Source organism: Xiphophorus hellerii, chromosome 3 (assembly GCF_003331165.1).
Source record: "Xiphophorus hellerii strain 12219 chromosome 3, Xiphophorus_hellerii-4.1, whole genome shotgun sequence".
Lineage (NCBI taxonomy): Eukaryota > Metazoa > Chordata > Actinopteri > Cyprinodontiformes > Poeciliidae > Xiphophorus > Xiphophorus hellerii.
In genome coordinates, this window is record NC_045674.1 from 16,018,715 (window position 1) to 16,069,897 (window position 51,183).

At 37.8% G+C, this 51,183-nt stretch overlaps 4 protein-coding genes across 5 annotated transcripts; 1 reads left to right on the forward strand and 3 right to left on the reverse strand.

Moving 5' to 3' along the window:
• Nucleotides 1–3,300: 3,300 nt before the first annotated feature.
• rorc (RAR-related orphan receptor C) lies at nt 3,301–30,072 on the reverse strand. Of its 2 annotated transcripts, XM_032558134.1 has the most exons (13): nt 29,739–30,072; nt 29,531–29,632; nt 22,250–22,279; nt 11,788–11,873; nt 9,222–9,363; nt 8,807–9,136; nt 8,611–8,712; nt 7,567–7,688; nt 6,157–6,289; nt 5,954–6,061; nt 5,760–5,870; nt 4,442–4,551; nt 3,301–4,358 (listed from the first exon to the last, which is right to left on the reverse strand). In XM_032558134.1, the coding sequence occupies exons 1-13, from the start codon at nt 29,773–29,775 to the stop codon at nt 4,194–4,196; spliced, it is 1,578 nt and encodes a 525-aa protein (XP_032414025.1). In that variant the 5' UTR covers nt 29,776–30,072; the 3' UTR covers nt 3,301–4,193. The 2 variants fall into 2 exon arrangements, with proteins under 2 accessions (XP_032414025.1, XP_032414026.1); XM_032558135.1 differs by lacking the exons at nt 22,250–22,279; nt 29,531–29,632; nt 29,739–30,072 and adding an exon at nt 19,974–20,229.
• A 2,649-nt stretch (nt 30,073–32,721) lies between these two features.
• On the reverse strand, nt 32,722–38,309 carry them4 (thioesterase superfamily member 4). Its single transcript, XM_032558138.1, has 6 exons — nt 37,863–38,309; nt 36,839–37,031; nt 34,672–34,834; nt 34,266–34,376; nt 34,009–34,133; nt 32,722–33,924 (listed from the first exon to the last, which is right to left on the reverse strand). Exons 1-6 carry the CDS (start codon nt 37,989–37,991, stop codon nt 33,881–33,883), a joined length of 765 nt encoding a protein of 254 aa, XP_032414029.1. The 5' UTR covers nt 37,992–38,309; the 3' UTR covers nt 32,722–33,880.
• A 1,012-nt stretch (nt 38,310–39,321) lies between these two features.
• LOC116717917 (myosin-2) lies at nt 39,322–41,448 on the reverse strand. Its single transcript, XM_032559595.1, has 4 exons — nt 40,995–41,448; nt 40,398–40,452; nt 40,048–40,165; nt 39,322–39,963 (listed from the first exon to the last, which is right to left on the reverse strand). The coding sequence occupies exons 1-4, from the start codon at nt 41,289–41,291 to the stop codon at nt 39,930–39,932; spliced, it is 504 nt and encodes a 167-aa protein (XP_032415486.1). The 5' UTR covers nt 41,292–41,448; the 3' UTR covers nt 39,322–39,929.
• A 1,904-nt stretch (nt 41,449–43,352) lies between these two features.
• Nucleotides 43,353–46,403, forward strand: LOC116716695 (nucleolar protein 58). Its single transcript, XM_032557521.1, has 5 exons — nt 43,353–43,911; nt 44,706–44,760; nt 44,881–44,995; nt 45,088–45,324; nt 46,373–46,403. Exons 1-5 carry the CDS (start codon nt 43,618–43,620, stop codon nt 46,401–46,403), a joined length of 732 nt encoding a protein of 243 aa, XP_032413412.1. The 5' UTR covers nt 43,353–43,617.
• Nucleotides 46,404–51,183: the final 4,780 nt, after the last annotated feature.

The window sequence follows — 51,183 nt, forward strand, 5'->3', positions numbered from 1 at the left end:
AAAATCAATTTATTCACTGCATGTTTATGTCTGTTTGTGCAAGGTTGAGATGGAAACGGCCCTTTACACCATTCAGACTACAAACACAAAGAAGACACAATCAAAACTGTCAAATGACTCATTACCCCATGATAATAACTCAGAAATAGTCCAAATAGTCTGGATGTATTTTTTTCTTTCTTTCCTACTTATGGAAAGTTTCTGTTTATATCATAGGTTTGTGGTGCATTTCTATCCTAAAGAAAAAGATATAAAACTTCAGATATTTCACAACGAGATATTAAGATACATGAAAAAAACTCATGAAAACCTTATTTAATAGCAGAAAGTACGATGGCCACCGTAAGAAAGGCTTAAAGTATTCAGTCATGATGCATGAAGTGATCAGCACATTATTGCGAGAGAACTCAATAATGTAACGCAAAAGAAAACAATTTCCACATGTCCCCTAGTTTTTGGTTTAGACACTTATGGTAATTTTTTTCTTAGTAGATCCCGTTTTGTTCTGCGTTCATCCTTACCTTTCTTCGGATTACCTGATCTGCTTCTTTGTCAGATGCACCACAATTCCCTGATTAGTCATTATCATTTATATTTATACCTAGACAATTATAGGAAAGTTGGATATTAGGAGATAATCAATACTATAGCACCAAACAGATAATAAATCAGTTGTCATTAAAGCCTTTTTGATTGATGTTGTAGTATGGGAAAAAATGTCCCATTTCTGTTCAGATTCTGTTTCTGTTTAACAAGTTTGTCAGTGATTCAGTACATTTATACCCAGACCCTCTACATGGTGTGCTATTTGAAGGCAGTAATGTGAAAATCATCAGGTCATGTTTATTTTTCAGCTATTAAAAATCTCTACAATTCTAAAGGCAGTGGTAGTTTCATGGCTCTTTCTTCTATTTATACTGCTCAAAAAAATAAAGGGAACACTTAAACAGGTGTTTAACACTTAAAGTGTTCCCTTTATTTTTTTGAGCAGTATATTTGCTTTCCTTCCTTTCTAAAGCCCTGAGTTTGACTCCGAGGTTATTGCGACCTCCACATAACACAAGTCAAACCAAAGCAAAACTCCCCTTTTCAGATGTCAACAGTTGTTTAGCAAATGTCTCACACTTTGTGTTCTGATGGGCAGATTTCAAAGTGGGAGGAGGTTCCTGTTTCCTTTTCTGCCCTTCCCACAACATATTCCAGACATCAGGATCAAACGTTTGGCTTGGTGTTGAGTTGGAGAGTCCCGAAGCTGAACAGATGGGTTGAAATCCTTTTATGTGCTCGGTGGGTACAAAATAATAAGCAACTCTTAAAACACGGATGTGCTCAAAGTCTGCAGGTCCTTAGTATTCTTTATCTTCACTTGTTTGGGACATTTTTAGAAGCTGACATTTAGATTTACTGTCTCTGTTTCCTCCTCAGGGAAAACATTACTTTTTCCTCATATCGTGTACAATTCAAATGAAAAACAAATCTATCAGTAAGGAAAAAACATAACATTTAAAAAGCTATCATAACCTCACTGCACAGGTTTGCACCGTTCAAGCAGCTGTTTACTCAATTTCAGAACAGGAGAATGAGAGAGGGGGAAGACATGCTGCAAATGTCGCCAGGTTGAGAATCGAACCCGCAACCACTGCCACGAGGACTAAGACCTCAATACGTGGGTCGTGCTTTGCCACTGCACCACCACAGCACCCATGGGGTCAACATTTTCAAGTATTTATAACTTCATTCATCTTGGCTCCAGCCCAGTTCCATTTGAAGACCGCTACCACCTTCATATTTCCCTAACGGTGAAATATGAAGGTTTTTTATATATATATATATATATTTTTTTTTTGGTGATACAGTGTTGCTTTTGTGCAAAACACACTGCTAGGCAAGGGAAGATTCTTGGTGTTTGTATTTTAGCAACAAAAATTCATTTTCTTGATGGAGACATCCAAAATTACATCACAGTGGCAGAGTAAGGGAAAGTAAAAAATAGCTAGAATACAAAGTAAAAGGAACAATGTTCCAGTTAATGGGGGTTTTAGCTTTGATTTAAAGGAACTCTGTGTTTCAGCAGTTTTCTGGAAGTTTGACTTTCCAAGAAATTTTCTAAATGAAATGAGAAGTGAAAAATCCCTTACACTGTATTCCAAATTACACTAAGCTTGTTGTACGTAACTCATTAATTTCTACTTTTCTCGGTTTGTTTGACTTTATCACCAGCACTGCCGCATGTTTATGTACTAAGCTGGAAAAACTCTAAACTCCCTTCTTAACTGAGTACATTCCTAACACATCTTGTTTTACTTTAAGGTCCTCGAGTTTATCCTCTCTCTAGAAGAACTTTTACTTTACTTGGTTCAACTTTGTTTTCTTACTTTGCTCCTTAGTCATTTAATCATTTTCAGAGAAAGCAAAAGTATAATGGTTTTTTTTCTCTGAGGCAGCGCATAACTCTTTTTAAATGGTTTCAGTAACTGAAACAGTCCTTTCTTCTTTTTAGACTCAGTTTGGAAGAAAATTAACAAGGAAAGTAATTTAGAGGTCGATTAAGGAGTTGCAGAGGTAAACAGTCTGACGCTCCTTCTGTCTGGCCTTTTCAGAAGACTGGAACAAAATAAAACCATGCTGAGATAAAGCCACATAAAGTTCATTTTGTAGTTTGCCACAAGCAAAGAAAACTTGTTAAAGGTTGCAAAAGACTTAATACTGAGCTGGAGGTTCGTCTACAGCAGGAAAATAACACTAAACATCCAAACAGAGCAACAGATGAAAGGATGTTAATGTGATTTAGTAAAGTCAGACCTAAATCCAGCTGAAGATCTGTTGCACAACTTGAAATTGAACATTCACATATTCTCCATCCACTCTGTCTGAGGTTGAGATATTTTACAAAGAAAATGTAGCCAAAAAAACATTAAAATACAGTCTGTAGATTTGTAAAGCTGGGCGAGAGTTCAATACTTTTGCTGAAATCAATCTTACCTGAATGCCATTTAGTGATATGCAGGGCAAATATTATTTTGAGATAAAAAAAGAAAAAAGATTAGATGTAACAAAACATTTTTAGATTTAATGCAAATCCTTTAAGAGCTTAAAAGTTATAAAACCCTGCAGGAGTTTTCCTAAACAAAGGGAAACACTTCTGTTGCCTTTAATGGTCAATCTGAGCAAAAAAAAAAAAAAGAAAAAACTTGTCTGAAGACACAGAAACAGAAAGTGAGGTTGGTTGGAACTTTCTAACATTTACAATGAGACAAATCTTCTTACAATAGGGAGGAGACGCTATGATGAGGCAAAAACTTTCTCTGTTTTTGTATTGTTTATTTAAGCAATGATGCAGTCGAAAACCGCTTGGAAAACAAACACTGAGCAGAAGAATCGAACCAGAAAACATGTCAAACAAGAATATTTTAACATTACATCAACATTTCTAGATGTGAATAATAAAGAAACTTTACACAACTTGAAACATGGAAAGAAAATAAAGTGACAGCAGAAAAATTGGGGTTATGTAATGTTTTTCCTGTGAAATGGGGTCAACATCTGTTACAGTTTGTTATTTTTATTGCTTGTTTTTTACCGGAAAGCACAGTTTGTTTTTTCTTCTTTTTCTTTTTTTGTAAACCAGTGTGGTATTTACTGCTAAAAAAAGCTAACCTTACAGCACCAGTGAAACACTCTGGTTTTAAATCGGACTAAAAGTAAAGGGTAACAGCATTTTTTTTACTGCAATTTTTTACTGGAATTAAAAAAAAAAGTAATTTCAAGTTGAATCCAAGCTTATGCGAAACACACAAGGTAGATGCATTGAGTGATATTTTCATTTGCAGAGAGATGTTGGGCTCATTTTAGGTGTACATTGACAGTGCATCCTGCCTCTTTGAATAACTGCATAAACAAACTGTGACACAAACTCAGTAACTACAGCTGGGAAGAATTACGACAGCACATCCTGAGACAAAATAAATCCTAAAAATATACTCTCAAATAACATCAAAATTCACAGTTCCCTGAAATAATCAATCTATCAGCCTATCAATGATTTGAATTACTCAATTCAAATCATTGAATAATCCATTACAGTTACAGTTTCCTCCTATTCAGAATACAGATTCCTTTGGGAAGTACCAGTAAAACTCCAGGTTCTGCTCGTCTGCGGACATGTGCGTATGTCTGAGTCTTCCGCAGGTTGCTCAGTGAGTGGCCCCCGGCAGCAGCTCGGCCTCGGACGCAAACAGCTCCTTGTAGAGCGGGGGGAACAGAGAGTGAGCAGTGAGCGGGTATCGTTGGCTGAACCAGCGCAGCTTCTCCATGTGCAGGCTGCACAGCGAACGCAACACTGCCATCCTCTGGTAGAGCTGCCGAGAGGACATGGACAGTGAGACGAGCGATAGCAGTGAGGACAGTGTGAGAGAATATTTATACGTGAGGAAACACGTACCTTATGCAACAGACTATCGTGGTTGTCTCGGTGAAGAATGTGAGTGAGTCCCACCTCCACACTTCTGTGTACTCGTTGGACTCTCACTCTGTCCTCTAGAGAGGGACGGTCTGCAGAAATTTAAAACAATTGTAAAATTTGCCTGATTGATAGAAAGCATGCAAGTGTAAAGTATTTATGTTCTTTGACAAACCACAAACTTTACTGTATGTGAACGTGAAGTAGTGCCTAATTGCGACCTCAAATGAAAATGCTGCAATGTTATAATTAGAAATTTTAAAAGTGTTGCATGCCTTGTGCTAAACTCTTCCAACTATTTTTTTTAAGGAACCATCTTTTACTGTAACAAGTGTGTCTTTTGCACATCTAGAGACAAAAATTGTTTCCAGTTCTTCTTTCCAGAATAGCTTAAGGTTAAGCAGATTGAATGGAAAGCATTAACAGTAACGAGACATGCATCAAAATTTAGATTCTTTTTTTTTACATGAAATATTCAGGAACTGTTCTGGATGGATGATTTTTTTTTGTTTTGTTTGTTTGTTTTTTGTTTGTTTTTTGTTGCTTTGAACCATAGTTGAGAAAAAGGGGCAGATATTATAAGATTATTTTCTTCTTTCTGCTACCTTTCATTTCATTTTTTTAAATTATTTTATTTTTTTCTTTGTATTAAAATTTTTTTTATTTGTATTGAATGAAATGAATAAAGAGAATAATAAAAAATAAATAAGGGGTATAAAAGGAGGACAACAATCCTAAACATACAAAGTAGATTCATGTCCTGTGCTGGTCCAGTCAAAGTCCAGACCTAAACTAAAAAACTCTGGTAAAATCTAAGAACACAGAAGCTTTACATCCATTCCCACTGAGCTCGAGCATTTTTTGCAAAGAATGGCCAAAAACGTTAGCCTCCAGCGACTTCACAATTGTGCTCCACTTTTTGCTGGTCACATGAAATTCTGATGAAATATACATTGAGGTTTGTGGTTGTGGTGTGACAAGATGTGAAAAAGCTGAAGGGGTGTGAATATTTTTGCAAGGTACTATAAACGAGAAAAGTGTCTGTCTGTGAGGAGTCATTTAGTGACAGGAAGACTAATTTTGTGTGAATAAATAAATCAAACAGCAAATCAAGTTTGCATTTTCCAGATGCAAACCTATTTTTCAGCTTTATCTGGGTTTGAAATAGCACTATGATGTGTTTGTAGTTGATCTTTATGGTCTAAAAAAGGTTTAAAACTCCTGGGGAAGAATAAACTTCTGAACTTCAACATGTCAATACTGAACGACGTCTTGCTTTTTAAAAAATTTTTAGACTTACCAGCGTTAATTAGGACCAGAGCACTGAAGAGGGCGAGCTGCTGCTCTGTGAGTTTCAGAGCACACATACCATGAGCGAAGTCGAACACCGCTGCGATTAAATCACCGCACGCTTCAGGGAAAAGAAATGACCAATAAGTCCCCATAAATTTTCCATCAGCTTCATCACAAAGGGATTATGAGTCAGACTCTTACCCAGAGACTTGAAGACTTCAGTTCCAGCAAATTTTCCATCAAAGAAAACAGTGTTGTTTTCTGTGTTGAAGAAGCGGCACATTCGGACCAGAACCACCTCCATGGAGCCTGGAAGGGGAGATATAAGAAAGACGGAGAATTAACCCTGTTTTCTGCAGGGATTCAAGTTTCATTGGGATAAACTGAGATTGCTGAAGTGTTACCAGTTTTGAGTAGTGCGATCTGGTCGTTCTGGCTGAGCATCCGGAAACCTGGGATGTGTTTTGCAAACTCCACCACATACTGAACAGCATCAGTCAGTCGGACGGCACAGTGCTGCCACATCTCATCCACTGTCTGGAAAACGCAGTTAGGATTGTTTGTTATCACAGATTTGATCTGCAACATAATAAATGAGCTGCAAACTTCTGTAATCCCACATAAGCTTATTCTATTTCCACTAAGATGGCCTTGCAAAATTTATTGACACTCCTTGAATCTTCTTCACCCTTCCTCACATAACCACAAACCTCAACAGAGGTTCCTCGGATTTTTGGGATTGGATTTTTCTCCAAATTAATAAAATTAAAAATACATGACAAAAATAAACTTAAAAATAAAAATCTTAGGTGTGGCATAAATGTATATGTTTTGCCGCCCATTGCCACCATCTTCCACATGTTTTGTGTGTTATGGATTAACGACATGATAAAGTGTCTGAGTAGCAGAATTGCAAATTTGACTAGATGTGGATTTCTTCATGTTACTCATCCATAGAGGTCAGAGTTGTAGAGTGCAGGACTATAAGTTGTTCTGCCAACAGATACGCTCACCTGAGCTGTGGATCTCTGCAGCTCCCCCAGAGTTACCGTGGGTACATGGACAGCCATGTATCGATATACAAGCTTTGAACATCTGGGTGAAATGTTCAAAGTTTGGAGTATTCCTTTGTAACATTAGCGCTGCTTAGACTTCTCCACAGTTTGACCCCTGACCTGTCTGCTATGATCCTTGGACTTCATGTTGGTGTTTGTTCATAACGTTCTCTAACAAACTTTTGAACTTCACAGAACAGATGAATTTATATTAAGATTAAATGATACACAATAGGAGTCCTTTTACTGTTTATGTGTTTTCTGAAGGCAGGTGTTAAAGCTGGATTTTATTTATGGGTATCGGAGTAAATTGGGCTAATCATATGTTTCATATTTCTGTTAGTATAAAAATGTAAAATTGTGTATCTTTATCTGCCTGCTTCTGAGTCTTGCACTACTTTGTCACACTCAGCTGAAATTTGTGGTTGCAGCAGCACAAAATAGAAAAACAATCAAAGGGTAGGAATATTTTTTAAAGACACTATAAATACTTCTGCTGCTACAATTTTAATGACCTAATTTACTCCCACCAACATCACCCCATCCTTATATTTCAAAAACGCGAGCAATCAGAGAGCAAGAAGGAGGGGAAAAACAATGAAAAACGTTTTCTCTGTTTTCTGTTTGATTCATCAAACAAAGGCGACCTGAAGCCACGAGAAGCTACGTGTTTTGATATGAGACTGTCGGAATCACACAAGAGGAAGCCTGAGAAATAAAAGACACAAGTAGAATACGATCATTTTAGTTTGGCAATACCTTGCTCTGGTAGACTTGGATCTCCTCTCTGCTGAACACTTTCCATCTGAGAGCCTGCAGCTCCTCCAGTCTGTACTGGCTGGTTTCTCTGTGGGAACGCACAACGCTGGCACACAGCTCATCTGAAGAAGAGAGAGAAAACGGCTGTATGTTACAAATATGATCACGGGTTAAAGGCATACGGTGCCTCGCACCAACTGCTTCAACACATGCGTCCGGGTTTAATGCAACACAACAAAGTGCATAACTGTAAAATGAAAGTGAAAGGATAAGTGTGGCGTGAATTTGCATCAAGTCCGTTTGAGTCTTTTTCCACTTTTTCACTTGTTTGTTAGAGAACATTAGCAACAAACAGCATTATAAAGATCAAAGAACATGGCAGGCAGGTTGAGAAATTGCAAGCAGGGTTATAAAACATTATCTCAGTGTTCCCACGTTTGAAAATTAAGAGTATGGCACAAAGGCAAACCTAGCTAGAGATAGAAGTTCACTTAAACTGACAGGCAGGGCAAGAAGAGCATTAATCAGAGAGATCATAAGTGGAAGAGCTGCAGAGGTTCACAACTCAGGTAGGAGAATTGGTTGACTGGAAAACTGTTGGTCACTCACTCCACAAGTCTGGTCTTTATGAGAGAGTGGCAAGAAGAAAGCCACTGTTGAAAAATAGTTTTTAGAAATTTTAATGTCACCCCAAGCCAAGTAGAGACACGGCAAATATGTGAAAGAAAGGTTTCATTCAGGTGGGACCATATTGAGTTTTCCTGAAAAAATGCTGAACACAACTTCCTCACTGTCAAACACAGAGATGGCAGAATCATGCTGTGGGTAAAAGGTTCCTCAGGAAGATGGATGTTCCAGGCTGTGAAACACTTATGACTGGACGAGAATGACAATAACGCTTTCTATCCAGGCTGGCTGAGCTATAGCTATTTTGCAAAGAAGAATAGAAGAAAAAGTCAAGTGGAAAACTGGTAAAGATTTACATGCAAAGACTTGGTTCTACAAAGTATTAAGCACAAGGAACCCACCGTGCTGACTGCTCACCTATGTTTCGCAGAGAGTGAGGATAGTGGTTGTAGAGGTCATCGAGAGGACTGTAGGAATGAAGAGTCATGAGATCCTGATGTTGCTGTCTGGAGTCAAATCCTGACAAAAATGAAGAAAATAGCAATAGTAATGAACAACAAGAGTAAGACGAAGAAAACTGATTTTAATGAGAGCTCCCACTGCAGTTTTTCACCTCTGATATCATGGTGTCCACCGCTGTCCCCCCGCCCCTGGAATCTGGATGTAGGGGAGACACCGGAGCCCCGGTACCCCTGCGAGTCGCTCGGGGAGTAAACCAGATAGGGGTGGACCTCTGCGCCGTAGGCGTCACCGACGTAGGGGTACGGTGTGGCGATGGGCTGAAGGAGCTGTGGGGAGTGGTCCTGGCGGTTTTTGGGTGGGTAGGACAGCTCCACCTGCGTGTCGTCTTGAAGCTGCTGCTGTTGCTGCTGCTGCCTGTGTCGCTCCACTTCAGCAATAAGAGAGTCCCTCTGACGTTTGGACATGCGGCCAAACTTCACAGCTGCAAAGAACACATGTTGGTAAACAAGCAATCAGGGAACTTCTGCAAGTGAAGGGGAAAGTCGACACCTCCGGTTCTGCCTCACCATCTCTGCTCATGCCCTGAGCCAAGCACTTCTGCAAGCGGCAGTGCTGGCAGCGGTTCCGGCTGGCCCGGTCGATCTGACAGTTACTCTGCCTGGAGCAGGAGTAGGATACGGTGGGAAGCTGGCTGCGCCGGAAAAAGCCCTGAGTGTTCGGGTGACGGTGCAAGACACAGGCGTGAATTTTAAATCAGAAACACTGATACATGAGTTAGATTCTTATTGGATATTTCATTATTTCAGTAGAAAATTATCAATTTTATAATAACAGAGAAGAAAAAGTCAGCGACAGCTCAGACAAAGGTACCCTGTGAAATAACACAATTTTCAAAGCATTTCATTTATCAAAATCCTGTGGGGTCCTCAAAACATTCTTTAAGCAAATGTGAGATGAACCTTTGTGGATTTTTTGAGTGGTTTCAATCTTTGAACTCTCCATTGGATGCAGAGTTTGAGGAAAACTTACTGAGGAGGTCACCTGTAGTGACCTCCTGGTTGCTCATTCGCTCTTGGAGCCATTTTGGTGGGCCGGCTATTCATGCAAAGGTTCATCAATGTGTCATATTTCCTCCGTTTGTGGAAAGTGGCTCTCACTGTGGGAGGGTTGCAAATGACTACATAATTCTCTCCAGATTAATAGACTCTGTTTCTCATCTGTTCTTGAATTTCTTTAGACTGCATGATGTTTTCTTCTTTTTTTTGAGATCTTTAGTCTACTTCATATTGTCAGTCAGGTTTTATTATAAAATTTCCTGATTCTACAGGTCAGGCAGAAACCAATCCTGTGTGTATGTGGTGAAATACAAACAACACTTATGATATAACAAGGTGGGCTAATTTAATATAACAGAGCCAAGCTGGTTTGAATAGTTTCATTCCTTAATAAATAGAATCATGAGCTGAAAACCACATTTTGACTTTGTTATTTAAACTTTTGTGATGACCGGAAGCACATAAGTGTGACAAAAAGAAGCAAAACTGAATAAATCTTCAGTGAAATATATCATCACAGCTCTAGATTCAGAAACATTCAAGAAACCAATAACCCATACACCTGGACAGACTGCTTTTCTTTGGTATGAAAGTGTTTTTGTGGTCACCAGGCTCCTAGTTTATAACGTATTTGATGAGCTCACTTGTGAAATGACTTGCCAGACAATAAGCATAAGAACAAAACAACAAACTAAGTCTGATCTGTGAAAGACTTCTACCTGTGAAGTTTAAAGGATCGGCACAACTTGTTGGGATTTACCCATCTTGGCCTTCTGGCTGCACGGTTCTCAAATGTGACATCACTTCAGCTCATCTCACCATCTCAGTTGACTCTCAAAGTCAATGTACAGTCAGACTGAAAACTGTTATAACAATTTAAACAACATCAAGGAACGATACTGTAATAACTGAGCTTCAGAGATGAAGAAGGCTGGGTTAGGGTGAGTTGCACTGTAAAAACTCAACATGGTTAATTATTATCTTTTGCAGTATTTATGCTACAAAGGCAACATTGACCATGCTATTTTGTCAACTACTGATGAGAAACTACTGGGAGTATACACTTAGCTGAACACTATTTTGTACTGGATATAGTGAGGAAACAGGCTTTTCTGAAGGAGGCATGGGCTGGTATGATCACATTATGATCATTTTCTGATGCTACTGTCTCATATAAAAGCTTATGCAAATAGAAATATATAATCAATAATAACACATGCTTATTGTGTGAAATATTGTACTACATGTCTAACAAGCTGGTTATTAAAAAAATGCTATTTCCTCTAGGAGCTAGCCTGCAGTCTGATGCTTTGCAGAAATGTTGCCTGTAACTTGTAAAACAAAGTTACCATAAGACAGGACTTCATTTAAATTTTTATTTCAAAATTTCTTAATTTTCTTGACTGAAATGTTTGAAACTGAAACTTTTGCTACTTAACATAACATTTAGGTCTTTTTAGTGCAAAACATTGACCAAGTTGAGGTTTTTTTATCATATATGTTTTACCAAAATGCTGAGTTTGGAGTTGAAATTCGTCAGTGTGGTAAATGGTTATTTCACAGCTTTTTTCAATAAGTTAATATTAGCTCTATTTTAAAATTGTTTACACTTATAAAATACATTAAATACAGATTTTTGAAATTTCAGGTTTCATCTTTCATATCCTCTATTTCTGCTAGTAAATAGCAGTGAAAATTCTTTGTTCACGAACCGAAAGACCCTGCGTCTCAGTCCAGCTACCTGCTTAAAACTTGTGAAAATGAAGGCACATAAAAATATTGAAATATATGTTAACGGATGATTACAAGTTGTAAATTATTTTAATAATAAAAACACAACACAAATAGACAACAGGAACAAAAATACAAGCTGCTGGATTATACAATTTGTTTATAGGAATTTTCTATGTTGCATCAGAACTTTGTGCAATTTGTGCTCTAGATCTTATGTATGAACAATTTGCTGCACTTATTTTTCCTCCAACACTTAAAACTCAGATCCAGTGGGGGTTAAGAGGTGAAAAAGTCCACAAGACAGTTTGTGGTTAACACCTTTCTTTTGTCTGTTGTTTCTCACCTTGCAGCCTTCACATGTGATGACTCCATAATGAACTCCAGAAGACTTATCGCCACAAATCTTGCATGGGATAACTTCAATCTGGGCTGAAAAGAGGCAAAAATGAAAAACAAAAATTGAATTAACAGTTTTCTAGATTTAGCACTAAACTCTTTTGTATCACAACTTCAGACATGCAGATGGATGGAAGGAAAATTCACCAAAAAAACTGAATCTGACAGTTCTGATTAATCACACTGATGTTCCAATTAAAACTAAAGATTTCCAAGCCATCTATGAAGTTTCTGAAATAAAGTAACTTGAAAAAGTCTTGACAGAGGCCAGGACAGATATAACCTGAGGTCTGGAAGATTTGACAGTCAGCAGATTTATCGGCGAGTGCGTCAGCATTAGTTGTAAAAGAAGCAAACAAGAAACCTTTTCAAGCTGCAACAGTTTCTGCCCCACAATTGTTTGGCCAAACAGTCATAAGATTTCTTAATGCAAATTTGAAAAAGCATTAAAGCCTTTTAACATTAACAGTGACTTGAAATGTAGAAAGACTCAAAGTGCCAAATGCCTCAAAACCATTGATAGATAATTTGCAAAGATCGACTTAATCAACTCAGCAGAAAAATGGAGCAGACTCCTGAGGCACAAGCTCATCATCAGGAAGACGTCAGGCAGATCAGGCTGCCGTTTCCTCAGGGTGCAGAAACAAGCATTCGTCACCAGATTAATGCAAATAATGTCGGGGATTTGCTCTTGTTTGAAAGTTGATGTGCACCACGACATTTTTAAAACTACCATGCGACGGTTGGAACATTGTTTATATGGTTTTTCATCATTTTGTGGCGTGAGAATCAGCATGGTTTTGTTATTGTTAGTGATAATAAAGCTGAGATGAAGAATGCTATCTGTAAAACGTGCAAATAATTTTAACAAAAATACTAAATTTGAGCTTGAGTAGCATTTTGAAAATGTCTAAGCTTTCTTTAAATAGCTGGGAATGAATTTAAACCATTAGAATTAGACAAACTGTGAAGCTGTGTTTTAATAAAAGCAGCGGTGGATGATGTAATGTGATATTTTGAATTATTAGAAATTATTGACGATCGGTCGAAGTAGAGAGTTCTTGTTCAGAATGACGAGTTTCCCTTTCACTTAGCAAACCACTCTGAATGTTGCAACAGTGCATCGTATCCGAGTGTTATTGTCATTGCCTACATTTCAAATTAAAATTAGCATTTAAAGTTGATAAAATAGAGTGGGAATGAGTGCACATCAAATCACAAATCCATATTTATTCTATATTCATTACGCTTCACAGAAGTTGCTCAAATTGCACGACTGATTAAATCTGGTTAGAAGTATTATTTGGGCAAAATATTTTTGTTAAATGTTTATAGCAGAAAGTAATAAAACCCTAACTGGGATTTTTAATGTACAAAACATTCACAATATGACATTTTCTGCCACATTGCCCAGGCCTAATCAATGACTATCTCAGATATAAAAACAAAATCACTTAAAAAACTTGTTTATGTATTTCTAGACAGGAAACCCCTTCAGTCCCTTTGAAATAATTGCACAATTTTACCTAAGGAAGATGATAGAAAGGTGAACTCAGCAGTGGGAACATTTCTCTAATGCTGTACTTCCCCTCTAACATCAAACAGCAGTTGTGCGACCATGGCAAACCAAAGGTTTTTTCCTCTCCAGCGCCTTCTGACTTAGTACAAATGAACAAAATAACATCAAATGCAATAAGAGGGGTGTCGTCTAAGGACGTGGAATATTTGCAAATGGAGAAAGGTGGCGAATGTGAAGGTGTCAACCTCAAAGTCCTTTTAAGTGGTTGCCTGACTTCTCTTTCATTCTGACTGTCCCTCTTTCATGTCATTTCTTAACTTTGTGATTCTTCTCTGTCTCGCTCATAAAGGACAACTGCCAGTAATGCAGTCTTTCATTCATCACTGCCAGTAATGTCCGTCCCCCACTCGCCTCCCCCTGTGCCCCTGATCTCTGTAAACTCTCACACCCCTCAGTCTTTTGCTCAGTGCTGGTTTTTGTCACAAAAGAGTATATGAAACCAGTAGAAAAGCTGAAAAAGCCGTCTAGAAAATGTGTGTTTTCTGCGCGTTTCCTCACAGAACAGCCTCAGCGCGTTCAGTCTGTGTTACTGTACCAAATCTGGAAGCGTGCAAAGGCCATAACACGCCGCAATCTTTTCATCTAGTCGTGTCATCTCCTGTCTTCCTTCCACACATGCTCCGAAGGTGTGACTGTCCCCGGCGAGACGAGCTCTCACGCCTGCATGTGGATGTTGCCTTTATTCACAAAGTATTTGTGTTTCCGCGCAGAACTGTGTCAGATTTTGTTTTGTCGCAAGTGTGTGTTAGTGTGTCAGTGTGTGCCCTCTTTCTCTGGTGCCACAGGGAGCACCCGAAGGCTTCAGAGGATGAGATTAAATAGTAATTGAACGCATAAAGCAGAAGTTCGTACAGTGAGGAAGGCAATAAAAGCCTGACTGATAAGAAGGTATTTCACAGAGTTAGCCATGACTCTTTGACCTCAAGATGTAGGAGCTCAGATCCATTGTGGATTGTGTAGTTTTGCAAACAAGAGCCGTGAGTTGAGCTAAGTTTCTCTGAGAGCTGCTGCAGGATATGTGGAGAGAGCATCAGTGGTCTCTGTCTTTTTCTGCTATTTCAGTTCTGATTGTCAACCTCAAACAACAGGAAATCCACTGTGACCCACAATCTTTCACAGCTCACGCACTCAATCACACACACAGAAAACACACAATAATCAAACAACACCATGTTTCCATGCAATCGCAGCTCTGGTGGTTCTCAAGCTGCAATAGATGCAAGCAAAAAAATTATACAAAATCATGACATCAGCAGCAGAAAGACGACACTTTCAGGCATTTTGGGACTCATCTTCTTATCTCCAGCCACAGCTCAATCCAATCAAACCCAACATCTCCAGATGCACGCAGGTTTGTCAGAGGTTGCGAGATAAAATTACTTTGCAGCTTAACCGCTTTCATTTGTGTAATTTTTGTTAACCATAGAAAGAGAGATTGTGTCTGGAGGGAGCGCAGCGCAGGGTTTGCAAATATTGTGATATTTCCTCAAAAAACTGGGATTGTAGGAAAAATCTAATAAAAACAACAACAAAAAAAATCTGTTATTTCTACTTTTAGTAGTGCAACATGGCAAAGTCAACTGGGAAAGCTACAGTGCCATGCAAAACTACTCAAAACCTTTTCTTTTTTTGCATTATGTCAGTTTAAAACCCCAGAATTCAATGGTTTCTCTTGGGATTTTACGTGATAGACCATCAACAAGTGGAAGAATTACAACATATGGTTTTCAAAATGTTTTGTTACAACAACAAGCATTATGTGATGTGTAGGGTTTAACTGGATCCTCATCTGAATGAAACACTGTCTTCTGGTAAAAACTTTCTCCCACCTGAGTTGTGGGTCAGCAGTTTCTCCAAGGTGACCTTTGGTCTCTTGGCTGCTGCTCTGATTAATGTTTCCTTAGCCGGTCTGTCAGAGACATGGATGTCCTTATCTCTACAGGTTTGCATTCTCTTCAATCTCTTCTCGTTCATTGGCAAGACATTATTATACTCTTTGTAAGATATTCGGTTGAGTTGGATTTTACAACGCATCCTTTCCCTTTACTGTTAACAATTATTTCTGATTTAGTGCATAAAATTCTAAAAATGCATTGCAGTTTGTAGTTGTAAAGAGAACAAATAAAAAATGTGTAAGAATCCCTTTGTGTGGCACTGTGGAAGTCAACAAAAAGAAAAGAAGACGTCTTCTGTAAATGTCTTTTTTTTTGAGGCCACATTTTGACAGATATGGGCTGAAAACGTCCAAATGTTAACATATTTATCTGGGCTAAATAAAAGCAAAGACCGAGTAACATGTTATTTAAACATCTTGCTTGATTTCTCTTAGTTTGAATAATTAACATATGACATGTTGCACCACTCAATCAACAGAAACCAACTAATTTTTATTTAAGCCGTTATTGCTACAGTCAAGACTGAAAACTTACATTTTTCTGCTCATTTATCGTAATAAATCCAAAGAATGTAGCTTTCATCATTTGTTAAACACCTGAACAATAAGCATGGTCCCAGATGATTTTTATTTTAAATGAATAAAAACATTTGACAAAAAAAAATCTGCCTTGATGAATAAAGATAATGATATCAGAAATGTTTCTTTGTTTTATTTCTTTTCTGTTTGTTTCATTTAAATGTTGGATTAAAACAAACTTTACACAAATTGCATGTGTGATGGTACTTAAAAATAAAGTCTTAATCATTCAGATTAAATTCCCAACAAGTGCATTCTGTATATAAGTATAGTTTTATTGTAAAATCTGTAAATAAATGTGATGCATGAAAGAGTTTCCACTAAGTTTTCCATTTACATCGATTAACCAGCTCTCTGTCTTCATGTTTGTTAACAGCACAGATCGGTTCTGCTTTCCAGCATTTCCGCTCTGTTTTGCTGACGCTGAACTGGCTCTGCACACAGAAAGCTGCTGTTACAACATGCGTTAGCTTTAGCAAAACACCCACTCGACTCATTTACGAGTTTAAGTGTGCACCTGTGAGGTGGTACATTAGCGAAGAGTCTTGAGCTGAGTGGATTTTCAGTGATGGAAATGTTCTGATTTGTCAGTGAACAAAGAAGATGGGCAATTAATGTTAAGACGTGTCTTTCGATAAATGTTTAGCTATCTCAATAATTAATCTGCTTCATCTTAGAAAAGCAGAGGTGCTGCAGAAAATAATGCAACGTTAATAAAAACTTAAAACATGACTTAGGACTGCAAATGCAAACACTAGAAAGAGTTTCTTCTTATTTCAAAGGAGGTCAGGAACAATTTTTTGTCGTCATTGTTTCTTGTGTTTTCATTCTCACACTTTTTATGAGTTTAGTAAGGTCACAGTGCATTATGAAATGGTTAGTGTGCCTGTGATTTCACAAAATCTAAGACATTTAATCCTACATTTTAAAAGTTTTGCAACCAAATAAAGTTATAAAGTTCAAGCTGTGACAATCTACTAAATAAACTGACAAAGAGGAGAAAAATCTGATTTAAAAAAACATGGAACATTTCTGATGTGATGCAGAAATATGATCCCATTTCTGCATCTCATTAAAACTTTACTTGGCTTCATGTTCATTTGACCGAGATGCAGCCTGTGCAGCTAAATGTGTGTCAGGCTGCACTCTGTAATATCCTCCTATGTGATAGAAAATGGGCCAAAGATGAGGAGTCTCGATTTAAAAAAAAAAAACAACAACAAACAAACAAATCACAACCACTAAATCATGAATGGGTAAAAGTAGATTCAGGTTGGTCTAGTCAGCTAAAAGTATGGAAAACATTTTAAACAAAAAATATTTAAATTTAAAAAAGTCAAATACTCAGGAAATCTAACGGAAAGATTTTATTTGTGAGAGCTTTTAACCCTAAGATAGTTTTATTGAACTCTTCCCATCACAGTTGTGTAAAATTGATTTAAGGCTACTTTATTTATTTTTACATATGAGAGGACAAACAACACTTTACTGATTACGCACAACCCCAAAGTCAATCCGCCTAAAACCAACCTGTCAGCAATCTGCTCTTTGCACTGTAAAAAAAAAACAAAAAAACCCCTCAGCTTTCCTCTTACGGAAGCTAACAAATGCAAGCAAGGCAGCAACCAAAGTTTGTATGTACACAAAACACACACGCAAACACGAACACACACACAAACACAAACACACACACAAAAACAGAGTTTATCCAGAGCAAAAAGACAATCAGAAAATCAGAGTCTATTTACATTTTACCCAGAAACAGATAATGTAGTTTAGAATCACTTCATCTCTTTATTTGTAACATGGATTAAATACTTTTCTGAATTTGTTTTCTTTATTTAAGTCATTGGAATAATCAAGAAATATATGCAGTTAAGCCTTACAGGTAAACTTGGGTTGAAGAGCAAAACGTTTCCTAATGTACGAACGATATTCAGATTAGAAAAAATTGTTTGACCATTTTTAACCAAGAAATTAAATAAGTAAGATAGCATGTAGAAAGTGAATAATTTTCTGAATATGCATTTGAAAATATATTAATTTCCGAGGGTTTTTTTAAATGTGAAATACGTTACCAAAATAACTTGTTTTAAAATGCACAGGAAATTAATTATATCGTAATAAATAGAGAAATAATAATTAGTTATTTTACTTCATTGAAACTTTAAATAGCGACCCTAAAGCAAAACTAATTTTGTTTTTAATAAAAAAGGGCCAAACATTTTTTATAAAAATGAAAATAAAGATTTTTGCCAGTACAGTAATATCATAAGTGAGTTATTTAAAAGCACTCTGCATGACCTTAGGATGACGGCTGATTTATTGCAAAGTACATCTTGTTTAAATATATTTAAATGTATGATCAGTTAGATTTTTGTTTTTGAAACAAGTGTGATTGTAAATGATCACTAACTCATTCATCAGAGAGCTGCTTTGTGACAATAAACAACAAAGACGGAAAACTACCCACGGCATCCTTTTTGAGGGACGGGGGACTTATTAAAGCCAATCTGAGCACCATTTGACATCCTTTAGGACTTTGAAGTGCCTTCTGATTTCAGAGGTGTTAGACAAAAGTCATGTTTTGACGGTAGCAGTGGGTATGAATCAGCTCAACTGCTGTATTTCATTTACCATATTTTGGGGAGAATGTGTCACCTGCGATTGTGAAGTCGGCTTTGATCTGAAGAAAAACCGCTTCTGGTGCTTTTGGAAGAGCTGTGTGCAAGTTTTCTGCAGCGGGAGGAACAAGGAAATCCTTTTTCTGATAAAAAAAAACTCTAAGATCTGCACAAGAATCCCACAAAATGCACTAACTGAGCTGTGTGTGGGTGTGTAGGGGTGTGTGTGTGTAAATTCAGGGAGCAAACAGGTTTACCTGCTGCGGCTAAGAGGCAGAAATATTTAGTAATATCTCCATCAGTTGGAGGGTGCTCTATGGTTTCGCAGTATCCACAGTGCAGCTGCAGGAGAGAGATAGGCTGCATCTAGGCGCCATCTAAGAAGCAGCTGCGAAGGTGTGTGTGCTTGTAGGTGTGTGTGTGTGTGTGTGTGTGTGTGTGTGCGTGTGTCTGCAGGCTGCAACAGCAAAACCATTTAAGCAGCTTTGCACGGGAAAACTTGTTGCTTCTCAGTTTTTCACCTTTCTGTTCCTACAACACCAGAAAACGACATTCTTCTTGTTCAATCATAATTTTTGACTGCGGGTCAGGTCTTCCGCGTCTGCATGGAGTTAGTCCATTTAAACTGATGCGCTGCGGTCAAGTTGCATCCTGTTTTCCGCTGATTTGTATTCAGTGGAAGCGAATGCAAAAAATAGGCTTGCAACATCTCATTTCGGCCTGCTCCACTTTATGCTTTCATGAATAATTCAGTTCAGTCAGTGGAATGCTACAACTAAATATGTAAACGACTCGGAACAAGGGCAGACACGCGGCATTACAGGCAGTCTTTCGTGTGTTTCTCGCCGCACTTTGAATTGTCGCTCTCTGAATTGAACGAAATGTCATACGTGAGCTGTATAGTACCTGTGGGCAGAAATAACCGTGGCAATGATTCAAATCTTAAAGCCATCAAAGGGTGCAAACTCTGAATCATGTTACCAAAGCATAAAAGTGAAACACATCAATCGGCGTGAATGTCGCCAACAGTCAACCAATGCAGAACTCTGGAGAGAACAAATAAGTTTCAAAACACCAGGCTTCATAGAGAGCAGTTATGAGATTAAAAATGCAATCTGTAGAGGATCCAAAGCAGAGTGGCCAAACATTTCTCAAGTGAACCTCAGAGTTGTAGCAGAGTAAGTTTTGAAGAATAACTGCGTTATAAAAGAGAGAGACTGAACAAAACGCTTAATCAAGCTGCGTGAGGGAGCTGTTTGAAGCGACAGGTGTCTGCATGAGAGGAAACTTATTTCAAGTATTTCATGAAGGCTAGAAAAGAAACGCTGCTGCTTGAAACCAAAAGCACTCGAAGCATCATGAAGCATCGACTTTAATTGATTTACCCGATAAAATATCTTTGATTGCACTGCCCACACACTCACACACAGATACGGACCGGAGAAGTTCATCCCTACCTCGCATCATCCTCACTCCTCCACTCGTCTCAGACGTTTGTCCCACTTTCACAAACTCTTCTTTCCTCTCACTTTGTTTGCCTAGCGTCTATCACCTCTTTTCTTTTGTCTTTGGTGAACAATATCTTTTAATCTGCCTTCTTTCTTTTTTTTTTTTCCTGTTCGTCCTTCAGAGAGCTGGGTCAGGTACTCACTGCAGCTTCAGCACACATATTCAGACTTTTGAGTGACAGTCACCGCCTCACCTTCCTTCTCTGTGTGTGAGAGAGAGAGACATAAGACAAAGAAAAGGGGGGGACTGTCCCCTGTCTTGACTTTTTTTTCTCAAGGTACTTTTTTTCCTTATGCCTTTGTTGTTATCCTGCACCCCCTCACTCTATAACACACATGAGAAGAAGAAATGCCTCATAATGTCTGGTGCCTCTCAGGCTGTCCATGTGAATAAAACTGTACTCAATTAGCAGGAGTCCCTGGACGATGCAGCTGAAACATGCTGGTTGTAGAAACGACAAGTTTTATTTTATTCCTACCGTGCAAACGATGTTAAAAACTTTTACTTTCCTGTTAGCTTGTGGAGTTGTACAAATATTTATGCAACATATAAATATGTTGCATTTTATATGTTGCATATAAAATGCAACATATATACCTTTTTACTTTGGAGTAAAAAGGTGTTTTCTTTTTACTCTAAAGCTTTCAGCTTAGCTTGCAGATCTGCAGGTAAGTTTCTCCGTTAATTTACGGGCGAAATGTGTTTTAAAAACTGGAGAGCTACAATAACCTGGTTGTTTGATGCATCACTTTAATCCACACAAACATCATTTGCTGTGCATCCGATTAGCTTAACATATTCTTGTTTACACCTCTCAGCTGAAACAAAAGGGAGATTTTCAAAAAAGGTATTAGTCAAGGGTGTGTGGAACGAGTTGGAAGCATTATTTACAAACTAAAAATGCTGATTAAGTAAAGAAAGGCAAGTTGTGTTTTTTATGAGATATGCTGTGCCTGAAAGGAAGGGTTGTTTGGAAGTTCGCTTCCAGAGAAAACACCCGGGTTCGGCTAAAACTTCTTCAAAGTCTTCATTCTTTTGATCACAGCTCCAAAAGGATCGTTTGGCACAAACAACAAGACTGGATATCACCAAAGGAACCCCGTGGTTGCGGCAGTATCATGCTTGGTGTTTCTTCTCTTCAGACAGACCTGGTTGGTATCAGTATGGATTAGTGCCAGTCAGTATTAAGCCAAGCTCAAGATGAAGATGGATTTAATTTGTTAGCATCAGCAGGATGAGTCAAAAGCTGCATAAAGAACACTCTAGTTTAAGGTTAGCAGAGATCAGTTTTTGTACATTTTCCACCTCTAATGGTTTTTTTCTCATCACAAAAATTAGACAGATTAACATGGCTGTGTGTAAAACTTTGGAAAAGGCAAACAAGAGGGCCCTGCTGAAGATAGTGAGGGGCATGCGTGTAATATCTATTTAATGATTCATCACATATTTTCAAAGGAAGCTAATCATTTTTATATTTAAACTATCATTAAAATGCCTCAGGGGTAAGTTTTAACACTTAAAACTAAAAAAAAGTCTGAATTTCTAAACTATATTAACAGTGTTTGGGTAAATATGCAAATAGGCAATACACCCCTGCTTTCTCAGTACATTTCTTTGTCTCCCCACACTGATATTTCTCCTTCTGAAGCAGCCGAATGATGAATAAAAAGGACACCAAAGCTTTAACAGCTCTGGGTTTAATTTTCATTCACATTTCTAGTGAATTTATCACCGTTCAGCCTCAGCTTGTTTATCAGCACACCACTTAATACAAAAGCTGTGTTACGCAGAGCATCCCACACTTGATAACACGGCCAGGTGTGCTAAAGTTGTGGCAGAAAGTGTTAAACCAAACGAGTTAAAAAAAGACAAGATGCTATCGCTCTCATCTGCATTCAGATGCCAAAGTAGCTGGAGTTTGTGTGTGTCGGTGTACATGTGTGTGTGCCTGTACATGGGAGAAAGGAGGGGGGGTTGCACAGGTGCAATACACACAACCCTCACTGGGTTTGCTAATAGCTCAACCCCAGCGACACCAATATGGGTGTGTGTGCGTGTGTTTGCTGTACAGGTGCAAAGTTGCATGTTCACAAACTATGAAGTTAACCGCAGTGCATGCACAAATATCTAGCACAAACACGAGCAATGTCATTACCATATGCAGACACACACACACATCATGTGAGGCTAACGCACAGAGACGGTTTGAACACAGACGACTTACTCAAATGAGTCTTCTTGGACACGGCGCCTCCTGGGGAAAACAGTAAATATTATTTAGCCCAAAATAAAGAAATTAAAAGAAAACAACAATATGGATTGCTCATTGTCTCAGTTGAACATTACCGCAAATTGTCAACATTTATAAATAATATCAAACGTAAAAAAAAAAAATTAAACAACATTGTAAGAACACCGCTGACATGCTGATACATCTGTAAGAGATTTAATCACAAAACATATCATGACCATCAAACTCAGACTATGCCTTTGCCAACACAAACATCAAAACGCTTAACATTTTCACTAAATACAATTTAGACAAAACACAAGAACAGTACTTGCATTATCTTAGCAAAACAAAAAAGAGGCTTGCTTATCTCTCTATATATCTTGAGAAAAGGAGCTTTGTTTGCTAAAGATCAGGAGATAACCATTGCATGCCAAGAAAGAGCCGCTCTTATCATGGCAGAAGCTGATGATCTACAACAGCAACGTGTTAATGAATAATTTATAATCTTATTGATTTATTTCCTGATTACCACATTAACTCTTTACCTGAAAAAACGACGACTTTGCTGTCTCAAAATATTTAAACTGTTATTACAGCTCAGTAGAGGCAGTAGTCACAAAACGTGTTATGACAATTATACAGCTAGCAAGTATTGGCGAAATGATTTGTTTCAAGAAAAGGGCGTAGCCAAAGGACTATTACAAAATGTCACTAAATTAGTCATATTGAGTAAAAGGACATAATAAACAATTATTATAAAATTAGGTATAACTAAATTGAGATAACTAAATTATTATCCCAAATTAAATATCTTGAGATCGAGACAAAATGTAAAATGTCATCAAGACGCAGTGAGCTCTTATTTCAAGATGTGATTAATTACTCATATTTCCATTTCATCTCATATTCTGTACTTTTCACATTTTAGTGCACTGAGACAGTTGTTGTAAAACGATAAGACAATGATGAGCTTTAGTCATAAAATTATGAAATATTTGCCACAAGCTGAGTTATCCTAGAATTTGAGTTATCACAAATTCCGTCATTTCTGGACAATTGCACTATTAAACTCATTTCCCAAAAAGAGTTGTCACAGCTGCAGTTTATTTAAAATGATATATTTAAATTGTAATCACGAGATAATAACACAGATAAACAACAAACTCTTTGACACCAATAACGTACCTTGCGATAATAATTATGGAGACAACGACACAATTAAAGTTATCAAGACCAAATCAGTTGCCATCCGGAGAAAATGGTACAAATTAATCACTACCTTGCCATAACATCGTGATAATCTACTTCTAATGTTTCACCTACTTACAGTACACTGATACTGTCTTTCACTACATGAATAATCTAAATGCTTCTGCCACCGAAACCTTCACTGCAGCATGACTAACTGTGATGAGGTGGCTGACAACGTCCTGATGTGCCAACTGCAGAGACGTCTGAATTCAGAATCACAAAATCCTCTATCCTGAGCAAACATGCAATTAAACACGGCAGCCCGTCTCCTGAACATTTAGGACGTCCTAACAATTAAATAACTCAGACGTGTGACAGAAAGCAATTCAGTTACTCATATTAAGCTGAAATTAAATCCTCTTCCTATTGGGTAGTTTGGATGAAAGATCTTTTATCTTTTTGGTGCAGAAACTGGACAGATAAGAATCCTGGGTAAAAGTGGTTAAATTAGCAGATTCCTATTTACGCTGGTGTCTGTTTGTGTGACACTTCAGTGCATTTACACAGCAGAGATAAAGGCAGAGGAAGGTGGGTGTCTGTGAAGCAACTGGTCCTCCTTTTTCGTCTGCCTGTTTGACCGCAGTTGTGAGAGTCTGTGTTGCAGTAGGTGTGAGAGAGGGTCGGTTCTGAACCAAAGAGTTTATTTCTGTAGTCGTACACATCAGTGTGTGTGTGTGTGTTAGTCGGAGAAAGAGAGAGAGAGAAAGAGGCAGAGAAGGAGAGAGAGAGAGATGTTTTAAGGCATAGCAGATAAGTATCAATGGAAGGCGCAGAGTTTGCCGGCCTTTGTCTGGCGCCACTTCAGGTCCTCTGTGGTTTCCTCTGTTTTCTTGCCCTCATCAAATCAGTTTTGCTTCATAAGCAGAAAGTATGGAATGAAAGCAGAGCAGTGCACGCACGGAAAATTTAAAAAACACGTCAACACGAGCTAGGCAGGTGCTTTAAAGGGATTGTTTAGCAAAAGGTTTTGTTTTTCGACTTTTAGTGACGCATTTTTCTTAAATTTTGGTCAGTGTTCATTCGATCGTTTAGCAATACAACTTAGCATTTACTTGGACGATTAACCAATTAAAGAAATGCACCAAACAGCAAAAATTAGGATTACTGCTTTTCTTTTTGTGCCTCAAACATAAATATTTCTTTTGAAAAATAAAAACTAGATGTATTTCTGTAAAATTAGGTGGAAACACGTTCAGCTACATCCAGATTTCAGGGTGGCCATTAAGCCTCCACAGAGGAGGCGGCTGCTGGCGAAACCCATCAGTCAAAATTTCACTGGCTTGTCTGCGCGCTGACATCGAGGCTCGCTACTGAATTCACAGTTGCTGCATTACATAACAGTACTGGAGACCACTGAGCCTGAAGAGGAGGACAACAAGTTTGCCTGAATAAAAACTTTATTTTTTTACAATAAAAACATTTGTTTTTATGCATATGATTTCATTGTTGATTAAAAGAAAAAAAAAATCATATTATAGGAAAATATCAAATAAAAAAATGCAACAAAAAAGTGGCACTAATTGTAACTATATAAAAGCCTGATGAGGATAACTTAGTTGATGATGAGGATTAATCTGGACTGTTGACCAACAAAGGGCATTAACTCCATGCCCTTAGAGCTAATAAGCCTTTCCAGGTTCAGCCAGGCAGCTCAGAGGCGATGAACTTAAAAAATAATAATTGTTGAAAATGTATTAAATATTTTAGGCTGGCAACATGCATCATGATGAGACTGAATTCTAGTAAAAATCTTGTTTTCTTAATTACATTTTTTTTTTTTTAAGTTCTAATTTAAGACTAATAATAGAGTTTACTCTCTTGTGAATTAGATGACAGTCATTAAGACATTGTAGCTTAATTTCTTGAATAGCTGAGAAGAGTATAACTATTAAACTGCAACATTTAAGCAGGGTAGCAACCGGATGCAGCAGCAACAGAAACCAATGTCAGATTCACAAACGGCTGCAGAACTGATGAAGCGGATTGAATCCACAGCGGCTGAGCAGTGACGACACAAAGAATTAATTTCTGAAAAGAGAAGAGGGTTTTTCTTTGTGTGAGCAACACCAAAAATGCTTAAGAAATATGAGAAGACACCCACAACAGCCACAAAACCCAACAAACTCATCACCCCAAGAACAGCCGGCTCAGCAGTGTGAAACCGAACAAGAGCAGCACAAACACGGCGACTCTCCGCTTCACCCTGAATAAACCGGTTTCCAGGACCTGATCAGTAAGCTGATGCTGTTTTACTCCAAGTCCTTAAGCCCCTTAACATCCAGTTTTAACATTTTGTTTCCTTCTAAGTAGCTCTGATCTTGTTAAAACTGTCTTTTTCCACTTCTACTTAACACTGTGTGTGTTGCATAATAGCGTGTCAGCTTCAGCTCTGCCTCCAGCTGCTCTAAAATTCGATCATATTTGGTCTTGTGTCATCTACAAGCAAATCCTGAGTTGAATTGCTTGGTGCTTCAAAGGTCATATCCAGAGCAGAAAGCATAACATGCTGTTATATTAGACTAATTTGATTAGTTCTTAAATAATGACCATAGCAAAATGAAAAACATGATTTAAGACTTTTTTTGTAACTATTTAAGCAAATTATTATTTAGTCCTTACAGTCATTTATTTGAAGTATTTTTGGCACAAATTGCAATCTTATGTCTTCTTTAGTATTTTTACAAACGTGTAACATCTGTCTTTGGGTGTTTTTCCCATTTGTCTTTGCAGATCTTCTCAAGGTCAATCAGGGCAGATGGGCTTCATCAGTAAACAGCTTCTTTTTTGGGGGGAGATATTAAACTAGATTTAACTCTGATTTGGACATCATAGAACATCCACAGACCTCTAGATAATTGGTGTCAAACCCATTTTTATTTCGGGCCATATCAAAAATCTGAATGTTCATAAAGGTCTAGTTGTGCCAGAATTTATTGAGAAAACCAATTAAACTGTTAAAATATCAATAAGTAGCTGTTCCTCCAGGGTTTTGTGATTGCTTAAGGGTTTTTTGCAATCAAAATTGTAGATTTTGTAGTGCCAATTAAACATTTTCCTAAAATTCTGTTAGGAATTTTTACAATATTTGAGCTAATGTATGATATTAAATGTGACTTTTTATTTTCTCATTGTATCAATTACGGACTATAAAATCAAGTAAGGCTGAGGCAGCAGTTACTCAAACCCAATGTTTTTGACCAATTTTGCAAAAATTTGAAAAAAAATCAGGAAGAAAATGTGGAGATTTGTAGATTTTGTTGGAATTTTGCAGATTTGTGAAAAACTGGAAGGACTTATTGATGTAATTTGGAGTCTAGAGGGCCAGATTAAAAGCTGTGGCAGGCCAGATTTGGCCCCCGGGCCTTGAGTTTGACACCTGTGTTGTAGGTGAATCATTGCCAGTCTGAGATCCAATGTGTCATGCAGGAGGTTTTCTTGAAGAATATGGATACATTTCACTGCTGTCATCTCACGCCAGTATGCCAAGGAGTTACTCAGTTTCTGCCACAGAAAAATATTCCGACAGTATGATGCTGCCATCACTATGTTTCACAAAACAGATGCTGTCAGCCAAGCTGACTTGAGGACTGGAGCTAAGACCATTTATTTTGGCCTCATTATAAATAATGAGGCCAAAATAAATGGCCAATATATAAAAAAGTAAATAAGTAAATCTTCTCCAGTTTGAATAATCTTTAAATTGCTTTTTGGCAAAGTTTTAGTCTTTTAGTGGGGGTGGACCCGGGGTCCGTTGTTCCCATTCACCTCCCTGAACTCTTACTGCTCAGCCTCTCTCTGCCTCAATCTGTTTATTCATAACATTCAATTCAGATCGTTTCTTCATCAGTGTTCTTCCTTAGATTTTGACTTTAAAGCAATTACATCCCAGAGGTCTGCAAACATTTCCTCTGCCTCCATTGTTTATGTTCTGCTCTGACATGAATGCCAGTTATGAAACCTTCCATACACAAGCGTAATCCTTTCTAAATCAAGTTGAGTCAGCAGAATTTGTCACAGGTGGGCTTTCATACAACTTGCCATGGTGGGGCAGTTGTTAGCAAACTACAAAAATGTTTTTCCCTCAAACTCTGACCAGGATCATGTGCATGTGTTCTCCCTCCTATAGTCCAAAATTAAGCATGTAGGGTTAATGTCTACATTTGCCATTATAGTGTGTATGTGTGCTAGTGGTTGTTTGTATTTTATTGAATAAATTGAAAAGACAAAAAGCTTCCATTAATCCATAAATGAAAAAACAAATGTCTGGAAATAACAGAGTTAAGGTCTATGTCATCTAAAAAGCATCACTGTGTATGCCTTAATTATTCACTTAATTAATTAATTGGAATTAATTAATTAATTACAGCATATTTAATGTTTTGAGATTTGACTGTAAGACTAAATGCTGAACTCAGACTTTATTGCAGCTTTACTGAAGTGTCATCATCCTACATGTTCTGATAAAGCAGCATATTCCTGATGTTCTCCAACAAATACAGATGGAAAGTCTCTTCTTCTGAATTGTACACTTTGAACTTATGCATTATTATTCCTATAAAGTCCTTCAGAAACTGCCCCCCTGCATTGTGCGAACAATGAGCAGTGGGTTTCTGCAGCAGAAGGACGAGCGGTCTTATCTTGCCATGGTAGCTAATAGTTTGATTATAGCAAGTGGCTGCTCAGAATAGAAAGGCATTGACAACAAGCAGAAGCAAAAATAAGGGTTAATCCCAGTGGATTATGCTGTCTTAGTGTCATTCTTACCCACTCAGAGCACCTTGCTGCTGCCCAGTGAATGGGATAAAGAGGGTTACTGGGGTAAAGAATAGTGAGAGATGGGAGTGACGGAAAGGTGAGATAAAGAGTGTGTAGAAGAGGTCATATAGTACGGCATGTTGAGAAATACGATCATGGATTTATTTGATTAAGCAAACTGCTTGTAATGTCAGGAATGTAAGGATTCATTTATTTATGAATTAGTTGCAGTATCGGTGCTTGCAACAAAAACTACAAAAATTTTTCTTTCATATAAAAAAATGCCTGTTGTGGAAACAATGTGCTCTCTGTGGCTACACTGCTATTTCGAAGGGGCAGCCACTTTCATTGTGCGAAATTAATTAGTTAATTAAAATACCAAATAAAAATGTATCTGTAACAGCTGTTTAAAAGGTATCATTTCAGAGCCAAAACCCTAAAATCTTCATTTTGTTTTAACTCACTTTAACTCTGTGAACATATATTTTTAAGTTCTGAAGGTTTTTATATTTATACAAGTGGCTCCCAATAAGACAATCAGTCAGTTTTCATTTCAATTCAGAGAGGTTTATTAAACTGGCAATAAAATAGTTTTTATTACCAGAAAGGAAACATAAAATGTTCAAATAATGGATGTGAATCAAAAATTCACACTGAACCCAAGGAAATTGGATTTATTCCCTCTCTTCTCTTCCTCTAGACTTTAAAACCTTTATCTGCATCTATAGAAAATTTACTTTTATTTGAGCAGAGGACTTTTGGACCACAGAGCACTAGTCCAGTCCTTTTCCTTCTTGGATCCATTTCTGGCATTATTTCAGGAAGGGCTTAACAGACGCACCTTAACTTAACTATCCCACTTCGTCCTTCCACTCAACTTTCTGTTAGCATGCATGGACGCTTATGTGTCTGTCTGCTGGACGACTTTCAGGTTAGCAGCTGTGATTCTGTCGGTCTGTATATATCAATTTCTGAAAACACTTTTCATTAGTAGTGTATATTTTCTTGAGAAAATTCATTTTGAATTTTTAAAAATGAACAAAAATAAACTCTCGAAATAAAGAGCTCACTGTAGTGAATGTATAATAACATACATTTTGCTGTTTGAGTGAAATTATGAAATAAACTACTATTATGATAATATAATAATTTTCTGATTTGAGCCTTTGTGCAGATGCTAAGTACACTTTCTCTTGGGGCCAACAGGGGGCCCCATGTTTGCGTATGCCTCGGGTCGGCCCTGATGCTGGATAAGATCTGGCTTACCTTTTTTCCTGGGGGTGTCTGCAGGTAGAAAGTCTGACTCCTCATATTCCATGCCGCTCCTGTCACAGCGCTGGATGGGCCTACGCGCTCTTTCACTCACCTCTCACCCACACAGCCACAAGCAAGCCAGAAGTCAGCGAACCTCTCTTGAGCTCCACTTACTTTCCTCTATTTGAGCTGAAAATTAAGATGACAGAAGACATGCTACCTGTTGGCTGCTCTAGCGCCCGGGCCGGCGCAGGCATTTGAAAACGTGCACTGCCATCTCTCCTCTTTCCGGCCTCACAGGTCCAAAAACTCAACCATCATTCTTCTTCCACTTTAGTTTTTCTTTCTAGCAGCGCGTTTCCTCCTCCTCCTTCTCCTCCTCCTCCTCCTCTTTCTTCTCCTGTGTGTGGCTGTTGTGAAATAATTGCTCTCACCCCCGTGGCAGCAGCAGCGGCAGTGCGGAGAGTGCAGCTGGACCAGGCCGGGCCGTGGCTTCTCAAGCCCCGCTGCTCTCACCCCCAGCCCCCTCCAGCGCGCCCTGGCCGTCCCAGGCCGGGCTGGAGAGAGTTATGTCACCGGCTGTTACGTAACGCCAGCGGATCGGGTTTGCTTTGAAGTGCTCGGCTGTGAAATATAATCCCATGTTGCTGCCACAAAGTCCAATTGACAAAATAAAACGCGGAGACGTGGCATTCCTGTTGATTTCATGTTGTATGCGAACGTGGAACATGCTTGGATAAAGCTTTTCTTATGGTTTGTTTTTTGCAGGGACCAACTGGCGTACACCCCGGAGGTGCACACCTCTGTAGGGATTCACTTTATCGACGGCATCTAATCCCTGCTTTTTTTTTTACAACAGCAGAAAGACAAAGAAAACGATGAATAATCAATATGTGTTCTCGGTTTACATGATCAAATGTTTCTGTAAGACGCAGTGCTTACGCAGGGTCCAGACTAATGCCGAGAGCAGCTCCAGCTTGAGCTGGTTCTGAATATCTGGGCATGTTGTGACTGTGTGTTATTGCAACTTTTACTCAAGGAGGCAGAACTTGGTGCTTTACAGCGAACAGAGAGGCAGTCAAACATGGATGCTTCTGTCTCCTACAGGACCAGGAGTGGAGAATCTGATGGGTTGAAGGTCTCAGTTAAAGTTTCAGTTCATTTTAGTTCAATGCTGTAAAATAAGACTTACATCTTCCAGCCACAGTGATGTCAAAATTAACAGGCAAAACAGAGGAGAATGACAACGAGTGGAGCAAAGTCTTCAAAACTATGAAAATGAATGAAAAAATATATCTGGATCGCAGGAAAATGACAAATGAGAATATAAAAATGCATTTATTCAGATAAATGTTTTTTGGTTCTATTTTCACGCAACGTGTGGTCAATGAAAATGATGTAAAGTTAAATTTAAAGATATGTTTCATCCATCCATCTTATAGTCTCTGTTGTCTTTAGGCTTTCAGTTGTTTAGCTTAGATAAAAATAACCTGTTTCTCACAATACAACACTTACCCACAATGCATGATTACTATTTGCCACTTACAATGTAGGTTAAAAAATAGATTTAAATAAATATTAATTCAATTAAGGCTTAAGTGAAATTGTTTAAGTAAAATTTACAATTAATACACATGTAATGTTTTATAATAAGGAGTTTGCCTGATTTAACTTGGGCCATCAGTCTTTCACCCAAAATGTTCAACAATATTTCTTGCACTTTTGACATTGACTTCAGTTTTTGCTTCATTTAGTCGTTTCACTGAATGAAAGCAAACTACCAGAATCTTATAAAGGTTTCAGCATAATCATTTTCTGTCTGGTTTTTTTTTTTTAAATAAAACTTGTTAATGAAACAATATAATTTCCAAATATCTGCTACCTTTTATCAACAGCACCCGGTAACACAAAGCTTGCATCTTCTCTTCAGATCAGTAATGGCTCTGCTGAAAGCCAGCTTGATTGCAGTAAATGCTGCCAATGCCGAGGGATTGTGAAATGGTGTTCCCCCACATTAAAGGACAGATGGGCCTGAAGCGCTGCAGTGGACAGAGCAAGCTGCAGGTGGTTTAACTGAAAGTGGAAAACAGCCGCCCCTCACCCGCTTCCTTTAAACCCAACTTGACCACATGAGACTGGAGAGAGAGGGGAAAAAAGAGAAGCTTGTGTTTATTTGTCCCGCACTTTCATGCAATAGAAAGACTTTACAAACTAGGTAGCATTTCCATTTGCATGCATGCTTCAGCGAGGTTAGAGATGTGAGGGGCCCTCAGAAGACTCACCAGGCCTGTGCTGCGATGAACATACATACACAGAAACCACACAGGAGACCAACATGTGGAAGAACTGACGTTAAATAGAGTGTAGAGGCTGCTACGGTTATGACCATTATTTGCTAACGTAAAATCTAACATCAGTGTAGAGCAGCTCTTAAAAGTTTAGTGATTCTATTAGCAGGTAGTCATTATTACATGCCAAATATATAAAAATCACCCATCAAGTCAGGTCCCTCATACATTCAGCCTCAGATATTTGCATACGCTGCAGGTTTTGGTTGGATATGTAGAGTGACATCTTGTTTTGGACATAGACTAATGTTAAGTTTCTGGAAAGAACCCTAACTTTTGTGGACAGCAGACAAAAGCTTCGTTTATGCCAGCTGAAGTGGTAAAGATCCACAGTTCTGTTCCAGATATCCTGGCTGATTTCTTATGGTTTTTATATGTCACATAAGGTAGTATTGTATTTGATGTGGGCCTCTATTTAACACCAGTGAATCAGAGGCTTACAATTTTACAGCAGTCTTGTGAATGTAGTAATAAACAGTTCTGCTATTGATCTGGCTTGCAGAAATAATCTTGGTAACCCTAACAGAATTAAAACAGGAGAAATTTTGTCTGGTTTATGTGCCATTCAGTCCAGAATATATAAATATGTGGCTTCATCAACATGCATTTGAGCTTGAATGTTTGATTTTGAACCTGAGTGTAGCATCATGCTTGTTGTTCACCCTCAGACGGAAAGAATACCAATGAAACTCACTGATAAAATCACCAAATTAATCTATTTATACTCATAATGACTGCATGTGAATCTGACTCGTTGCATCAGAAAAACCATTTAGAGAAAAAAAATATTTAATATGATCACATGGCTAAATAAAATCTGTGTCAGATGAGAAAAAAAAACCTCACAAAAATATGTCTTGTAGATCCTGGTAAGAGAATTTCTCTTTAATAAAATAATTGTGTTTTTAGAAATCATTCATCAGCCCCATAATCCAAATATGGACATTTTTTCTTCCAATTTTTGTTAACAACAAACAGATATTGAACATTTTTGCTATTACATACCCCTTTCAAAGTCCCATCGCATTAAAGAAAAGAAAGCAGCTGCATATCATCAGTTTTTCTAACTTCGTGGTCTGCAGTGGATGCCAGAGCAGCGTGCCTCTCTGTGATGTGGAAGCCGTTACTTTTTACGACTCGCTGCAACACGCCACAGTCATATCTAAATGCAGACACACGCTCAAAGTGCCAGCGTGAGCGGCATTGGCCGACGTGATGAACTTGTTTTTGAAGGCCTCGTGTCTTCATGACTAAGTTACGATATTCTGTTGGTGAAAAAAGCTACATTTCACATTCTAAACCGACCACAGACACCACATGGCGGGGTAACAGCTAACAACCCACACCTGACAATCAAAGCTCAAAAAATGAGTAAAAGGTGTAATACAAGAAGCATGAAACTCACGCTTTCTCATTAGAAAGACGACCAAATTCAAAAGCATCCTTCTTTCATCTCTTCTGTTACTTTTTTCTGTTACTGGCAGTACCAAAACTCTTTTAAATAAAGCGGTTTAGAGTTCTTTGTGACAAATACTTGAGCAGAATCACCAAAAAATGACAAGCACTTCCTATCCCAGATTCAAGCACATCACAGAATAAATATTTGGGCTTTAAAAAGAGCAAAGCCACATAACTTAAGAGTTTTTATTTACATCGATATTTTTTTCTTTCTTCAATGAAAAATAATATCCACACAAGAGACTTTGATCTTGGAGAAAAAAATACACAAAATATCTCAGGCGAAGCGTTGAACTGTAAGGCCCCTGGGTAACTCAAAATACAGTCAATAACACCTTAACATTTTGATATGTGGTGTTTTTTGTTAATACCATTATGCAAAGGCATTCAAGTTCAGTCTGTTAGTAGTGACATATTAGCATGTACTACAAGATTATATTTAGCGAGGTTTCTTCAAGATGGTCTAGAAAATATGTCCGTAATCCAAACCAATTTTTCACAAAGTCAAACACACTGGCTTGTTCTGGCCTCTGTTATGCCAGCCTGGCATGCTGCTTCACCTTCTCAGCAGGTTGCTGACACTGATTGACAAAAACAGTGCTGCATGGAGAAAAAGAAGAACGAGAAGGGTGACAATGCAGAGGGTAGCATGACAGAAATGGAAGTGACACTGAGGAAAGTTACCTGTTGCCTCTGTGTGGAGTTTGGAGCCGTCCGTGCTGGTCACTCTACATGAAATATACATTTTTCTGCCATCCTCTTTGTCCAGAATGGATTCAATCAGCACAGTACTTCCAAGTGGGATGGGACTACAGACAAAACAACAATTTTAGGCTAAAAAAATTATCCTCTGCTCTCCACATATATTAGTCCACCTGATTTTGAAATAACTTCAGATCGATCTATCTATCCATCCATTCATCCACTCATCTCTTTTTTACCTGCGGTAATTGACATTAAGGTTGGCGGTCATAACCGGTGCAGAAAGCAGAGAGGCATGCGTTCCTGTGACGGTGTCGATCATGGTGGCTATTGCCCCCCCGTGGACATGTCTGGAAGCACACATGATGTTTCTCAAACATTTATTGCATAGTTTAACTACAAGTGTTATGGCAAATGAAGCTTTAACACCTTCCTATAAAGAGATTGGTTTAATTGTGTTTTATTAGAGAAATACTTTGTTTAAAAAGTTTGAGACAAAAAACTATTAGAGGCAAAAAGCAAATGGAACATTTCCTTTAAATAAAGCAAGTATGGAAAAGAATATGACAAATGTTTACAGACAAAAATGAAAAACAAATATAGACCTTCAGACATAAACATGGTCAGGAGTAAACACTAGCTCACCCTGGCGGCCCTTCCAAAAGGTGTCCAGCTTGGAAGATGCATACACACTTGAGCTTGTCTTGTCTGAAAAATAAAACGTACTCAAACGCTGCTCCAGGGTCCCTGATGTTCCGGGTGAAAAGGCGAGCTTTTGACTGGATTATCTTGCTGAGATACGCTCCCCCTGACGAGACACAACACAAGTACACAGACTGATCAGCAGCTAACCTCGAGTGATTAGTTTGAAATATATGTGCTTCACAACTAGTGTATGAAGACCAGAATGAGGAATTACAAACAAATTATTTCAACTACTTTTAATTTGAAAATTTTTGCAAAACACCAAAATGGCTCTCATAGAAACATGGTGACGCCAATGTTTGCTACAGTGAGCTTTGGGTTTGTCTTTGTTTAACCTTCCTTACCACCTTCTGCACTTTCCATGATGATAAGATAAACCAGTTGGCCCTCATCTGCCAGTTCCAGCTGTCTTGAACTTTTAAATTATCCCTCCGACTGTAAATATAGACAAGTTTAGATGTCCTTGCCGATGCAGTTCAACACACATTTGCCTAACCTGAATGGCCTGTGCTGCTGTCTGACCTGTTTTGAAGAATGCTACCTCCAAGGAAGCAGAAAGTTCTTGATTATCAAGTAAAAGATTCTGCTCAACTGAGAACATGTCTGTTAAATTCATTTTTATAAGAATTGAAACAGGTGCCAAATGGTGAGACTGTTGATTTTTGCTAAAATAGAAATTGTATACCACTTTATGTCATAATGTGGAGACAATCGTCTTATCTTGAATGTGAACTAAACAAAAGAGCTGATAACAGATTTCAAGAAAAACAGGAGACATGAAGGGGGAAGAAGTGGAGGTGGAGGAGGAGCATAAATACCTCAGTGTTCACATGGACAACAGACTAGACTGGAAATGAAACAGCGAGACAAACTACAAGAAGGGACAGACCAGAGCAGGCTGTACTTCTTGATGAAGCTAAGATCCTTCGAGGTAGGCAGCAAGATGATGCAAATCTTCTATAAGTCTGTTGTGGAGAGTGTAATCTCTTCTGCCATCATCTGTTGGGGCAGCAGCATCAAAACTAGGCACTTAAAAAGGCTCAACAACCTGATGAAGAAGGCTGGTTCTGTTCTGGTGGAACCACTGGAGATGATGGAGCAAAGGCCATGACTGACTGTGTTCATTAAGACTGCTACGGGAGATCTGGATGTACAATCTCAGTTACAACAACAGTTATTGTCCCTCTGGGATTAATCAAGTATTTTCAAACGGAACTGAATTGACTTTGGATTTCCTATCAGACTTTCTTCAAAAAAAGTATTTTTAGAAACAATGTCACAGTGAGAGAATATGTTACTACAACAAAATTTGAATTCATTTCATTACTTTATACACATATTTTGAGGCACTGTATTGTCAATGATCCTTCATAAACCACAGCCCCAATAACTATTGTGCTGATAGTTGCTCTTACTGTAAATACAGTAAAGTCTATGGGAGTAGCCATGTTCTTGACTTTCTGACATAAACAAAGTCACAAAAACACACATCTGAGTACTTGAACAGCATGTCCTCTTGTCTTTCCCCTTTTGAAGGGTTTTTAAGAGAACCAGTGGTCATGGATGGCAAATTAAACAATCCAAAACACTCTGAGGATTTAAATTCTGTTTTTATATGCAAGTTTGTTTGAAGACCAAAACATTTATAATAAAAAATACCAACTAGTTTGAGTATATGATCTTAAAATGAGAATCCCAGCTTTAAATCATAATTCACATTTAAATATAAAGAAGGTGCAAATGTATTTGTAAAATTCACAAAGCTGCAAACTTAAGCCAGGGTTTCTGTTGCATTTTGTTTTTCTTCAAACAAGTTCTAGCTTAGTCTGGCTTCCTCCCACAGTCCAAACAAACATGACTGTCAGGTTAATTGGTCTCTAAATTCTCCCTAGGTGTGAGTGTGTGGTTGTTTGTCCTGTCTGTCCCTGTGTTGCCCTGCGACAGACTGTCCAGGGTGACCCTGCCTCTCACCCGGAACGTTAGCTGGAGATAGGCACCAGCACCTCCCGACCCCACTAGCGACAAGGGTGTAAGAAAATGGATGGATGGATGGATGGTAGTTCTAGCTTAGTTGTCTCAAAACAAAGCCCCCAGTTTGCACCTGTACCTGTTGCATACTTTAGAGTCCGATTGTAGCTTGGCAGTCTTGTCCACTCCTCTCCATGGTCCTCTTGCCCTTCTGTCGCCTCCTTACTCAGCCTGTTGTAATGGTTGTAGAGCTCCATCATCTCTTTCCCCCATGACGAGTTGGGCAGGCTGAAGTCTCGAGGTTTTCGGGGAAAGATTTTTGGGAGTACATGCTGAACATTAAAACAAATTACAGTTTGTTTGTTTGTTTTTTTAGAAAGCTTCATTAAGTGTAAATCTAGGTTAGTCAAAACAAGCAGCCAAAATACACATAGTATCTCTGAAGAGATTCACAGCTGTGAAGAATCTGTTGACAGGACAACTATTAGTAACACACTTCACGGATCTGTCCTATACAAAAAAGTGGCAAGAAGAAAGCCAGTGTCTAAACCCAGAGGAGGTCTGCTTGTAGTTTGCCACAAGTCACAGCACAGGAAAGAGGTTATAGGAAGTGCTCTAATAAGAGACCAATGCAGAATTTTCTCTTTAACAACCTGCAAAATGCTAGTTGTGACAGAAAACTACTACTCTAATTAACATGAGAGAGAACTATTGCCACCGTGGAATGTGGTGGTGGCAGTCTCATGGTGTATAGTATTTTTACAGCAGAAACAAGCAAGCTGGTCAGAATCCATGGCCTGATCAAAACCATGTAAAGTCTTCCTTCTGCTTCAAAATTTATATCCCAATAAAATACATGGTGGTTGTAACGTAATAAATGTGAATATTTTTGCAAAGTAAGATAAAAAAAAAGTAGCTTTAAACTAGCTTAGGTCATCACCGAAGCACATTTACTTATTAATTTTTTTTTTTTAAATATCCATCTCGTTTAAAAATACATTATTGTCCTCATCCTGTGACTGAGTCCCTGAGTAATTGTTTGGTTGTCTGTCATTCATATGAGGATAGTGCAGTCACTAAACAGGAGGCCCAGGATCCAGTGAGAATAGCATGAGGGTCACAGCGTCATTCAGCACAATTAACCGGCTTGTTATGGTACCTACCACCAAGGTCCGCTCTGAGGTGGTCCTGAATAAAACACCGGAACATTGTGTTTTCAGTGGTGGATTCCCGAACGGGAGAGAACCGAAGCACCGAAATCCGCTGACTATTCGACCTAGACTTCGTGCCATTTCTAATCTGAAGAAAAATCTAAGAAAAAAAAAAAACAAAGCTATGTTTTGTATTCAATGAGATACCACTGTAACTGTAAGGTTGCTCTAATAACGAGCTCCGAGTTTGTTTCTAAACGGCTTTAAAACGCTTTGTCATAGCTAACATCGTGACTAAAATACCGCCAGTTCAATAAAAACCTGAAAAAACTCCTTCGTTAAACACTGTGATATATTTTTTAAAGCCTACTAGATCGGCTAACTAACAGTGTTATTGTTTTACCGGTGACTTTCATGTGTCACGATGATTCGCGCAGTCTGTCAACTTCCGGCACCCGTAACAGTGACGTAAGTGCCGGGCCGTGTCACGTGCTTTGAGATTTGCATCAGGATTGGTTGAAGTGTGAACAGAGCTTCCTGTAACACCTACTTTGTCATAGCAACCATTGATCTGTTTTATAAACCGCCAAACGGGTGTGTTAGATTTAACGCCGTTTGCTCACTTTCTTGACTAAGACGGAAAAAAACTAGTTTCCTAAATGTGTTGGAGACGTGGCAAGTTTCATGAAGCCCAGTCTCTGTCACACGTATTTACAATTTCACAATGTGATATAAATGAGGGACGCAGGACTAAGTAACTTAGTTGACCAATGTAATTAATAGACTAGATGTCTATTTCATGGTCAAATGGACATTGAGTATTAATGAGTTAGTCATCGTAAATGTGCCCGTTTAACTTGAAGTAAAAAAAACTATTTAAACCCAATAAATTTCCATTTTTAGTCACTGGCATGTAGATTTCAACTTAGAAGATAGAATACAGAAAATTAAAGTATATTCGATTCAAATTAAAAAATATTTTATTAATTCGAGAGGAAAATTAATTGTTGAATAATTTACTTGAAAAAGTTGTTATAGATACTGACTGTGGTATATAGCCAAATTGACAATGAAGTCAATATTGAAAGTATAGATAGATGTTTAAATATATTTTGTGTACAACTTTGTTCCAAAATCCAAAAAAATTAAATTATTTCTTTAATGTATTCCAAAGTACACATATATCAATAGGACATATTTTTCTCAAATTTAAAATGACTGTCTTCTCTCTTTTAAAAAGTTGTGAACATTTTTGCGAGTCGTGTTATTTTTTAGAAGTTGTCTCTGAAATTCTGATAAAAATAAAAAATAAAATGTATGTCTGACTGCAGAGGCAACATGGTTAAGGAAGTTAGTAAAAAAAAATTGTAAGTGGGCAAAAATAAAAAGAGATTAAGCAAAACTGCATAGAAAATAAATACTAAACATTGAATGAACCTACATGGTCAAAAACCACACATCTTTTAGCAGACAAGTTTGAAAACGACCAGCTTTAATAACTAACTCGTAACCAGAAAATAAATGGTGCAAAGTTTTCATTGTTTTGAACCCCTCGTGTATCAGATTGTTTTTTCTAATTTTAAAACATTTTTCTATAATTAATATTTACTAAGCACAACCAAAGTATTACAAAAGATTTTGCCATTATTAACACTATGAAAAAAAAAACAAAATTCTCCACTAGAGGGAGTTAAAGGACTCATTCAGCTGAAGGGTCCTCACATTATTTAACTATTTTACTGTTGTGCCTATGGTGACGTTTCAGATAATAAAATTCTCTGAGGCTAGCAGTGTAAATAATGAATTCCACAATACACAAATATGTTTCAAGATATTTTAAAGATTCAAGAAGCCAAACAATATTCAACCAAAACAATCACTTCAAAAACAACACATTATTTAAATAAAAATGTGAAAAACTATTTCCTTTTTCCAATAAGCCAGCTAAATGTGCATGACCACAATATATATAAAAATAAGAAGATAAACAAAAAAAAGATGCCAACAAAACTTATAGATGGTTCTTTTTAGGTGTGCTCTCATGTGGAAAAGTTCAACCAAGATTACTCAGATTTGATTTTATTGTGGTGGAGCGGACTTTCCACACAGTTTCCTACAAAAACAAAAAGAGAAAATCAGAAATCAGGACCTGATATAATAAGGCTTTGATGTCACCATGACCAGCGGCTCATCTTACCGTGCTTCTTCCTTAGTCAAATCTGCATGGGCACAAATAGTTTTTTCTCTGTCCAAAATCTGTTGTTTCAATCTCCCAATCTCCTGTTGAGCCTTATTCTTAGCGGCTTCATGATCAGCTGAAAAAATAAATAATTAATTGGAGAATTTCTATATTTGATGCCTAGAAACAGGTCTAAATGATTGCTAAATCATCGCCACTAGAGTTCAGTGCATAATACCATGTTACAAAAGAAGAAGTTTGAAGAGAGAGCTAATAAAGTTTCATAAGACTGCACCAGGAAACATAATTCCCTTATTTACATACATATTTATACAGTTCAATGACGGTATTCTTCTGTCTGGACTTACTTTTAAGTTTATTTATGGATTCCCCCAACTCTGTCTTCTTCTTTTCAGCGTTTCCCTAAAGTGTTGAATACAAATGCACTTGTTAGGAGTGGAAAAGAAAAAGGCCATGTGCAAAACAATATATATTATAGAGACAACAGTGGCAAGGGTGGTAGGAGTTCATCCTGTAACTGAGGAGCTGCCAGTTTCCATCTGTCTCAGTTGTTGTGTATTTAATATTTTTATTTTTTTAAAACATATTTCAATCAAATTGGCTGTTAGTGCATAATTAATGTTCAAATTCATAAACATAGGGGACAAATTGATCAGTTACATGCTTAATAGCTTTTCAGTTGCCTTGATGTCTCTCCATGATGATGGAGCATTCTCATGTATTCTGCACTTTATAAGAAGTAAAAGAAACCTTTTATGCTGAAAGTAAACATTTTAAGGTTTGATTGAGAGATTCTTTTAATCAGATTGAGATTCAAGAAACTTGTTTTTATATGTCCTAAATCTAGATTAAAAGGGGGGCTTGCCCAGGGTACAAATCATGCTGCAACCGCCTCTGCTTGGACCTGAAACATTAAAAACTTTATACGAGTATTTGTGCCTTGCCTTCCCCGCATTGCAGGTCTCCAGACTTTTCTCAGACTCCTTTAGTGCCTTCTCCTTCTCTGACTTCTCCTTCTTCAGGTCCTCCAGCTTCAGGTTGGCGTTATCCACTGTGGTTTTGAGCTCCTGGATTTTACTTTTCATGTCCATGATGGAGTCTTCCCTCCTCTTGACCTCCGCAGAGCTCTCCACCATGCGGGCCCTCAGGTTACGCAGACTCAGCTCCTGACGCAGAGTCTGGAAAATCATCGCTACCATAACCGCCACGCTGACGGCGACAAAAAAAACCACCAGCTTCATCTTTTTTTTGTTGTTGTTGCTGTTCTTGTTCTCACTCGATCGATGGTAGACTTTGATTGGGGCCGTCTGCTGTGGTAAAAACCTGCCGGCGGTCACTTGTTCATCCCTGGAAGAATGTGACCAGCTCTCTCCCCGAGATCAGGAACACCAACGTTGTAGTAACAAGCTCTACCTGCCGAGCAAGCTGGGCGTGTCGATACACCTGCTTCCTGGTGACATTTTTTTTTTTTTGCCCTGGCAATAAAGAAGGCTTTTAAAAAAATGAAAGTAAAAAAAGAAAAACGCATATATTTAAATTGCCTTTGAATTTTCGTTTTTTCCAAAAAATAGTTGATGTTGGAATTTTTTAAAATCCTTATAGCTACATAATTATAGTTTAATTCATAATTAAACGTGTTCATTTGCAAGAAAGTTACCTAAATCTTTGTGTGGCTTTTGTTAAAAGTTCAGAAAACTTTAAGGTGATTTTATATAAAATATGAAAGGGCAAATCGATTAGATTTCTTAAAGAGATAGTTCAGGGTTTTTTTTAAAGTGACTTTCTATTAAGGTATTAAATAGGGAACATCTTACCACCAGTAAATTACTGGCTTAGCCTCAAAAATCCAGGTTAGCTGGTTAGACTGAGGCAACTACTTCAAAGACCAAAGTGGAGTTCTTCATCTTAAAACAACTCCATCATAAAAAAAACCCAAAAAACTAAGTTGTTTATTCAAGGTGTGGCATTCAAAGATCTTCCTGGGAAAGGAACAAGTAAAGTATTTCTGGCCAGATACACTTTTGGCACAAAAGTAAAGTGGTGTAAGAAATTGCCAATGTGTTAAGTAAATGCAGCTTTATTTATTTTAAAGTGTCCTCTTGTCATCTGCCCCATGACCCTTGACCATGGCCTTTGCATCACACAAATCTAGAAAAACATACATATGCCTGGAGGAATGTAGGGAAAGTACAATATATGTTTGCTTGTTATTTCTTGCTTAGAGTGCTAAACTAGTTTAGGATGTACAAAAAAACAAACAAACAAATAAAAGTAAGGAAGGCATGATGTGCTGAAATATATCAATATTTATACATTTCTGAGGTGCATTCTTATAGGAAAAGTTGTACTAAAACACGTTTTACACTATACAATATCTCACCAAAGCAAGTACACCAATCACATTTCTGAAAAATATGCCAGCCTATATCTTTTTATGGGACTGACTTTGCGGATATGTTACTTTGCACTCATGCAAAATAGATGCATGAGTGCTGCCAGCAGTCCTGCAGAGGTTGAAAGGCGGCAGATGATCAGGCTGTTAGAGCTCAGATCATTCCCTTTTGTGAAATGTTGTATACTTCACAAATGTGTATCAACAACAATAATAGTTGTTCTTTTTTGTTTTTTTAAATAACTGCTAAATGAATGTTGAGTTTGTTTTTGACACCTTTGAGAATATTTTCACCTGCACATATGCAAAAATACTGCTTAATCAACATTTTTTGACTGCTTCACAACAGCATACATATGTCCATGGGTTGTGTACATCTTCTTCCTCATTTTTCATATTTTTATTTTGTCACAACAAAAAGGCACAGTTTGAATATCGATTATGTACACATATAGTTACTCTGATAGCATTTTACATATGCTGTTCAGCATGTTTCTCAGGATGGTGGATTGTAAAGCCTCTAATTTCAATTTTTTGACTTATTTGTAAATAACCACCAAAAATGTAATGGTTTATAGATTTTTTAAAATATCACCTGCTTTTTGTTTTAGATTAGAGTTGCTTTAGACAGTAGAAGTACACTTTGACCTTAGCTGTACTCAGGTCCAATTGAACTTTATTTGCAGTAAATAGAAATGTAGAGGGCTTCAACAAGTGTAGGTAAGATGATAACTCCGTGCAAACTTTCACCATTTCCGACTTTCAACATTTTCAACAGGTCGGAAAATTCTTAACTATCCCTTTAAGTGGCGAGGCAAAAGGTGGCAGGTCTGACGTGTTACCAGGACATCGCAGGTACAGGTGCAGCAACCTGTTCCTGCTTTAGCGGCGATGCGGGAACGGGGCGTTTCTTCCTGCTTACAGCTCCGATCCAAACAGGTGAGCAAAGAAAGCTCGGGTGAGTCAACCGCAGGTGAGTTGTGGATTGGTTTCAATTTGCCATGCAGAGAGGAGGTGCAACCGTAGGACGCGGAACTTTCACATTCAGGTTGAGGAGCTCTCGGATGGCGCATGGAGAGTGAAGAACCCGGACACCTGTAGGAAGAACTCTTGACCCCCTTGACCCTAAGAAACTTAAGGACACAAAACAAGAAAGTGTTCTATTCTTGCGCAGGATGAAGGTGCAACTCGTGCTCCCTCTGGCGTTGCTGACGTCTGTTCTTTTGGTGGGAATACTAAAGATGCGCAAAAGGGACCACGAGAAGGGCGAGAAGCTGAGCCGGTTCCAGGACATCAAGCTGCGGGTGACCAGCGATGTCCTCCAGGAGTACCAGAAGGAGAAGATAGAGATGCAGAACCAGCTGGAAAAGGTTCAGGGCGAGCTGAAGTCCATGGAGGAAGAAGTGGAGGTTGTGAAGACCAAAGCAGAGAAGGCGGCTGGAGATTTAACCGGCTGCGAGAGTTCCCAGGTGATTATAGTTGGTTAAATAAAATCAGCGCAATCATTTAATACAATGTACTTCTGACCCATCCATTTAAAACACAGATCTGAAGAGACTATTGGCAATCTGATATACTTATTACTATTGACACAAATTTGTAGTTATCTATTAAGAGTCATATTCTACTATACAGTCTTTTCAATATTTTTAGACATATGTCTAACAACAGACATATGTGTAGACATACTGTACATGTCTACACATGATCAGATCTATTCCTCCCCACCCCCAAGAGCCAAATATGTTACCTGTCTAATGTGATGTCAGACTGAACAGGCTGGTTTGAAAATGGGCATATTCAACATAATAGTAGGACAATGAAGGCAATCATGTTTATCTTTTAACATTTAAAAATATGTCTGGAAAACTCAAACCTCTGTGTTAAACCGGTAGCCTTATGAGTCATTTTCTTATTGGATTAACTCTTAAAGATTATTTTTGCTCCAACAAAAGCCTTGAGAACACGTTTTTTTGTGTAAAGGAATGTCAGTGTCTTGCTTATTCTTCGATCAGCACAAACCAGAAAATCAAGCTTGACTTCTGCTTGCGTGAGTGACATCACTGTAGCAGGTCTAAACGTTTGCCTGTTGCTCTATGTTAGCTATAGTGGTTTGTATTCTTTCTGCAAGTTCTGAAGTCACATTTTGTCTTATTTTCCAACTTAAGGCAGCCCCTGTTGCCAGAAGCAAAACTGTGGTTTGGAAATGGAAATGAATAATAAACTGCAAGCAATATGCTTACATTTTCTTGTTCATTGGCAGAAATCTGGTACAGATCAGCAGGCAGCAGAGGAAACAAATTTGGGCAACCTCAAAGGTAATTAATGCTTCATTTTACTAAATGTTGGAAACGGTGTATGCGTAACCTCCTAACTCTTTTTTTTTTTTTTTTTTACAAGTGGTATACTGAAACATTTAATTTTTATAACGTCCACAGCCCAAACTGAGAAGGAGAAGACAGAGTGGAACGCAGAACTAGATCGACTGAAAAAGCAGCTGACAGAAAAAAGTCCAGTGTGTAACTTCTTGAAAGAGTACCCAGACCAAATAAAGTAATGTTATACCTGTATTTCAGTTGAATTTGCAGAATAAGTCTACCGATCACATTTTCTAACTTTTACTTTTTTTAAATTTTTCCTTCAAGGACTATGTGCGGCATTAAAGAAGAGCCAAAGGCAGAGCCTCCCAAACAAGAAGAGAAAAAAGAACCCCCGAAACAAGAAGAGAAAAAAGAAGAACCCCCGAAACAAGAAGAGAAAAAAGAAGAACCCCCGAAACAAGAAGAGAAAAAAGAAGAACCCCCGAAACAAGAAGAGAAAAAAGAAGAACCCCCGAAACAAGAAGAGAAAAAAGAGCCCCCGAAACAAGAAGAGAAAAAAGAGCCCCCGAAACAAGAAGAGAAAAAGGAAGAACCCCCGAAACAAGAAGAGAAAAAAGAAGAATCCCCGAAACAAGAAGAGAAAAAAGAACCTCCAAAACAAGAAGAGAAAAAAGAAGAGCCTCCCAAACAAGAGGAGAAAAAAGAAGAGCCCAAAAAACAAGAGGAGAAGAAAGAAGAGCCCCCCAAGCAAGAGGAGAAGAAAGAAGAGCCCAAAAAACAAGAGGAGAAGAAAGAAGAGCCCCCCAAGCAAGAGGAGAAAAAGGAAGCGGCTCCCAAACAATAGGTGAACTCTGCCAAATAAGTGGACATAAAGACAGATGCCTTGAAATACAAATGTGCAGAACAACCATTTTTTCCTCTACATCTCAAGCTCAGCAGATCTGTTCACAAGGACACAACTATTCCGGCTTTTATTTTGGCTGGGATACGATGTTGCTGGTGACATGAAGCATATCCAAGAAAAAGGGATACATGTGGATTTGGTTTTCAGTCACTTGACATTTCTGCAAACTGACCTCTAATTTTCAAGCTGCAGCTTGAAAATGGTCAGTGCAATAGTCCGTAGACTTAAACAGTGAATTAAATCAGCCACATCAACCTAATTAAAAATAAATAGATTAATGGTGTTATGTTCTCTCCCACCTAAATCATTAAGTCAAAACAAACTTTGTAAACTTAAAGTTTGCTTTTGTTCTGAGATAAAGACCAACTCTGCGACCAGTAACTCGACATACTATGTCCTAATTTGCCGTATGTCTCAGTTTCCCACCAAGTGTCATCTGAATTGTGATTGCCTCAAGACATTAAATGTTACATGTAGCAGAGGTAGGACTTTATGACTGTTCATTAGAATTGTCAAGATCCTGTTTTCATAACTAAATGAAAGGTTAAAGCATGTCATGGTGCAGGGTTTGTTTTGCACAGGTTTTGTTTTGTGAAATTTGTTGGGTTTGTTGTAAATTAATCCTGAGCAGCTTTAATATGATAGTTTTTTTTAAAATTTGTGTTGTTAACGGGAAGCTCTGTGATGGACTGGCGACCTGTCCAGGGTGAACCCCGCCAAAGATACCAGCGGGTAATGGATGAACGGATGTGAAGCACTTTCCCAAAAATTCTGCTATATGGATAAAATAAACTTGGATTGCACAGCTGAAAAGAAATTACTAGAGGGATTGGGATTTTCAGGTTTATTTATTTATTTTATCTGGAACACGTTAGTAAGTCCCCAGCTAGATTAGTCACGCCACCTTAAACGTTTTTTTTTTTTTTTTTTACATTTTGTCACGTAACTTAAGGATGTAAATGTATTTTGGTGGGAATTTTTTCATGAGCCGATACAATGTAGTTAAAAATTGTGAAGATGGAGAAAAATGATGCATAGTTTTCAAGCTTTTTTAAAAAATACATATGTGAAAATCTAGTGTCTCTTTGTTTACACTGATAAATAAATAAAATAAAATACAACACAATCAACTGCTTTCACAATTCCCCCAAGGAGTTTATAAAACAATATGCCATGCTTTTAAACATCTCAGTTCATTTTGAGTTGCACCACCTAGTCCTAGTTAGATTGGTGTTAGTTAGCATGGAATGATGAAATGATACACTTTAAAATGACTTTATATTTACTGAATGGACATGATACGTTACGTACATGCTATTAAAGTGTAGTACAACTTTGATTAGTCTGAAACATTTATTTTACAAAAATGCACAATTTATTTATAAGCTATTGTGGCCTTAGAAACTAGTCTGATAGGCTAGCAATGTCTTTGCAAGGTGAGAAACAAAAAAGTAAAACAATTTTGAAAGAACTAAGTTCTCATTGAATAAGCATTATATATAACCAGTGGAATAATCAGAACATTTTGTTCACAGGACTCGTTTGAAAAGAAATCTCAGTAAACTTTAATATGATTGCTAGTTTATGATGTTAGCATACCGCTGTGGATTTAATTAACAGTTACAACAGTCCATTAAGAGAGTGTATGTTCAATTATGTAATTATCAGCCCATAAACTATGTCTTAAAAGTATTAAAGTAAAATTTCCTTGAAATAAACTGAATAGATAAAGTGAAAATAAAGTAATTAAAGTTTTTCTTAGCATAACATGATGACATAATTAAATAAAAAAAACATTCTTTTAAACTGACATCATACATAACAAGCAATTTGCAATAGGTAGGAACAGAGGAATATGTGAAAGCTAGCAGGTTTAAGTATTGACAAGTTTAAAGTCACTAAACCAGCTAGGCTAACAGCTAGTGTCTGTCTCTACGTGTAATTTGGTTCAGTAAGTTGCTTAAGATGAAACTTTGGATGTTTCTGGAATGTCTTCTACAGTATATTATCTGATGGGGTAGTTCAGTCGTTGACTGACATGTTCAGGAAAAGATGCTGTCCTTCAAGCTTATCCACACATTCCTCTTTGGGCGAGGCATCTCAAGACTTCAAAAGACTATTACACTTCAAATGAACTTTGAACTTACAAAAGAGATATCTAGATACCACAAATCGCATAAGCATGATCTGAGTGGTAAACCTTACCAAAATCAAGCAAAAGTTATGGTTAACAGTTTCAAAATAAAAGACATATGACACAATGATTCAAGAACATGAGACCCTTTGCGTGTTTTTCTCTGGCGAATGAATGGTACAGTTGCTGCACCGTCAACATTCAGTAACTGCACAATACACTTCAATCAGGGTGTGTTGAACAGATGGGTGGCTGTAAAATACGTACTTGTCAAACATGAATCTTTGCTGTGCTGGTAATGATTAATGCATGTACACAACTTCAGAAAGCAGGAAGAATATTACTCTGCATGTCATATAGAGCACAGAGACGCACAGAAATGCACATAAGAGCTGATTTGTTTTAGTAGTTGGCAGATATTTGACTTTATGTAAATTCAGAGGACAGGCATCGAAACAAATTACTGACAGTGAAAAAAGAACAAGGCAGAATGTCAGTGCTCGGTTTTCAGCACTCAATTGATTCATTGCAGAGTCACCATTTGCTTGGATATGCTATTCCGGTTTATGTTGTGCTTTCTCTGTTGGCCTTTAGCTCCTATAGTTTCCGTCATTTAGCCATGGCTTCAGATTTTCATTCCTCTCTCTGTTAGGTAACTCCTTTGACTTCAATTTTCAAAACATAGAGATAGGTATTGAATAATCACTGTTAACCTTGCCTGCATCTCTCTTCCTCTTTGACTCTGCCTCAGGCCTGTGTGCTGTTGAGCGTGTAACACACAAAAAGAGAGAAAGAGAGAAAGAGAGAGATAGAGAGAGAGAACAGCAGAGAGAGAAACAGAGGGAAAGAGTAGCTGGAAATGTTTATCACTCCTGATGAGCCCTGTGTTATCTGTTGAAAGTCCAACTAAATGCAGGTTGATTTGGGTACAGGTTAATCTTAAAGTACGGTTATCTCAATTTAGATGTTAGTTTTGAATAAATTAATAAAACATTCTCTTTTTGCTGTTTGTTCATAATAAATCACTCCATAATAAAACATGGGATATGTCTGCATTTATTTTCCTCTGAAGTCTTTAAAAGAGATTTCCCAAATGGTTAATGTGAAATATTAAACTTGAAATAAATAAAAGAGCGTCTTACAAAAGCATTCATACTCCTTTTTCTTTTGATAAACAAACTCAAGGTGAATCATTGTGAAATGAACGAACAAGGATATAGTGTTTTTTAAATGTTTGGTTTTCATCTATTTCAAATCTCTAAGCCATCGCCTTCATATGAAACAGTCCCAGTGTAAAATGTGATCTCTGCTTTGAAAACCATGTATTACTTTTGTTACACTTCAGTATTATTCACTACTTTATGTTGATCTCTCCTGCAAAGTTCCAGTTAAATTCACTAAAATTTGCAATCTGAAGTTGACAAAAATGTGTGTGGATGCTTTTGCCTGACACTGTATTTGTCATTTAAATGATATGCAATATTTTGTTGATTTCTACACTGTCCGTTATTTCTCACACTGTCCTTCATCTGTTGCAGATGGAGGATTGCCTAATTGTCACCCCCAGGCTCACAACAGGCGATCAGGGATCGGGGAGCTATCATCACGCCCCAATAGGCTGTCAAGGTCATAGCAGGAGAGGATGCAGAGGTGATAGAGCGGGACTGAAACAGTAGCCTGACCGATATCTGGGTTGTCCATGAATGAGAAATTAGAGTTTTCTTTTACATACAAAAATGCAAAACTTGTTCTGCTACATTAGCTGTAAATTTTAAAACGGAGAGCATAGATTGTTTCTGTATTAGTGATGAATCCATGAATTCATTACTACAAGACATCTTATTTGTTTACAAAGGCGATCGCTTTTGAATTGCATCAATTATTAACTGCAAACACAGTTATGACCTACAGTGTATGTAGAGGTGAAAGTACTGTGTTGTTATTGGCAGGCATCTGGCAGATGATGTTGATTTCACACGTGAGAGTCCAACCATATGCCTGCCTACAATCACTATTAGCCCAACGTCCGAGAGCCTGAAAACGGAGGACAGTGCAACCTTTGAGTTTATCCTGATTCCGTTGCAAATCCCAAACGTTGTAAATTGTGCTTAAGTAGCACAATGCATGTATAACAACATCTAACACATAATTTAAAACCATTGAATTTTGATGCATTATGAAACTTTTGAATACAGTCATTAAAAACAGAGTACAAGTCAAAGATCTCTCTTGAACACAAATAAAATATTGTCCTTATGTTCATATTTCATACTATTTTCTAAATGCTTTTGACTTTACAAGTGTACATCTAAAATATTTTTTATAATATGATTACATATGGTAGACAAACACAAAGTACTGAAAATTTGCTCTCAGGTAATACAGCTGCACAATGTTAGGAAAGCATATGATATTTGTGAATGTTGTGATAACAGTAATGTCAGGATCTGTGTTTTTCTATGTATTTATTTTGAGTTTCCGTGTCTTCTGAGTTTCCATGTTGTCCTGTCTTCCCCTTGATTGTTCCCAGGTGTGTCTCGTTCCCTTATTACCTCCTGTGTATTTAATGTCACCTGTGTCTCTGCGTCTTCGTTGGGTCCTTGTCGTTACTTGCCGCCCTTGGCATTTGTCGTTCTGTTCCTGTGTGCCCAGTCTGTTTTTCGTCCCTCGTTTACCGGTTGCTACCGGCGTCGAGCCCTGGCTTCAGCTCGGCCGTGCTGCCCGGCTTGGGACTGTTTTGGACTGTGTTTATTTCTGGATTTACTTTATTAAAACACCATTTCTCATCATATCCTGAGCCTGCTGCATTTTCCTCACCACCGATCACCACCACCACTTGACAAGTAAAACTCAAAACAAAACATTATTAAATGTTACTCTCATCTTCCTTTAGGTTCATAGCAAACACAGACTGCAGATAATGAGTCTGACCACTAAAAAAACAAAAGAATTCATAATTTTCATCTCAAACACTAAGTTTTATTTAAAAGGTTCTTTCTTCTGATGTTAAATTTTCAAAATGCCTACTCAAAAATTTTATATTTGCTCAAAAAGAAAGGTCACCAGATATAACAGGGTGCAGAGAGCCTGGAAAATAATTAGCTAACACTCATTGCAGTCCTGGAGAATCCTGCATATTGGGAGCAGTGATATTGAAATAACAATAAATGATGGATCTATTGTGCCTTTGCACTTCTAGAAATTTACATTTTAGGCAGTTCTTCTTTGTAAAATGGCTCAAGCCTGATCAGATCAGGTAGAGAGCATACAGTTTTAGATGTTGCTAAAAGTCTAGATTGCATTTGGGTCTGTACTTCGACTGGGCCATTCGACACATGAATCTACTTTGAAGCCACATTCAATGTAGCTCTATGCTCAGGGT

What these genes read in the sequence shown, in the direction of transcription:
- rorc (XM_032558134.1), bottom strand. Translation starts at nt 29,775, where the DNA reads ATGCCTGCGCCGGCCCGGGCGCTAGAGCAGCCAACAG. An exon ending in TCACATGTGAAGGCTGCAAG is followed by an intron (nt 9,364 to 11,787) that starts GTGAGAAACAAC and finishes CCGAACACTCAG; the next exon opens with GGCTTTTTCCGGCGCAGCCA. An exon ending in TCACTCTCTGCGAAACATAG is followed by an intron (nt 7,689 to 8,610) that starts GTGAGCAGTCAG and finishes TCTCTTCTTCAG; the next exon opens with ATGAGCTGTGTGCCAGCGTT.
- them4 (XM_032558138.1), bottom strand. Translation starts at nt 37,991, where the DNA reads ATGGCACGAAGTCTAGGTCGAATAGTCAGCGGATTTCGGTGCTTCGGT. An exon ending in GACTCTAAAGTATGCAACAG is followed by an intron (nt 34,835 to 36,838) that starts GTACAGGTGCAA and finishes GTGTCTCGTCAG; the next exon opens with GGGGAGCGTATCTCAGCAAG. An exon ending in ACTCCACACAGAGGCAACAG is followed by an intron (nt 33,925 to 34,008) that starts GTAACTTTCCTC and finishes TTCTCCATGCAG; the next exon opens with CACTGTTTTTGTCAATCAGT.
- LOC116717917 (XM_032559595.1), bottom strand. Translation starts at nt 41,291, where the DNA reads ATGAAGCTGGTGGTTTTTTTTGTCGCCGTCAGCGTGGCGGTTATGGTA. An exon ending in AGACCTGCAATGCGGGGAAG is followed by an intron (nt 40,453 to 40,994) that starts GCAAGGCACAAA and finishes TCAACACTTTAG; the next exon opens with GGAAACGCTGAAAAGAAGAA. An exon ending in TTGACTAAGGAAGAAGCACG is followed by an intron (nt 39,964 to 40,047) that starts GTAAGATGAGCC and finishes TTGTTTTTGTAG; the next exon opens with GAAACTGTGTGGAAAGTCCG.
- LOC116716695 (XM_032557521.1), top strand. Translation starts at nt 43,618, where the DNA reads ATGAAGGTGCAACTCGTGCTCCCTCTGGCGTTGCTGACGTCTGTTCTT. An exon ending in AAATTTGGGCAACCTCAAAG is followed by an intron (nt 44,761 to 44,880) that starts GTAATTAATGCT and finishes TAACGTCCACAG; the next exon opens with CCCAAACTGAGAAGGAGAAG. An exon ending in GAGTACCCAGACCAAATAAA is followed by an intron (nt 44,996 to 45,087) that starts GTAATGTTATAC and finishes TTTTCCTTCAAG; the next exon opens with GACTATGTGCGGCATTAAAG.